Below are 72,089 nucleotides of genomic sequence, written 5' to 3'. Positions count from 1 at the left end.
CAAGCATTACAAGAAGTACCTGTAAGCCTATCTATATCTATGTATGTTGCCCACCAATACCAACCAAAAATGGTTGCATAGTATTTTAGATCAACATTGACTGGGAAGTTAGATTATTACAATATATAGAGTATAAGCATGCATGCATCGAAATAAATATAATAATAGAGCCCCTGGTGCCGGTGTTACAATAATATCATTGTAAATAATTAGTGGATAAGGAAACGTGTTGGGAAAAAATGTATTTACAAATTACTTGGGTTAATATAAACGTGTTACAATAATATCATTCTACTCTGATGCTTTTTTTTTATTTTTTTATCAAATCCTTTAATATAAAAGTCACTTTAATCTATCTACCAAAAAAAGTCACTTTAATGTTTAAGTGTTTCTAGTTATGTTGAAGGAATTTACTTAAGAAGTAAAACTATTGTAATATCTTTTTTTATTTTCATTCAAAAATTTGAAGACGAAATCTTATTAAAGAGCAACCAGTTATCTCTTATTACTTGGGTTAATAAATTAATATCGGTGTTTGGTGTTTAGTTTAACACGACTTTAATTTTTTTTTTGGGTAAAATTATCCTTGGAGAACTATATACTGATTAAAGTATGATAACCAAATCTAGGATTAGGGTTGATGGCCTCATCTCATGAAGTTAGACCTTAAAGCTCAAAGAATAGTAAGCACTTACAAATTAAATAACTCACCAATAATAAATTTTGACAAGATTTAAACCTCAATCCACTTAACTGATGCAATTTTAGTTTTACCTTGTATTCACCATAACTTGACATTGAATGAAAAGTAGTTAATCTCTTTCTATCATTGTTAGCTCTTAAAATCTAGTGAAATAATTACATTTTGCAGCAAATTAAGCCAAATTAGATATATGATTCTTAAAAGTTAAACATACTTATCAATAATTTCCAAACATATATAACCTATATTAAAACTGGCTATAAAGAGATGATCTTAATTAAAACTACTACTTTTTTTTTCCTGTTTATTAACTGGGATGATATTAGAACTTCAAACACATGTACAAAGCATTTCTGCAATTAAATATAATTGTAATATTATGTACTACTAAGTATTGAGTATTCACGCAATAAATAAGCGAAGAAATTTTGTTTGACAGAAGAAAGAAATCACACCATTCCATCCACCACCCAAAAACAAACGCAACCCAGTAACGCGCGTCCTGAAGTGACAGAAAAGGGACAATTATTGTGAAAAAATTTAAGGATTTTTTTTTCTAAAACTTTGTGTGTCCTCAGCACTTTTCCCAAGTAAACTGTCTATTAACAGCTGGTGCTTCCTTACCATATCCATGTGCTCTTTCTCGTCACGCTACTATTTGTATTATTTTCCCTCAACACAATACAAGTGGTCCAATATTTCACTGTAAACATATAGAAACCATTAACTAGCTGCAGATATATGCTCAACAAGGGGGATACATGTGCTGCCATCGTATTAAATGGGGGAAAAAAATTCATCACAATAATATAACTTGAGTCAACAAGCTTGGAGACCAAGCTAGACTTTGAATTAGAATTTTAAATGTGACAATGAAATATGCAAAAAAGAAATGTTAGTCATATGCTACATTCAGCCTAGAAATTGACGATAGTATCTGTAGTCACTGCCCACTGCCTCTTGTTTTCTGCGACTTATCTATGAAGGAATTATATAGTATTATGCAATATTTAGATTAGATGAGATCATGGGACCTCCCCCCAATATGAACGCAGATGGTCATAGAAGGACTATGTTGTGTTTTATGCATAATCAAATTAGATTGATTTTTAAAATGATGAATAGATTTAATTTCCATTCTTTTAATCAACGATATCAAAGACACTTACTTATACGCATTAAAAGGTTTTCATTCACCTAATTACTTTGACTAAGCTTCTCCAGCACACATACTTCATGCGTTTACATCCGAGAAACCATGAAATGTCCTACCTTAAAATGCGATTTTAAAGTTGTGCGTGTACAAAGGGATACGTTACAGTTACAAAAATACAACCAAACTTTTGTTACTGTTAAGCTTTAGTACACCTTGTGCTAAAAGCTTGTTTTATGCTTCCATCAATAAATTCATTTGGCTTTTCAAAAAAAAAAAAAATACAACCAAACTTATTTTTTCATCTTGGATAAGTATTTTGATTTGTGAAGTAGTAGAATAAGGAGACACTTATGATAGCATGCTGGAGTTGTCAGCATAGACTACCTAGAAGATTACTAAATAGATCAAATCGCATCCCAAATAGTTTCATTCAGTCACGATTGCTTAACTAACTAGTTACTAGACATCAAAGAATCTTCCTAAAGAAGATTTACCAATCAAGCTAGATTTCAGTTACTAGGGTGAGAGTTAACTTCAGATCTTTAAATACTTGTGTGAACTCACATAAATAAATATTGCTTTAGGTAAAAGCTCAGAACAAAAGTTTGATATACTAATACTAACTAACTAATACTAATACTATTGAAATGAGGCCCAACATGAAAAGGTTATCAGGACACAGAAAGGGAGGTTTTATTTTCTTTTTTTCCATTCTGCTAAGTTTGGACAGGGGCTAATATTTTCAAACGATGGTTAATTAATATTGTCCAAAAGTTGTGGGGAGAAGTTTCTTCTGGCAGACGCCACAAGGGCGCATAGGCCTCAACCTTTGACTAATGTGTGAAGCACTTTCTGAAACTTGGAAAGCAAAAGGGTAACCGTGTCTGCTTTTTTCTCACATTAGTTGATCTCTTTCCACTGCTCGTCAACAAGCCAAAATATGAATATGTGTCGGTTCTGGACCCTTTTTATATACAAGAAGATTACAACACTGCACACATATTTGACTTTGCTACAAATCACTGTATCGGGAATTTAGGACCCACCAGAATTTTTTCCCCTTACGTATAGACCACTAGACTTCATCTGGCTAAAGCTTATTTTCAAATAAGATGGGCGGGGGGCAAAGGGCAAAAGTGTTGATCGAATGGGTCAGCCCTTTGATTAAGGACTCATTGGTGGGCTGCATGTGGGGAGTGACACTTTTTCTGTATCATTGATCATGATTGAATCTACTAATTGAAAGCTCAATTTACCCCTTTTGAGTCATTAACCTTGAGTTATATATATTAAATCTTTTGTTAACCTTGTTCGTGTAATTTGTTTTCTAACTTTATGATTTTGTACCTTGCTCAATTAAACTCCAATCGATGTGCGTGAGTTAATAATGCTTTTTGATCTTTTTGGATTAATAACGTGTGAATGATTGATTGAATCTTAAGAACAATTATTATCATTATAGTTCTGATCTGAGTTTTCTATTCCAAGTTTTCATTTCTCCTGTGGGGTCAAATACTTTATATAAAACACAATCCATGAAATTGTGAAGGTGATTTTTAGGAAGTTTAAATGAGCGTTTGAATAAAATTGATCTTGTAAAATTAATTTTAGTTAAAATTGTGAAGTAATATGGTTTATATTTGAATATTTTATTAAAAAATTAAGTTATGAATAAAATTCAATATAAAATTTTGGATTAGCACTTACTTAAAATTATTTTAATTTAGAATCAATTCTGAAATATAAAATCAAACATATGTATCCAAAATTAATTCTAGAATCAGAATCAATTCTAGAAAGCTAAATCAAACACATTAATTAACATAAAACTATACCATAAAATATGTAAATATTTAAGTATGTAGTCTACCCATTCCTACTAATATAAAATAGTACATATTGGCATTTTTATAAAACGTGCAATCATTTTATTCACATCAATTCAAATTTCTTTCAATAAGATTATTTGTGTGTATTATTTTTACGTGATAATAATAGTCTATTTGCATCAAGGTAGTATACATGATTTTGAAAGTCTGTTTAATCGGTATTATTGAAGTTTGAGCATATTAGGAAGAAAAAAAAAGTTGTACAGAAAGGGACGAGAATTATTTAAAAAAAAGTACTCCTTTTGATTCCCTAATGGTTTCTTTTAAGGACACAACGAATTATTTGTACGCTCCTTGATTAATTATGATGAAATCCTTCAAAATAGTATAGCTATGCTTACATAATACCTCAAAAATTCAAACTATTCAATCATTTATTGTGCAATGGTCCGGCATAGGAACTTGTAAACCTCTATCACTCTTAATGGACCGTCATACATTCTATAAAGTCTCCAATTATTAAATTTGATCATACGCTGCTGTAACATAAAATATATGAGCAGTGTCTGAGGCATTGAACACTTTTCTAGCCTAACTCTCTGAGAAATTCACCAACTACGTAGTCTGAGCTAAGACTCCACCCTCCAACCTTAATTAAAGAAAACAGGTTTTGTTTTTGTCAACATTTTCATTGAATTTCAAGACCTTAATGTGTTGTCCCCCTCACCATCACCACCCACATTTATACACCACCTAGGTTTGCTCTCTTCTCCCTTCTCCATACTCCTTCATTTCTCATTGGTTTAATGGTCTTTGAATCTGCTTTTAATTCTCTCCTCAGCCATCATTGATTCAAAGCTAGTTTTTTCTCTCAATTTGATAATAACAACCATGTACTTGTTTCATTAACTTTGTTCACCCATCTTCAATTGGATAACAACCATAGCCTACCTCAAATAGATTTTCCAAGAAGGTGCTATTTATTTTGTCTCTAATCCCTTACATTGCCAAGTTCTTCTATTCATGTCTGGTGTTCATATTCAAGATCCAAGGGAACCAATTTGTCTGCATTTTTATCTGTAATATCTGGTATGGATCTTGTAAGCAGAAGATACTTGATTTATGCTTCACAACATGGGCCACAACCACAAGCACTTTCACCAATCACAAGTCCAGGGAGTTCAATCTTTCATCCTCACCAGCATTCTTCTAGCACCAGTTTTCCCATCATTGCAATTGCCATAATAGGAATAATGGCCACGGCTTTCTTGCTTGTGAGCTACTACATCTTTGTGATCAAGTGCTGCCTCAATTGGCACCGAATTGATGTTCTAAGACGTTTCTCTCCATCTAGAAGGCGTGAAGATCCACCACCAACATACTCACCAGGCACAGATACTCGTGGACTAGATGAGGCACTGATCCGGTTAATCCCAGTGATTCAATACAAAGCACAAGGGGATAATAGAGACTTAGAAGAGAGAAGATTCTGTGAATGTGCTGTTTGCTTGAATGAGTTTCAAGAAGATGAGAAGCTCAGGATTATACCAAATTGCTGCCATGTGTTTCACATTGATTGCATAGATGTTTGGCTTCAGAGCAATGCCAATTGCCCTCTTTGTAGAACAACCATTTCCTTGACAAGCAGATTCCACATTGATCAGCTTCTCAACCTAAGGCCTTCTTCTTCTTATCCTCATGATCAAACCCCACCTAGGGAAAACCTCATTGGTGGTGATGAAGATTTTGTTGTGATTGAATTGGGTAGTGATCATGATAGAAGCCAAAATTTGCAAGAAAGAGGCAATGCTTTGGAGTTACCAACATGTCCTATTAGTCCTTCTTCACCAAGGAAGCTATTGGAACATAGAAATGTGCAGAAGAAGAAAACAATGAAACTGCAGAAAGTGACAAGCATGGGGGATGAGTGTATTGATATTAGAGCCAAAGATGACCAGTTCTCAGTGCAACCAATAAGGAGGTCTTTCTCCATGGACTCATCAGGGGATAGACAGTTCTATTTAGCAGTTCAAGAAGCTCTGAGGCATCAGAACAGGCAAGTCAATGAGGTCAACTCCATTGAAGGTTGCAGTGGTAGTGGTAGTAGAGCCAAGAGGTCATTCTTTTCCTTTGGACATGGAAGTAGATCCAGGAGTTCTGTGCAACCTGTTTCTTTGGACCCCTAAAATTTCTCCTTTGTCCCTCTTCCCCTCTTTCCATTATGTTTGCAACGTGCAAGTTTCTTAAGTCTTTACTTTTTTTATTTTATTATTCTTTTGGTGAGATAGAGATGTTGCTATGTTAGATGTATGAACAGGTCATAGGATTGTATGACAAACAAACATTCAATTGGATTTAATTTTTAACTTAAAACCATTATTTCTGTATTATGTATGTTTCTGAGTGTGTATAAAAATTATGGCATGGTGTTTTGATATGGTCTAGTTTGCTTCAAACGGCAAGGAGCTATCATGATAAGCATCATTGCTGCAATCATCACATAATAGCTTTCTAAAGGAAAAAAGTTTTCCCGCTATGGATCAATTAGGTTGTGCCATTTCTTATTCTGGGCATATCAGAAAGAGAAATAAGCAAATCTGGCTTTAAAGTAAAAACAATCGTAGGAAATAAAGCAAAATAAATGGATAACTCGACCAATTACCAAAATGGGGAATCCAAGGGTGAATAAAGTAGATAGGTGAAGGTGTCCCAAAGTTTATTTTAAAAGAAGGGGAGGGGGTCCTTGTTTCATTGATAAATAGTATACAACCACCAACATTATATTTCTGTACAAACCGTGTGTGTTGTAATGCTGGTGGATGGATAGGAAAGTTTGGTCATATTTGGTTGGTTTGGTGATGCTTTTTTGTTCCACAGTTTCATCTGTTTCCAGCTTGTAGGAATCAATCATTAATTTGCGGTTGAAATATTTTATTAACTAATGAAAGAACAACAGCCAAATTCATTGGTAGTAGTTCATCAATCATCATTGTAGTTATGATTTTGCCCACCCAAATATTTGTCTGCACATAGTAATTTCTTAAGCTCGCTGACAGGGTTAACTTTAATGTTCATATGATCTTTTACTTCTCATTTTATATGACTTTTTTTTTCACTTTAAAATAAAGCATTGGAACTTTTGTCCAAAGCATCCCCTTCTATTCTTTCTCATAATAGAGTCCTCCTTCAAGGCCATGTGCACGTAAGCATGGGCAGGGGCTACAAGATCTGTTGCACACTTCAGGAACCCGTGAGATGCTACATCTTTGTCAAAAAGGTAAGGGGGAAAAACACAACCAAAAGTTCAAAGAAGCTAATCCCCCAAAAGAGGAAAAATAATCTTCAATGTCATGGGGCCTCATTGTCTCGTGTTTTTTGAAAGTAACTCAACAATTTTTCTGCGATAAATAAATTTATACAAAACATGTTCTTGGAATAGGACGAGAGAGTGAATGCAAGATTTCATATATGTTTTTCATGCTTCTCAATTCCATTTGCCTTTTCTTTTCTCTTGTCAGAAATTTCACTTACCTTGTACAGTAGTATCTAAGAATCAATATTCTACCAAAAAGAACATACGAATAATAAATCCTAGAATCACATCATTATATACACGCTTCCTAAAACTTCCTTTAATTAATTTGTGTGGTGTGAATTCTTTGAGTATGATAGAATTATTATAAATAGTAAAACTCTCTCAACTGTCCAAGTTAAAACATTATTACATTTGATTCTGTTGGTTGTACTTTATCACATCATCCTATCCTATTCATTATAATTTAATAATAAAGTAAAAAAGTAAAATTCTATTGGATGTTTGTGTAAAAATTTAACTTCAATTATATTTCGTGATACATGCTACCTTTCAAAATGAACAAAAGAAAATTGATGAAATATTGTAATTTGTAGATGTTACTGTGTGCAAAATTAGTAATAATTAATATGTAATAAAAAGGTGATTTTCTTCTCTATATAGTTTAAGAACTCTTCCATTTCCAAGATTTTTTTTCTACCTTCTCATTTTTCAAATTAAACTTTTAAATACATTACTTTATTTATTTTATGTAATTAACTTATTATCATTTATATCTTGATTTTTTATATCTCTATCCGTTTCAATAATTATTTTTTCCAAATTTTTGAAATAAAAAACAACTAAAATTTTATTAATTTTAATCATTGATGAAAAGTATTTCTTAACTTAACACAGACCAAGTTGTATTAAGTATTATTTTTTTACAATGGTGATAACTAAGAACTGTCTTTTTTTAAAGAGAGAGTAGTATATGGCTGGATTTTGGATCAAACTTCTTGTTTGGATAATGAGTTTTGTGGAAATTATCTTCACACGACCTGTTTATTTCATAGTTTTGTTATTTTTTTTAGGTCCACCTGCTATTACATAATTTCAAATTGGTGCTTAGTTATTCAGGTCAGTGGTTGGACTTCACAGGCCTTTTTGTTTTATTTTGTCTCACTAGAACTGGACTATATGATGACAAATTAGCTGACATCCACACCTATTTGTTGTCTTTTGTTTTGGGAACTATTACTAGTCCCTATCTTCTTTGTTGTTGGCCCATACAAGTATGAGAAAAGACTCCTTTTTGATAAAGTTGTTTTTTTAAATAAGGGTTTCTTTTGTTCTTTGTGTTCAAATGAGACTGAGTTAAATGTTCATTTGTTTTTTTTCTTGCAGAAAATCTCTCCAAGTTAATGCTTACATTCGTGATTTGGCTTCTTTCCGCAGACGTTTCACTTTTTTACAGCGCATTACTGAATCTTTAATTAGAGTTAGTTAGATCCACATTAGGTGTTCAAGGAAAATTAAGTTGTCTGGCTATAACAATTACAATTTACTGCATCTGGCTGTCTAAGAACAAGCTGATTTTTGAAGATTATCAATTTTTTGTAATAGAAGTTATTAGCAAGATTAAGTTTCTTATGTATAGACAAACACACCTGTTACATTTGGTTTAGCATCTTGATATATGTCTTATTGTATTAGGGAGATTTTTTATTTTCTCTAGCTGTGGGGTATGCCCCGTTTATTATTGTATCATTTTGGGTTTAATATAATTTACATTTTTCCCCCCCAAAAAAAAAAGACTCCCTTATCCCTCTATGTAAACCTTCCTCTTTTCCCTTCCCGTGAGCCACCAACCCTTGTCCATCTTCCCCTGAGTCGTGCCCAACCCTTCTTCTCCTTCCTCCTCCCCACACAAGACCTCTTTCCCCACGCGCCACCCTCATTCCCCTTCCCTAGAGGCGCCACCCTTTTTCCCCTTCCATTGCACACGCGACCCCCTCTACCACAGTGTATCCACCACTACACCGCCGCAAAGTCACTTCTATAACTTTGTCCACGCCACACATTATTGTTGTTAAAAATAACAACAGAAATACAATTTCATTGAAACAGTACAACAAAATCATAGTTCCAATGTTAATTTTTTTTACCCCTTTAATGGAAAACGAAAATATGATTTCGTTATATAATTGTACAACATAATCGTATTTTTTACATTCTCACTTTTGTTTCTGACTCCTTTAATACAATGGAAATACGATTTTATTATACAACTGTACAACGAAATCATATTTTCATTATGTATTTGTTATTCGCACCCCCATTGTGTAACAGACACACGATTCCGTTGTATAACTATACAACATAATCATATTTCCCTGAAAATGGCATTTTTGGAAAGAAAAAAAAAATAGATGCCAGCCCCTTGGTAGGGACCATTAACAATGACAATTGGGTCAATAGTAACTCCCTTTGTTTTTGGAGATGGGTACGAAATTGATAGTTGCTTCAGCACCCCTAAAATTGTTTCCTGCACCTTTTCGGAATATATTTTTTACCTTTCAGATTAGCCAATTTGGAATATAAAAAAGTGCATCCAATCTGAAATGTAATTTTACATTCTAGATTAGCCAATCCAGAAGTAAAAAAAGGTGCAAGAAGTAATCCAGAAGGTTCAAGAAGCAATAGCCTATGAAAATTTGCATCATACCATTACCAAAGTTGGTACCTTGGTTCCGTTCTCTTGAGGCTTTGGCATATACTACTGGTATTTTTTATTCTACAGAATTAATTTAGCAGAAAAAGGATCCTGCATCCTGCAGTATTCATGATATATCTGGGTGGGGATTAGCTTGGGGTTGTTAGCATGTGCAATGTTGTTAGGCTACCATATGTATTGATTGTGATTTTTTCAGAAATTTGGTGTCTGGTATGCCTAGGAGCCAAACCAACACCTACAATTAATTTATTTGCAACAAGGGTTGTTATTGGGTACATCGATTACTCTTCTGACCCATTAATAATCTTTTACTTATATAATTACATTACAGTTGAGAAATATCATTAATTATATTTTTAATTAATCTGACATTGTCCTACAAATTATTAAGCCTATCGAAATTTATTATAACTTTTTCTCAATTAATGATAATTATGTAATATCTATATGAAATTATAAATTTTAAAAAATAAAGTATAATAAATGTAAACTTATAACTATTTAAATCTAAGTATTCAATTTTGTAACTGTGAATAATATTTGTACGGGTACGTGAATTTTGTGTTTTAAAACTCATAACATATATGTCCCAAATACACGCCACACCAAAATTTGTAAGAGAATTAAACTATACTACAAATCTGCTTCAGATAGCAGTTCATCACGACACTTTCACCATAATCGTGCAAAAAGGTATATAAAAAGTACTCCTGTTTTTTGTTAAGATTGTGAGGGTAAAGACCAATTTCTGACCCAATCTGTCAGAGTTGCAACATTTCTACTAATGTCTTCAATATTATCACTCTTCATTGCGATCACTTTCTCCTCCGAGTAACTTTCTTTAGCCTCCTCAAGCAGAACTTGGAAGATTTCACATTCAATATTGTTTGAAAGCTTTGAATCTTTGTACCCTCTGTCACATTCACATATATACGTGGAAAGTAAGCTAATAATGAAACCACTAATAGAGTATTGCAAAACCAACGTTCAATAACAGAAACGAGTGCTTCCATACCTACTACTCACGATCATACAAAATGGTGTTATCAGTTTGAAGTACAACCACGCTATCAAACCATCGCTCAGGAAAGAAATCGCAGCCATGGTAGTCCACAATGTTTCCCCCTCTTCCATAACATCCTCAAGTTCATCATACAGATATAGTCGTAAACCCTATAAAATCAGGCAACGTACACATAATGATATGACAATAAATGCGTCAATGATGAGGATAATATTAAAATTATTTCATGTAATCCAACATAACATAAACCAAATCCAGGTAGCAATTCAGCATCAAACTAAAATATCCTGACACATAATTGGACAAGTAGGTTCGCAACATGAGATAAGAAAGGGACTTCCGTTTTCTTTTGGCAAAAGATCCCAAATAAATTACAACTCGATGTACACAACCAACAAACAACTAAGATCATGAGGAAAATTCAGAAGAATAATTAGTTTCAATGTCTTTATCCCCGTTGTATGGTTAGAAGTTCAAAATTTTTATGCACTATGGTGATAAGAAGAATGAAGATATGTTGCCCAGGGGACAGTATCTGTAAAGTGTAGGACCTGAAAACACTCCAACTTCAGGAAGAGCCTAAAGTTTTCCCATCCCCTTCAACCAAAATATTGTGATTGGTAATCTCCAAGAGATATTAGAAATTCATCCATGAACATTATAACATTCACTAAGTAGCATGCACCTTTGATACCAATGAAAAGGAAGCATGACATAATCTCCAATTCTAAGCTCAGAATATGTACCACCTAAATTTTTTACAAGGATCATCATTGTTTAGTTACAGTCCAGAATCTATTCACCTATTATCTATATCTACGCACAAAAATTAACATAACAACTTTCATCAAAATTCATAAAATTAACATAACAACTTTCATCAAAATTCATATGTTGTTGTACCACAAAAGGAATCGGTTATTCTAAATTGAGATGTGTAAAATAAGAAAGTAAAGATGTATCTTTTTTGATCCTAGGTTAGAGTTCATGTGAACTATCAATTCATTGAATCAGAGATTAATTCTACTTGCAGGGGGTGATTTTGCACAAGGTTAAAATTAAATATGAATTCTTTTATTACATAAATTATTCATGTGAAAGCAACGAAAGCTCTGTATCAACCTTTTAGATTAAAGTAAAGATACATCTAAGCAACAATATGAAGGATTGGGGTGAAATTATTTGGTGAGTGAGGTATTTATATTTGTCATTAAAAATTCATATAAAATATATTAAAATTTGTTTATTTTTAAATAATAATACATTTTATAAGTGATAAAAATTTTAAATGAATATCAATAATTTTTTTAATATTTTTTAAAAAAATAATAATCTTAACTGAATATCATAAAATTTATTTGTAAAAAAGAAAAATCAAACATCTCTTAGTGTTAATGACACGTGTTTGTGATTTTAACAAGCATTATTATTTGGCGTGTCGTATAAAGTAAGTGCTAAGCTCTAGGATAAGATCAATTGCAGCGCCACCATCCTTGGCACGTGGACTCTGAGTTTAGAAGCCAAAGAAAATACAAAAGATAGCAATAAAAATAGAAGTGGAAACAGACTGAACTCAGCACATGCACTGTTTTTCTTCATAGCTAAAGACACAGCACGATGACGATGAAGATAATGGTAGCGATAAAGCGAGTGGTGGACTACGCCGTGAAAATCAGGGTGAAGGCAGACAAGACAGGGGTGGTGAGCCAGAACGTGAAAATGTCGATGAACCCCTTCTGCGAGATCGCTCTCGAAGAAGCCCTTCGCATCAGAGAGTCTGGCTTGGCCTCCGAGGTTGTCGCCGTCACCATGGGACCCTCTCAATCTCTCGACACTCTCCGAACCGGCCTTGCCATGGGAGCCGACAGAGGCATCCACGTCGACTCCTCTGCTTCCCTCTACCCTCTCTCTGTTGCCAAAATTTTGAGAAAACTCGTCGAGATTGAGAAACCCGCTCTTCTCATCCTTGGCAAACAGGTATTATTATTACTCTTCTTCTCCTTTCTTTTTATTTGGATTATTATTATTAAGTGGGTTTTTTCTTCTTAATTATTTACAGGCCATTGATGATGATTGCAATCAAACTGGGCAGATGATAGCAGGACTCCTCAACTGGCCTCAAGGGACTTTTGCTTCTAAGGTTAGTCCATTCCATTCCATCATCACTATCTATCATGTTAGTGCAATTTATTCAAATAATTATTATTTCTCTTCATTCTTCTTTCCTGTTTTATCAAAGGTACATTTTTCTTTGAATACCAAATGGATTCCTTCTAATGCAGAGATGTTTATTCAATTTTCTCACCCCCCCCCCCCCCTCTAATTTTTGCACACTGTTGCCTCTGCCATCCTTTTGTTTATCAAAATAGGAATACTATTGAGGCCTTTGTGAAAAATCTTTAGAGATGAGTTACACATCTTCCTTTCTTCATTTTATTTTACAGCAGGTTTAAACACTACACCTTAAGTTTGGTATGTAAATATGACAAAACATTAAATAGCATGCTTGGTTCTGTCTCCAGATTGTGCCTTTGTGCAAAAAGTTCAAAGCTTTTGCACAAACCATGGTTTGGGGATTTTCAAAGCCCAAGGGCGCTTGTTTGTATACGGGTTAGAAGAGCTTTTGAGAACTTCTCTATTGGAAATATAAAGCTTTTTGCCAGTAGAGGAGCTCTCTAAAGCTCTCAAAGTTGTTAGATTAGAATAACGAAAACAGCCAGGGAACTCCTCTTATGGTTATGGATATACATATCAATGTATGCGTGTTAATGATTTCTACCAAAGGGTATTAATAGTAATGGCTCAGACACTTTGGTATCATGGATGGTTTTGTTGAATTTTGCTCTTTTGAAGGACTGGAGTCTTCTACTGAGTCTGAAATATGTTTCTTGTTACCTCTTCAAAACTGTTAAGGGAACTTATCCTTCATTCCTTGTTATATCAAATCTTGTGCCATTTCAATTTTCACATCAAATTTTCTTTCAAAGTTATCTTAGAGTTTGATCATTGTTGCATCTTGTGTCCAACTGTTTCTTAACAAAATCATTGACCAAGTTGATGAACTAGGCCACTTCTTTAGGAAAGAATTATCTTTATTTGTCTTGGAAGGATACAGGGTCATCTGCTAGGTTTGAATTAGAGTAATCAAGATTTCATGTGGTAGAATTTCTTAATGGTTCATTAAGTAGGCATATGCAGCATATATCCAAGAAAAATTGCAGTTCAGTGTTACAGTTTTCAATAATAATTTTGTTCTAAAATATCAAATTATTTATTTTGATTAAATCATTTTATAACTAACTGCTTCTTTCCAGTAGGTGGTCCTTGACAAAGAGAAACAGGTTGCCACAGTGGACAGAGAGGTTGACGATGGTATTGAAACCGTGTGTCTGAACTTACCAGCAGTAATAACGTAAGTGTCATTCTTTTAAGCCTGCTGTATCAACCCTATCTATATTTTTAAGAAGCTTTGCCCTTTTGTATATATGTATCACATGGTGGTGACCTAAGATGCATATAATTTCCTTTTCCCTGTTTTAATTTGCTGCTTTCTTTTCATATCATTCATAACCAAAGTTCAAGTTAACTCTTTGGATCGTGAAGCAACCTATAATACTGTCTAAACTATCTTTTCACAAAATCTGTAAGAAAAGCTTTCTCTTTGAATGATATTGCCGGTTTATTTCACTTGGTGTGATTATAAAAAGGAAAACATCATGTTACATGTATAGCGTAGTGCTGGATTGTAGTTTTCGTTTTATTTTTTACATCATTTTGTGTGAGGACGTTTAAAGTCATAAGTGTGGTAGAATCTGTTTTTTAATGCTGTTTTTGGTTTAATAGTTGCTTGAGATTGAAGCAGATAATATTTTCATGACTGCTTGTGAGTGTAAAGCTTGAGTGAAAATGCACTCAGCCATAAGAAATTTTATATACATGATGATTACGAAGCTATTAAATACAAAAACAAACTTACAACAGAAAAATAATTAATTCTAACTCTACTTCCTAACCATGTATCTAGATTCTAGGCTACTGCAGTAAGTGGAACCATTATTGTCATGTAATTTCCAACACAGTTATTCTTTTTTCTATTTTCTACAAAATTATCGTTAAAGCATGAAAAATTGTACCCTTTGCCAAATTTCTGAATGCAAACATGAATTGTTTCTTGTTTAACACTGCAAACTAACACTGTTATCTTCAAATTGACTCATTTATAAGTGTTCATAAAATTTCTCTGGGATGGGCATCATTATAATCCAACTATGTCAAGTTGCATATAAGATTATCCTTTATCAAGCAACCTTGCTGAAATTATAAGGATACTAAAAGTTTTCTGAATTTTAAGGCAGCTATCTGCTTCTTGCACAGTTGCACCGTTTGAAGAATGAGCAATATATTGATCTAAAAATGCATAGTAATATAATTCATTTTGTGCCTGAACAAATTTGTTTAAGTAACTTACTGTATATATATATCACTGTTATACAATAGAAACACAGACACTAATGTCTCATTTGAGATTCATATTACTGTTTTTTTTTTGAGAAATGACGTGGGGATGAATTTTCTTGATTAAAACAATGTTTTGGAACTGATGTGATCACAAAAAGTAACCACGTGATCTATACACTTCAGTCAAAGTGCTTCAAATGAGCAGTGACATATGAATACATTTGCATTTCCAAATATGGATTACAGATTACTTAAGTTTGATGATATGTCTTATGAATACTTGCGTCATTAGATATATAATGTTTGGTTATAGATAGTTGCATGTATGGTTGCTCTAACATATGGGTGACTTAGACACATTTCTATGTAATAGTAATTAGTGATTTAACAAGTGTGTTTTTCTCCCTCCTTTTAAAACCCTTTCTTGATATGTGAATTTTGAACCTTTTCTTCTTGCAGCACTGATCTGAGGCTGAACCAACCAAGGTATGCTACTCTTCCCAACATAATGAAAGCAAAGTCGAAACCCATAAAAAAATTCACTCCGGAGGAGTTGAATGTGGAAATCAAATCTGATTTGGAGATTGTTCAAGTCACAGAACCTCCCAAGAGAAAAGCAGGGGTTATTCTTTCTTCTGTGGATGAGCTGATTGACAAACTAAAACATGAGGCTAATGTCATCTGATTATTCTCTTCTTTTCTATAAATTACTTCTCACCAAAGGATGAATAATATGGTACCAACATTCTGATACTTGATCAAATGACTCAATAATTAAATACTGTTCCTTTTTATTTTTTTGTATTTATCGTATATCCTACATCTAAATCCAATCCTGACAGTCGTCTGGTGAATGAGAACCACTGTTTTGTGGAGATAGTGCCATTTTTATTGTAGAAAAGTCCTTTTCTTTTAAGTTTTGAATAATTGATATTCAAATATCACACTGGTCATTAGATGTATAAGTAATTTGGTTAAGTTGGGTAGGACTATTTCAGGCAACATGTGCATTTTGACGGACTCAAACCCGAGACATTTCATCAGTTAATTTACACGCATAATGATTGTAGAAAAGGACATTATTCAATTTTGTAAAGGACTTACACTTGGATTTCTTGGATTTCTGAAAGATGAAAAAATATAATTTTGTTCCTGAGTTTTCAAAAAGTGACAAATTTATTCCATCATCAATTTTTTTTGTCAACCTAAATGATTGATCCTATGTGGCACTCATTCTAAATTTTGTTGTGTGTTACTAATGTGTAGGGAATAATTTGTCACTAAAATTTTAGGATTAATTTGTCTATTTAAAGAATTGTAGATGTTTTTTTTTACAATGGTTAGTGATTATTGACAAATAAGTTCTTAAATAATATTATTGAATGTTATTTATATCTCTAAATGTAATAACTTACTTTCAAAATAGTCCACCGTTAAGGGCTAAAACCAATCCCTACACCAAACAACTCACATTTCTATTTCATGCAATCTAACTACCTAGAGACTGCCCTTAAACAACTCATAAACAAACCACCATAACACAAAAAAGAAAAATAAAGTATTTTATAATCCAACTCTTTTGCAAGTAATTTACTATCCCTACTTACAAGCCAGCATCCTCTGTCATGGGAGTGGATAAACAGACCCAGGTGCATGGGTTGGCCTGTGGTTCATGTGGATAACAGACCAATTTTTTTAAACGATTCATGATTATGTCATGGACCCGTCTCGCTTAACCCGTGAACTATGCGGGTTTGGCCCGCGAGTTGCACGTATTAGGATTTTATTGCTTCAAATATGAAATCATTTGTTGTTGGAGATGTTTAAGTTTCATATTTTAGATTTATTGTTTGGATTTTCTTTTGTTAAGACATTATTTATTTTATTGATGTAATTGACTAATTGTTAAGATTTTATTTACATTTGTATTGAACTTAATTTGATTGTGATGTATTTTTATTGAAATTGAAATTCTTTTAAAAGTAGACCCGCGGGCCGATCCGTTTGACCCGTGGGATCCTCAGGACGGGAACGAATCAATTTATTTGATCCGTATAAGAATGCGGAGCGAACTAGTCCGGTACGCTGCCAATGCAAACTTATACGAGCGGATTGACCCACTTACTCACCCCTATCATCACACTTCTACAACCTTCAACTCAATTTTCGGTTTCATTTCCCCCCAATTTTACTAAGTTTTTAATTACACCCCCCATGCAATAAGCAATAATTGTTGATTGATTCCTGCATATATCCACCAACTCGTTCAATACCCGTTGGCTTTTAATTTGATTGTGTTTTAATTGTATTTCACGTTTGGGTGCTTCGTGTAATCGTGTTGGAGCTGTTGATCCTACACTTCTTTGTAGTTCGAAGAATGGCTTTTAAATTCCATTGGATATACTTTTAAAAAATTATGGAAGTAATTTTCTGGCAATTTTTAACCATAAAAAATAGTTAATTATATTTTAAATAATCCTATCAAATAATTAAAAATTATCACACAATCACAAATTTACTGTCACATCATCACTTCACGGTAATAAGGATGTAAATGAAAATAGAATTGAACAGAAGTTAGATTATAAAATGCTTTTTTTTTTGTATTATGGTGGTTTGTTTATGATTGATTTAGGAGTCATCACTAAATTGTATGAAATAAAAATATAAGTTGTTTGATGTAGGTATTGGATTTAGCCGTTAATCATGGACTATAAGTTGTTACATCCGAGGATGTAAATGATATTTATCGTTGTACAAAAATATCTATAATTCTTTAAATTAACTAATAAATTATTCCCTCCACAATTCCTTTGATTAACAAAAATATCTACAATTCTTTAGATTAACTAATAAATTATTCTCTCCACTTTAACAACACACAACAAAAACAAAATATTTGAATATTTTTTTAAGAAAGTAAGATATATTTATCACACTTTTATAAAATTTAAAGATAAAATTTTATTTTTTCATTTTTTAAGGGATATAAAGTATCAGTATCCTGAACTATAAAGTAATATCACCCGTGGAGTCAATTTAAATTACTGAATTTAATAATCATTTTCACTTTTCTATAGTGATATATCTGGGCATTTATATGGCTGAAAACTACAGCTGACCCTCGAAAAATCTTTTGTTCCTCTCTATTTTATTTGTTTTTCTTGTTACTTTTAATGTTGTCAGGTAGATTCTTGTAATAGGATTATTTTTTGAAAGGTGAAAAAATTAATGAGAATGCATACTGTATAATATATAGCATTTGTCCTTTCTTGTCTGAAGGAAAATACTTCCTTGAAATGTTTAATTGAATTAATGAATGTTGATATAATAAGACAAGACTAATGATCATTCATTAATTTGGAAATTTTTTATTTTTGGTCTTTGATTAATTATGAAAAGGCATCTCCCTGAGGAAAGATTAGTTCAATTTGTTTTGTGCACAATGTTAGTATAATTTTTATATTATCCATCAATTGAGAATCATAGTTGGTATAATTTTAAAATAATTATCATAAAAGTAAATAATTTTATTATGCACAGTAATTTATGATTATATAATTGCGTGAAATTAATTAAACGATCAGTACATGTCGGCTATTTTTTCTTTATTTTTAAATACAAAGTCATATTTCTTATCACTCTTGTGCAGTTAGTGGGTTAATGTATTAGAGGCAAATTGAGACTTAGAAGAAAGGGATAAAAAATGAATCTTAAATATCTTGACGACGTACAGCTAGTTTCCATCTTATCATTTATCGGAAAATTGAAAATAAGGAAAATGACGACGAAAAGGTTTAAAACTTCCAACTTTCATAGTTTCATTCTTCAATACTTTGTAAAGCATTAAAGAAAAATCATAAACAATTCTTTAAAATAATATCTTTAATTTTGGATATATTATCTTCTGTTCTTATTATAAAGTCTACGTTAAAAGTAACTTGATACTTTTTAAAAGATCAAATCTAAAAAATTTTAAAGTGACGGGAAGAAACACAATCCATCAAATCTAAAATTTCATACATTAATTATTTTTTCAAAAAAACACCTATAATTAAAATTTGTTCTAGAATAAAGTGACGGGAAGAAACATAATCCATCAACGTGGGTATTATTTCAGAACATAATTTCTAATGCTCTCAGATTTTTACTTTTTGGTGCTCCAACATTTTCACTTCTGAAGACAAATGATTCATCATTCTAAAAATTATCATCTCTTTTCTAAGATATATTTCATGGATTTTAGACTAAACATATTCTTTTTTATATGTCTGGTTTGGGCATCCTTATTTATATGATTTAATAGATTTTTAGGTGACATTTTGGTTACCCAGTAAACCAGTATGCAGTAATTCAGACCTAGGTCGCATTGTGGAGAAGGAGCTGCATAATTAGTATCATAAAAAACCAAAGAAGATACAAAAACATGTGTAAAGAACTTTTTTTTTGCCAAACCAAGAATCATCTCCTAAAACAACCAAGTTTTTTGGATGTTTCCGCAACCAGGTTCATCACATTGCGGATGGTTTATACTCAAAGATTACTGTGTTCTGGTCCCATTTGAATCTCCTTCACATGATCTCATGTTAATTAGCGCTTAATTGACTTCTGCAACACACAATAAATTGTCATCAATTAGGTGATATTATTATTTTAAATTGAAGGTTGTTTAGGAAAAAAGTAAAGGATCCAGTGTCCAACTCATGATTTTGTGTAAACAGATTTGTAAGGCACATCTAAAACCTATTCAACACTTCAAGAGATATATTAGTTATTCATGTATTATATGTAGCTTCCGAATCTCCTTTTGGTATCAGTGGGCAAATTCTAAGTTATCATCGTAGTCGACTTCATTGAACTATTTAAGAGACATTGATGTGTACGAGAAGTTGGTTATTGAGTGCTGAAATTGATGATAATGTCTTGATTACTTGATTTAATTATTCTATTAAATGATTATTTATTTCTAATTTAATAATTAATTATTTACATTGTTATATTTAATACATGTTTTTTGAAATCTAAAATTCTTGAACAAAGTAGTACTTTGATAAATGAGATAACTTCATGTGATGAAGGTTTATGTTATATAACAATGTAAATTTTTAAATGATCAATTTCTTCTTTATCCTAAAATTTTGGTTTATAGTCTATGGAGATGATACATCAACTTATGCAAGTGGTATGATGGGAAGTGACCTTACTACCCACTTGGAGGAATGAAGATTGCATCCAATGTTTGAAGAATTATGAGTAGTTAACTTTATTTTGAATGAAGACTACATTTATTTTATGACGTTTGTGATTGGCTGATTTTATGTTATTGTTGTTGCTACTGTTAGATTTTAGGCTACTTTTGTTATTCATTTTATGACTTTGTGATAGGCTGATTTTATGTCATTATTGTTGTATATTTTATGCTACTATTGGATTGGATTTTATGTTGTCATGTATGGTCTAAAAAGATGTTGTGGTTGCTGATCAAAATTGTATTTTTCATTCTATGAAAAATTATTTTTTTACAGAATTTGATAAGCATGTCGGTGGCGGGAAGAGACGGGACAGGAAAAACTCAACCTCGATTGGGAACATGGATGGGATAAATCTACATTCCTGTCGAGTTTCGGGGTGTGATAAGTAAAAATCGACCCCAACTTGCCCGTTGCCATGCCTACTAAGCAACCTCTTCTCTTTATGACCAAAAGAAGAAAACTCTAGAAGTTGAGATTGTCTATAACTTTATTCTGCAAAATCTTAAAAAATATCACAAATAAAATGCCCTCCCAGTTTTAGATTTAGTACCATTGGTTGCTTTTCCTTCGTCCAGAGGGAGCTGCAACTCTGAGACCATTTGTTTATTGTTTAAATTTTAAATGAATTCCACATGGAAAACATTGGACGAAATAGTTTGGAGAATGAGCTATAAAATTGAAGCAGATGCTATTGAGCAACATACTTATCTGGATGGGGTCAATGGGCGATCTGATGTGCACATAATAACAACCTATCCATAAATTTCAGGGAACTATGACCAAGTATTTATAATTAGGAATGTACACAGCCATAGGACATTTACTAAAGATATGGAACAAATTTCTAGTACTAAAACATTATTTGGTTAAAAGTTGCTCTATTTTGAGGGAGGTTTTAGGTACATTCCTATAAAATGTGAAAATAAGTTTTTCAGCCTTTCAGACCCCAGGAACTCAACAAAATCTTGCAGAATTTTACTAAGCCTTAGCTTGTTGAAAGTCATTTTATCAAAGGAAATCTTAAATTGGTGTTGAAAGTTAAAGATGTGAAGTAGGCATTGGGGCTTAAAATAATGCCATTAAAAAATTAATCACGTGTGAAGTGTCTTTTACCAATGAAATATCTGTCACGCACAAAACAATCAGAAAAGTTTATCAAACTTCAACAATACAGTGGCATGATAAAAATAACAGTGGAGCTTGGTAGCTACTTTAGCATGGCTAGAAACTTATGGAAGCACTCACGAGATTGATTAAGTTATTTAGGTAACTAATCTAGGACCACTAACATGTTCCAAGTAAGTCCTATCTATTCCTTTGCAGGACAATGATGAAATTTCTCTTTGGACCAAATGCAAAATATGGATCGAATGGTAAGCAGGGGCGGAGCTTTGTGCTAACAGGGGAGCCATGCCCTCCAAATGTAAATAAGTGACTAAAGTTATATTTTAGTTAATTCCATTTTGGCTCCCCAATTTTTTTTGTTGAAGCTCCGCCATCCACTGATGGTAAGGAACTGCTCTCCTTCATGAATGAAAAAGGAAACTTCTTAGGCTTGATAATAACCTTTTCTATTATTTTGCGTAAGGAAGCTACACCCAAGAAGTTCATGTACAAATTAACGGAATACCACTATGAAGGCAGCACAAAGGCCCACCAACAGACAACAGTGGGGATATCCGGTGAGATTTATAAGTTCCAAAAACTTGCACAGTAAATTTGGGGTGGCAGCAAAAATATATAAACAGAAGGAAACCGAAGAAATGCTTTTAGTTTTGTAGAAAACAGATAAAATGTATATATATAAACAGATTCAAGAAGCAAATTGATTTTTTTTTAATTCTTAAGCATGCCCCCCTAAAATACTAGCTCCACATTTGCAAGTTTTAAGTTGTAACATAAGAAAATTTGAGTGTAGGAAAAATATGAATCCCTAAACTGCTTTTCCAATCAATAAATCTTCAATGCTCTCTTCATTTTCCCCAAAATCTTGTAACCGTAAGCAGTGGAATCAGAAAACTAAAAATCCTTGGCTTAGAATAATTAAAGTTCAAAGCAGTATCATTCAGGATATAATGTTAAATATTTCTCATACACCCGTGCACAACCCAAAATAAAACTATCCACACCTACAAATCACTTAAAAATAAAATCCTCTTACTATCCTTTCATAATAAATATTGAATGAAAAACAAAATTATTTATTGTACGTCTTGAAAGTATTTTACATTTAAAACTAACATAAAATGTAATAACAGAATTTTTATTTAAAACTTAACATATAAAATGTAATAGGAGAATTTGTATAAAGACATAATAAGTGAATTAAGAATTATTCATTCATAGCTGAGACATTAAAGTTACAAAGGAAGTACAGCAATTAATTAAGAGGCCCGGTTTTACTTATAACAGCCTCTCAGGAGCCCGATGTGGGACTCGGTAGCGCAATGCATTGCACCGTTCGATGTGGGACTCGGCAATCCTTTCTCCACCAATTTGTTCTGTTTGTTACTTAACCCTTTTTTTTAAAACATTTGTTACTTGCCTTTTATTTATTTTATTTTATTTTAAAACTAAAAAAATGTTTCATTCCAATTCTCTCAAGTTCGGGGAAAAATTAAGAATTTATTATGTTTTAAATATAGAGATAAAAAATCATACAATTATAAACTATAAAAAACTACTATGTAATAGTAAATTATATAATTAAAAACTTAAAACGGTAACCAATTATATAAACTTTTTGAACCTCTAAGAAATAAAAAAATACCAAAATAAAAATGAAAACAAATGTAATAGTTAGTCTTAATAAAAAAATTCTAAAAAATAATATACTTTATTATATATATTATTTCATCTTAAACGTTATGTCTTAATAAACATAATATAGTATTATATAATTAGTCTTAATAACTATTATGTTTTTTCTTTGATTCTAAAATATTAGTTCGACTTAATATAAACATAAGAAATTTTATAACATACTATTATTTTATATTTAAAAATATAAACATAATATTATGTTATGAAAATATGTTATTTTAATATTACTTAATATATTTTATTAAAATATCAAAAATAATATTAAACTATCATCAATTCAACCACAGTTAAATCATTAAATTTCGAATTAGTATTTTCGCCAATTCGATGTCCTTTCAAGATTTCAAAACATTGCTTCATAGTACCTATTTCAATTTATTGTGGTGATTCCTATTAATTTTCAAAGTTTTAAAAGGTTATACCGTTTTTTTAATCATTTTTTATGCACAGATACTGGGGTATTTGTGGTTAGTTATGATAGTATGTTATAGCTTTTGTTTATCGTTTTATTAGTATAAAATATTTATTTTAATTGATTATTTTTAATGAGATTTGTGTTTTTTTTATGTATAAAATTCGAATATGAGATTTTAATTAAAAGATTCGAGTACAATTTTACTCGAATCAATTGCTTAATAAACCATTGTTTAAAATATGGATTACGTAAATATTCTACTTATAGCGGATTTGGTTATGCATTGCTAGGCCATAAACATGCGTAAGAAATGAGAAAAAATGAAGCTAAAACTAGAAGCTCCCACGTCAAACAGTTTTGACTGAGTTTAGGTGAAAACCTGCATAATGTACCATACAGACCATGTAACACAACTTGAAACCGTAAGAATTGAACCCTTTAACCAGTCTTCATTTATAGCAGCACTTTTCCCTGGAATATGGATTAGAGGATGCCATAAATTTCTCATAACTGGTCCTTTGTACAGTGTCATGATCAAAACTCCAGCTAAGGAGATCATGGTCCCAATAACTTTTGCTATACCACGAGGATTTCGAAGATCAAGAACCTCAAACCTACATTTAACTCAACTCTTTTAAGAATCAGATAAAAAAAAATGTAAATATAATGACTTGTGTTTGAAAAGTCCAAATTCATGCAGATAAAGAATTAAGCAAACCCGAGTGCCACTGCAATGATGAAGGTAAGGGAAGCTATGGTGTTGACCATGGAAGCAACAAAGGTCGGATTTGTGTAGTTCAGGCTTGCAAAGTACATATTAAGAGTCACACTAACCCTGAAATATTTTGAGGTTAGACAAATCAAGTTTCGATTACTTCCCTATGGTATAGAATTGTAGCAGCATGCATTGTCCTTACCCTAACAGAGAAAGCACAAAAATTTCCATGAAAAGAGCAAATGTCAGCTTTGGTCTTGCATTTCTGCAAGAAAACAAAAGTTATAGTCAGATACATGATAAAGGTTATAGGATCATACCAAATTCAATTGTTCAGATAAAATAAATTTATTAAGAATGCAAATGCTAAATTTGATATTAAAATGCAACCAGAGATGGATAAACCAAGCACTGATGCATACTTTTAAGCATCCATGCATGAATCAAATCAAGCATATGCTTGGCACAAAAAAGAGAGTCATGCAAGTGCAAACCAACTCTTGAAGAGAAATGCATATGTACCTCTCCAAAAAGTATGCAAAAGGGAACATCATAGCCGCAGCCAGAATATGCCGATAGGTTACGTACACATGAGGGCTCATACCATGATTGAAGGAGGCTTCAGTGATGAAATATAAGAAGGTATAGCCCACCTGGACTATGACCATTAGCAGGTGTGGCTTTAACTCTCTGCATACAAGCACATGAGAAACTCTTTTCTGTGCCATAACTCGTGTAAGCTAGTTTAGTGATAGGCTAATTCATGTGACTCACAAGCTCTCAAGAAGCTCAATACATACAAAATATAGTTGATGTGCTAGTTGAATGTGATTCTTATTGCATTGACATGGTATCATGTTCTTATTAAATTCCCACGAAATGTACTCAAAATTCCTGACTAGACTATGACATCAGAAAGGGCATCAGGATATTGGAGGATAAAAAAATATGCTAGTTGAAGATTACATAACAAAAGAAATATGACCATATAAGTAGGGGCAGAGCCAGAAATTTTAGATAAGGGGATCTAGTGTAAAAAAATTGTGAACATGCATGACATTTATAAAAAAATTAATATATAATTAGTATTTCTTTTATGAGCAAAAAGAAATATATAAATTATGTTGAACATAAGAGATATTAATTAATAAGTGCAACTAACACATAAGCGTCCAAAGATTGATAGTAAAAGGAGAAGAAAATAGAAAATTTTCATTCAAGTTAAGTGAAAAAAAAATTTTATTATAGTCAAAGTATGTTATTCAAATATATCAAAAATAGATACTTGAGTAACACATGAAAAAATCTTAGAAAATACTTGTTAAATGAATAAGATATGATAATTGCTTAGAAAAATTAATTAAGTATAAATTTATCATTAACAAAATTAGAAACTATAAATCTAATAAAATATTACTAAAAGAAATCAATTTTTTTTATTTGTTCAAAGTTAGCTTTTCTATAAGTTAATTAATACAAAAGTTACCAAGTTATTTTAAGTATTTTATTAATATTTTTATTCTTATTTATAAGACTCAATTAAGAAAATAATATGTAAGATAAAAAAATATAGGATGAAAATTTTTAGGAACACAATAAAATAAAAAATATATGTTACAAAATAATACGTAAAGTTTATTTTGTAACATATATTCCATCTGAAATTTGAATATTATATATATATATATATATATAAGTATGATAATTTTTTTAACATCCCATAAATATGGTGTTATAATGCAATGAGTCAACTCGTATGATAGTCAGCCTTCTATTTTTGAAGGCACATACTTCTCATGTCCCTTATCACATGTTAAAACTAATTTTTCATTCTAATCCAAACTTTAGGAATTACGTATTATCAAATATACTTTTGTACGTGGAAATTTAAAATGACTAAAACATCACTTTGGTTATATTTTATTTATCCTTTTAGTACATGCCGCATAAAGCTAAATACTGTAATTTTTTTTTTTGGTTTCAAAGCTTAGGAGAGAAAACTACAAAGTAACAAATATTTTATCTTGCTATTTGTGGTAAAAAGATTTGCTAATTGTTAGACTACTAGTCTAAGAATTAAGAAATATAAGAGTCTCCAAATTCCACCTCAAAATCCTTAAATTCTCCATACTGAAAATCACATAGTAGTCCAGAAATATACCAACTGCAGCTAAGTGCTTTCACAGGGGACATGCAAATATAAAAACTAAAGAAAAATCAATTAAAAGATTTCCCATTATAAGAGCAATTATTATACACCTCTATTATTTTTCCTTCATGGCCGAGTATTTGGCCCCTATTAACCGTCAGCAAAATTGTTGCTTCTACTGTTCCCTTTCTTTTATGAGTTACGTTTTCTTGTCGTTGATGATGTGATTGTGAATTCCACTTCACATCATAGTGGCACATTGTTTCTACTCAAATAATTAAGCTCTTATTTAGTGGTGTTCCTATGAGCATAAAGATGCCACAAATTGCCTCTCGTGTTTCCTGAGCCACAAGTTCATGTAAACAATGAGCAAAGTGCCAAAGTATCAGTTTTCAAATCAAAAACAGTTGTTTTAGGAAGTTGGTAACTTGTGAAGACCAAAAATGTCCCATTCGATGTGAGATGTGTCATATGTGTGATGTGTCCTATACTGTAATTATTATGTTTAGTGGAATCTGAACCTTTATTTTGCAACACGTGATGTATGGTTATATTATATTCTTCAACTGTTGTAGGTGGCAATCCCAGTGGCCAGTGGCGACTAGCCAGAGAAAAGTATAATATTACAGACTACCCTGGAATTGGATACATATATATTTTATTGGAAACTTTTCATCTATGTAATTATGTTCATTCTTTTTTTTTAAATTTAATAGAATTTGAATATTATAATTGAATAATATTCAATTATATCAATTAAAAAAAACAGGAGAAGAAAACTAATTCAACTACAAAATATTTGAGGAGGTGATAAGATAATGATCAATAATATTAATAGGGAACACAGGGTTCTTTCGAGGCATGAAGTTTCTTGGGGATTAAAAAAAAAAGTGTACTACTTGTTTTCATACAAGACATTCTTTAGAGCGAATAATCAAAAGGTCATAAACATAAAATCAGCTACGTATTACATTCTTCAAGGTAAATTCCTTCGTATATGCAATTTGTAACTAAGCTCACATCACATCTATAAGACCGAAAAGTTCTTTTGTACGGTGGGTTCCAACAGCAAACAGATCACTGGTTTACTTTTCTGAAATTACGTCAATATTACAACTTCGGGTTAGTGTTCTTTATGACTTTATCTAACCGAAAAAGCTGTAAAATTTATCAAACTAAATGTTCCAACTTTTTTTGTATGTGATTTACAACTCTCATATTTTGAGTTCTTGAAGCAATAGCAGAATCGCGTAATGACATCACTATCTTCTTCGCGGTTTCTTCTTAATGTTTACATTAGTTATCAGTGGCATAATGATTAATGATTGGGCACAAAGGTACTCCATTCATAGCAGCTGTAAGAAAATGATTTATGGACATAAATAATCCGAAGACAAACACAAACCCTTTCTCTAGCATATGTTGGCAAAAACATATGTTAGCAACCCAATTCCCGGTAAACATAAAAGTTTAACCTTCAATCACAGGATCAGGAAATCAGCATAACACTTTGGTAGCCTAATTTCTTTGCATGGAAAAATCATGTATGTATTTTTAGTTTTTACAATCTGCCAGTACTGTCCCATTTCCGGTAGAAATGAAGGAATCAATTTAAATGAGTGTAAACATCTACTCTACTTTCTTTTCTATTGACACTTTCTAAGAATTTCCAATAAGATGAACATGTGTTGGAAGAGAGAACTTGGGCGGAATATAGAGTCTGCTACCCTGCAGCTAATAGCCAAAGCATGATTAGGGATGATATTGAAATTGGGAACCAGCTCAAGAAGGCTAATGCTACTGAAATCTGGTACTTTTGGCATTCCTCTCCAAAATGGCAGTGTCCCAGATCATTAAAGTATAAAACCGTGATGCCAGCTGAGGAAGACGCTGCAGCTAGAGATAGTGTTGCTGTTACCTGTGGACAGTGGTCAAGAAGACTTGTAATTGAAAGATCATAACATCAGAACTCGTGCTGTATGTAACAAACCAATGAATAACTAGTAAGAGTAAAGGTTAAGGCAGAGGCTAACCCAATCTCCAACTACAAAGAGGCTAACCAGTACAGCGTTGTGGAGGACCTTTTTTTTCACCAAGGCATATGCATCCAATAAAGCAAGCACAAAACTCCAAATGACTAGTAAACCCATTGAAGCTATCAAGTAACTGTAATACAAAAGGAGCACTCAGTAGCAAGTTATTCCACATTCAGCATCCAACCAAGCTAGTGATGAACAACACAAGTACATTTGCAGATCATCATATCAATAGTAAAACAGTTCATGACATAAATATTTTCATAAGGAAAAACAAAAGTGTTAGGATCTAATTGCAAGGTATGCGAATTGACTATTGAGTCCTACATTCATAGTATGAGATTCTAATGTGGAGTTTACAAGGTTTTGGACTCTCCAACTAAAATGACTACTTTTTGTGGTGTGGTTTTCCCAAGGTTTTTATCAATTGATATTAAGAGTTTCTAACAAGCCGCCTGCATTAGGATCCAATTGCAAGGTATGGGACTTGAGTTCCACATTGGAAGTATAGGGTTCTAGTGTGGACATTCTCTTCCAATTATAACAGCTAACTTCTATGGTGTTTTTCTCCCAAGGTTCTTGTCAAAGAGCATCAACATGAAGCAAAACAATACTAAAAATATGCAGTTATATCACACTCCACAGAGGTTTTACTGAAGACATCCCTTTTTGGCCATCACCCTTCCCAATCTCATTCTCATCTCCAAGCCTAGTTCCATACCCAGCTGAGCTGGGTTCATTTTTTATATTCAGAATTCCATTGTAAGTTCAATCATCATTTGCATGGAGAACCAAAGCTCATATAGCATTTCCTGTTTCATTTCTTCAATTTTTAGCATTCAAGCATACACTGATAAACAATCAGAGCTTAAAATTTAACGTCAACAAGATAAAGTCGAACTTTTTAAGCAGTAACCATGATCTAAAAGTAGTATTCATGGACTTTAAGGGGCGGGATAAAGAGACCAATAAAGAAGGAATATCATGTGAACATGTCCAATAATGAATCTGACTGAACTAAGATACATCACACCTAATGAGTAATCTATTGAAACAAAAAACAATCACCTCATAGTAATGTTCAGTGTAAATTGTTTCCCACAGTAAGTGTGTCAAAATCTTTAAGCACACCTTGTGTGTCGAAATAATTAAAAAGATGTATTTGAAATTGAATGGTTAGTTGGTCCATGATCTATTGTTCTAACAATTTGAAAATCAATAAACAACCACAATTGTGCATACTGCTGGTACGAATAGTTGGGAACTTGGGATGCTACCCAAAATGAGTAACACAAGTATGATGATTTCAGAAGTATTATGGTGGCCAAACATTGAGAACATCTTGTCTGACCACTGAATTTGACAGAAAAAGGTCCCAAGAAACATCATAAACTCTTCTAGGTGAGGTTGGGTAGTAGTGGTTCCATGGCAATAGTCAAACAATCAAAGGGCAACCCAGCACACGAGGCTCCCACCTAGTGCGATCTAGGGTGGATTAACAAGCATAGCCTTAACCATGCAAGCTACAAGGCAGCAACCTTACCATTATGCCAAAAACTCACCCTCCAATAGTCAAACAATCAGTCTTTATTTTGATATCCTTTTTTTATAAACATGTGAGCCAGTAATTAATTAAAACTGCACTTTATTGCCAATACTATGGAGAAATAACTAAAGATTAAGGAGGGACAGGCACAAAATTTCCACTTCTTATTTCCTACTGATTTAAGAATGAAAGATGTGGTACGGTAAATAATGTTTTGGTGGAATGTTTTTAAGAACTTTACATCTAAGTTTCATCAAAATGTAAATAGGACCTAACTCACGAGAAGATGCTATTCTCATTCCCATCATCCTCACAACCATGAATAACCTTTCAGTCCTTTCCTTTTGTAAGACATCCAGGTTCAGAAGCTCATTGTGCTAATCCAACAAATCACAGTTGTTATTTAATCCACCGCTATATTATAAATTTGAGTCAACATTCTTGAAAGTAGGATAATTTCTCTATACTCTCCTCCTCAAGTAGCCATGTATGTATCTTTGCAATTTTGTTATACATGTCAAACCAATATCTTTCCCTCCTTGGTTAGTAATTCAATCAGAAGGCATTTTAGTTTCCTCAATTTCTTTAAGCAATGCTCAATTTTCATCAATACTTATTAAATATAATGAGACATTTGCAAACCACTAGTAAAGGAATCTTCTATCAATTAAAACAAATTTTGAGATTTTCCAAAACTAAAAATTAAATGCGTGCATAATTTATAGTTTACAATAAAAATAATCTTCTACCAATTAAATAAAAAAAATTCTGAAATGCATTTTGAATATTTTACCTGTATTTAAAAGTACCCGTGATATATGGAAAACTTGCTAGTTATTCTTACGGAGACCTATGTCAATAAGGTTAAGTGCTAATTAGTGAATTTTTATACAAAATACATTTTGTTTTTAAGTCACAAAAAGTTATGATTCACATCTATTGTATTGTATCCAAAAGCAAGCTTCAAGGATATCAGAGTTCCCAATTCCCAACAACAACAATGAAAAATTCCCCGTACAAATTCCAGTCACGACGACTATAACAAAGTGCTAACTAAACTTGCATGAAAAAGCTAAATTGACTTGCATGCATAAATCAAAATATGAAAACGAATCGACAACAATCAGGTGCATAACATATATGACTAGTGAGTTTGAGAATATGATCAATACTGCAACAAAATCACACCGAAAGAGATAAATGCATGAAAAAGTTCCAGAAAAGAAACATCTTCAATTACCAAAAAGCCGTAAAGTTAAAGAAACTGGGAGTGGTAGCCATGGAAGCAATTGATCCAGCAGCAAAAACGAACTGTGATATCCTTAGAGCCAAACCAAGACCAGTGCCCGGTGTCCCAGGGAAATCCTTCATTTTTCTCTCCAAATCTTAGATTCTCAATGGCTAAGGATGAACACCCATCATCTTCATATTTGACCCAAAAAAAAAAAAAAGAAAATAGATGGAGACCCAGAAAGGAAAAGGGGAGAAATTTGAGGTGCAAAGGGAAATTGAAATCTGGGGAAAGCAAGCAGAGAGTGTGACGAGCAAAACAAGACAATGAAAATGAAGAAATTACGTTAGAGAAGCAAGTTAAGTTGGCAAATGACAATAGTCAAAAGTGTGAGCAAAGGAACAGAACAACCTCGGTTGCTTGTATTTGCATTGGTCTTTCTGGCACAATGAAAGTGAACTCTCACCCACGCGTCCCCAATAGCGTGCAGCTTATTCTACAAAAGTGTGTGGACGGTGGACCCACTACACGCCAATACGTATTTCACTTTCATGTCATACATTCTCTTGGAAATTGTCTTCGCTCCATCCACAATTTTAGTATTGTCGACTTCCTTGCCTCTATACGTCTTTTTACTATTCTTTAAGTTATATATATTTTATTGAATTTTATAAAGAAAAAATATTCAAGTACCATATATCTTAGACTTACAATCAATTTTTTTACACCAGCACAGTTACTAATGATGAGCAAAATTAAACTCCTTTGAAAAATAAATTTTATATAAGGAGTTATCATATCAAAGTCAAGTTTATAATATGGAATTATAATGAAACAGATTTTCAAATTAAAACAATCTAAGTCACCATATTCGATAGTGCTCCATCGTATCCAAACAAATTATAAGCGATCTACATATCTCAAATGGTTGTTACTTATTATTGTAAAAATAAAACTGAGTTTGTTCCTATTGATAAAACTAAGAAAGTTGGAAAGTTAACGGGTAACTAAAAGTTAAAAAAATAATTTATTAAAATATAAAATAATATAAAAATAATAAAATTCTGATCTATTTAAAAAGGTAATAAGAAAGTTAAATATATGTATTGAAAATAAAAATAAAAGGAAATATAAAAAATTAAAAATTACTAAAAAATTATTTTAAAAAATATTTACTAAACAACCAAACAAGATAAGTAAAAAAAAATGAAAAATTAATTAAAATATCTTGTTTTGCTCGTTAAGATGGAGATGAGCAAATTCAGGAGTGCTGATTTGCAGAACTATTTAGGTCCAAGAAGACACCTTCGTTTGTTGGAGCAGTACAGAATTGAAATTAGGCATCATTCTTCTTTGACTATACATAATTCATGGATACTTTAAAACACAAGAATAGCAGGCCCTTCTAGACTGTGACAAATCCTCCTCTCCCTCCTCAATTTGACTATCTTAAGCAGCCACCGAATCCTGAAGAGAAGTTCCACATCACATAATAATCTACTTCACTTTCTGCTTTAGGATGGTTCACTAAAATAATCTACTTCACTTTCTGCTTTAGGATGGTTCACTAAAACTCAACGGAAAACTTTCTACTTATTCCCCACACAATAATTTTCAAATACATAAAAGTCAAGGGTAACCTTCCCCTGCCTGTACTACTGGCAAAAATTGACAAATAGGATCCAATAACTAGTCTAAGATTACTCAAGAAAAATCTAAATATTAGCGAGCACCATTTTCATAATGGGAAGATTTTTAAAATTTCAAATGATACGATATTTATTTTTCTTTTGATTACAAGAATAGACAAATTCTATACCATAAAATGGAATAAGTGGGAAGGCGCAGAAAGAAAAGTTCCTAAAGAAAAGAGAACTAGATCTACTAATGAATGAGAGAAGAAGGGCTTAGAAGGAAAAACTTAGGAATCCAGCTCTATTGGTTCTCAGCTACTCCACCGAGGGCTCGTGAATTATCAAAATTACATTATAAGTACCTCTGTTAGATTGAGGGCAAAATGAATATATGATCTTGAAGCATAAACTTGTGAATTGTGATGTATATTCCAGAGGACAAAATAAAACAAGTGTGAGAGAGAAGAGGACTATTATCTATTAGGAGTTGGAGGTAATCCAAGATAGTCAAATATCCGTAGCTGAATAGTCAAATACCTATCATTGCAAGCAGAAGAACCCTTTAGAAAGTGAATAGTAAAGACAAAGAATAAATGTACCTTGTACCACCTATCTATATTTTTAAAGGCTAGAACGGAACAAGAGCATGAATAAATACATGGTCAAGCAGTATTCTGCGAGATATTGATGGACTTTTATGTTGATAGAATGCTCATCTATATACCACTATATCTGGATTCCTAAAGCACGCCTCTACTTCTTGATATAATTCAAAACTATTTAATATGCTAAATGAGTTCAGGATCAAAATATCTTGTGAAACAGTTTTTTCATTTATGTTGGACAGTTACAACAAAAATTCTTGGGAAGAAATAACTTGGTAGGCAGCGAATACATTGTTTGCCCCAATTTGCTCATTCTTTACCTGCATCAGTAGAAAGAAATCATCCTATTACAATCTCAATTCAGATATATATTCTGAATTTAGATAATATTGTTCCATGTCTTGTTTTCTATGAATTTGTTGGTATACTCCATAATAAATATTCTCAAACAGTTTTTACCTTCTCAATTTCATGACATGCATTTTCTACATATATATTTGAGGAAAAAAGAAATTCAACAAACCAAGCTACCTTTGCCATATTCCAGTCATCTTCACTTGGCAGAGATATATGGTGAGGTTGTTGTCATGTTTGTTGTGTTGTGTCAGGTGACAAAAAACTTCTTTCTGTGGTATGGCTGCATCAAGCATCAAAAGGTAGATGCCCACCTAGTTTGGCAATCAAGAACAAGCACTTTGTCATATATGGAATGTTTAGTCTTGTGCATGTTTCTTTAAACTTTTACTTTCTCTTGGGTGTCTCCTTCCATTTTCCAAAGTGAGCAACTTCTCTAACGATTTCAGTAGTACCACAGACTATACACAATCGATTTTCCACAAAGCATAGGGTATACTTGACCATACAATGACACAAAATAAATTATCCTGGTGAAATTTTATTTGAAATGTACTAAGATAGCATCATTTCTGCCTACAATTATCAGCGTCAAGGTGATACAACATATTAACGTGGGGTTTGTATCATGTATGCCAAGTTATTAGTCTCATATTAAGTAAAAAAAAAGTTGGGCATAAAGGCTGCAAATGTTGAAGTGTAAAAAAGCTGATTCTCGCATCCAACGGGCAATAACTAGCTACATTAAGATTCAAACCTTTCTAACGTGGTAGAAATTTTATAAAAAATAAAAATGGTCAGCAGCCCGAATGGCATGTCATATCGCAATTTAGAAATCAATAGGAGGGGAGTGTTGATCACTTTTTTAAATAAATAAATAATAAGTCAAAATAGTTAAGTTTTTTTTATCGATAAAAATCAAACAAAGGTATTTTTTATCAATAAATGTGAATTATTATTAACGAGAAGAATCCAACTTATAATTTTTTTTAATCACGGGTCAATTATATATCTTCAAAGAAAAATATGTAAGTGAGACTTTTAAGATTCTAACCTTTTAATTTAAGGCAAACTATTAATTCTTCTCATATTTCTGCAACTTTTTCAATCAACCCCTCTCTCAAGTTTTTTCATTAGTTAACTTTCTTTAACTTTAATTCTAATTAAAGAATGGTTTTTAACTATTTTTAACAAGAACAATTATTTATTTTAATCGTCATCCCATATTATTAATAATTTTTCAACCCATCCCTTAAGATTTATTTTATACCCCGAAATTCTACTCAGAAAAAAAAATCCCCAAATTCTTCATTAAAAATAGAAATCAACAAAATCCACTTCAAAAAACAACAACAACAACAAAATCGTACGGAGTCACGCGTACTTTAATCTTAAAGCAATTGCAAATTAAATTAGTTCAAATCAAAGGTTACTAAAAAAAATGAGTAAAGCGGTAAGTTTTTTTTTTCTTTTTTGAGGGAGTAAAATAAAGCGGTAAGATAAGCATATGTGATTATGACAAAAATAAAAGTGTTAAGCTTAAGCAGCATATGTGTTTTTCTTGCAAAACAATTTATTCCGAATGTCACAACCTTAAATTGTTTAACACTTTGACGAATCAAACCAAAAGACCAAAACCAAATTGACCTCAGTACTGTAGAACACTGCGACTCTTCACACTTTTCTTCTTCCCTTCGTCTTCAGCTTCTGCTTCTTCTCTTGTTGCTGCTTCAAAACAGTGAGAAAAATATGGGGTTCTCCTCCTTTCTGGGTCGCGTCCTCTTTGCTTCCCTCTTCATCCTCTCAGCATGGCAGATGTCAGTCCTCTCTCTCTCTCTCTCTCTCTCTCTTTAGATCCATTCGTTTATTTTTATTTTATTTTTTCTTCATGACGTTCAGATTACTTCCCCGTCGAACTTTTCGTTTTTTTGCATCTGGGTTTTTCATTCGTATTTGTGTTTTCACTTAGAGACACGTAGATATAGTACAAACCCATGATGTTGTTTAATGGTTATATTGATTGATAATTGGGAACTATGGTGAGCTGTTCAAGTTTAACGATGCATCTTTGTCTCTGGTGCTTCATGGTTTTCTTTTATGTAAATTATTAGTTAATTAATTCGTTCTCTTAAGTATGCCAGCATGTTGGGATATTGTTATTATATATTAGCAATTAGCAACAACAGCAGCCAAACCCTCCTGAAACCTTGAGTTGCACTTGAAATATGGGTTTAATGTTGCTTTTCCTTGAGTTGCTTCCTTCAAATCATTGAGAATTTTCAGGCTTGCGATTAGTACTGAGTTTGATATCAAGTTAGGTAGACTACAAATTTATAGTTTAAATGGCTCATTTAACATGGGTTGTGGACAAGTTTTTGCCTAGCAGAATATACAAGGAGCTATGAGAGTAATGAGACAGTAATAATACGATGAACCGTTCTAAATCTTGATAATTTGTTTGTTATTACTTTGTAGTTTTTGTTTGTTTTAGTCAATAGTAATATTGACTTTTCTTTACTAGTCCTTCTGAAAGTCCTGTTTTTTCTTTAATGAATTCTGCAGTCTTTAATTTAATGTTGCATTTTGTCTATATTGGGGTATCGGTGGTCCAGGGTGGATATTGAATATCAGAGCTTAATAGAAGCCTAGCTGTGTTAAGAAATCAACTGATAGAGTTAGAACTCAGCTGGCTGGTTTTCCAGTGGTATTTGTTACATAAATATATGTGGGCCCAAAAATGTACCATATGCAATTTGTGCTGAGATTGCAACTCTACTAAATTCTATTGCTCTGATATGATGTCTTGGAGACTTGTTGATTAGAAATTTAAAATGCATTTCTGTAGCCAGCCTCAGCCTTTTTCAGCAGTTTTAAGTCCTGTTACTTTATTTTGTAACTTGGTGGTGAATCACCGGGTTGATGTTTATGAATGAGCATATAGGCTGTATACCAGGTACCTTGTGACAAGATTTTAGCCTATCAAATGTTGTGTTGTTAAAGTAATTATTAGTTTGCTAATAATACTATTGAAGCAACATTTAGTATTTTTGTATTTATATAGAATGTATGTTGCTAGGTTTAATGAATTTGATGACACTGGTGGACCCATTGCAAAGGAGTTGATTCCCAAGTTCACTGTTCTGAAGAGAAATTTATCCTCCAAACTGGGGGTAAAGACACCAGATATTAATGTAAGGCCATCTTTTCTCATATTATACATTTCTTGGAATTGAATTAATTTTTACTTGTATATGCCTTTCTGATTAAAATGTTAAATACAGGTGCGGTCAGTCATTGCCTCTATCATATTTCTAAAGGGGGTTGGAGGAATTCTATTCGTGCTTGGCAGTACATTTGGATCTTATCTTCTGGTAAGGGCTTGCTCTCCTAGGTTTGAAATGAATAAAAGTTGTCATTCTTAAATTTACTTTTCCAGTTTTGATCTTTGTTTTGGTCCTAAAGAATTATAACCCTGATTACTTTTTTTTCCTCTAGCTCTTGTATCTGGGGCTTTCTACTCCAATTCTATATGATTTTTACAACTATAGATCTAATAACCCTGAATACTATTTACTGCTGAATGATTTCATTCAGGTATGTGAAAACTATTGTTATTTCATGTGTTTCTATCTAATGATTTTACCTGTGTAACTTAATATAATGTGTTCACTTTGGATGGCAGAGCACAGCACTTTGTGGTGCATTGCTATTTTTTATAGAGATGAAGTACTCGATTACCAGAAGACAAATCAGGAAGAAGACCCCAAAAGCAAAGACAATTTAGAGATTAGAAAGCATTGTGTATCTGTTTTCAGTGAAAAGGTTATTAAATTTCTTTGTTGTTGTGTTATGGAATTATTGCTTAAACCTTTTTGCATTGATGATTTTTGTATGTTGGCACATAATTTGATTATGAATATGCTTAATCATTCTCATACCATTTTGTTGTACTTGCACTAAGAATAGCTATTAACAGAAGCTTTGGTTAGATTTGAAATACAATAAAATATGATATATACAAGTGTGTACTTCCGATTTGAGAGTCCTGATTTGGCGAGTTTGGAGTCACTACTTTCTCTGGAGTCTCAAATATTATCATAAATTGTTGTTTATATGCCACGTTTTACCTCATGTCCCTTACATTCACGTTGGGATTAACAAAATCAGAAGCCAAGAATGTGTTAATTAACTTAATCACTCATAATAAATTTTTAACCAATTAGAGCAAAACAGTTTTCTGCATTATTTAACCATGACTAGCTTATACTATTTAATCTTGACTGACTTCACCATACAAAACACTGCCATAATTTGAATATGGTAAGATTGAACGCTTCAAATACTTTGCTTCACATTCCAAAGGAGCGTTATTTGCGCATTATATACACACGTATTATGTTGATCAACAGACTTGTTTCGCATCGATGCCCAATTATATGACCACCATTCAACTCTTTTAGGTGAAAGTGAAACTAATTTAATTGCATCCATGTTACACTCACTTTCTTTACACTCTCCAATCAACTCTCTTCCTTTGCTTTTTCCCCTTAAGTTTTTGGAAGATACCGACATGAAGCTAGTAATAATTTCCTGTAGCCAATTGACAAATAGAGACACCTTGCCCAAAGCCATAAAAACTGATAACATAATATTTTGTGAATGGTTTCCATGTAGGTTAACCAATAGGAGTGAAAGACAAATTTCATTAAAAACAAGAATGAAAAAAAGTGGGAAGGAAAAAGACTAGGGTACATTACAACAACAAAAATGTCGTTAAAATTTTTCTAGTTTAGGAACTATTAATTACTCAATCAGTTAATGACATGTTCAAAGAATGGTTACCTAGTAGCCACTATTGATTTGATTAACCACTTGAGCAGTTAATTACTCCTAAATTGGAAGTAGAGAAAAATTTGCCTCCACCAAGTTGAAATTCTTCCCAAGACAAAGTGTACATCATGAGTGAGGCGTATTTCTACATAGCCTTGGAGAAAGGTGAGAAGTTGTTCGAATAACCACCTAGATCAGCCCCTCTGACAATTTTCTTTCGGGGGAGGGGGTGTTATATGACAACAAGTTTTATTTTATAAATAAATGGATCAAACAATGAAGGGGTGTTACATGACAAGTTGTTTTATTTTATAAATAAATGGATCAAACAATGAAGGGGTGGACTCACACTTCGAATGGTTTGTTCACGTGGCATAAAGTCCAGTGTCAGTCATCCCCTGGAGCAACTAGACTACCACCATCAGTGCTTATGGACTCAGCACCTGAACATGATATTAAAGCTGGAATTTTTTCTTTGCTAAGGCCATCAATTTCCTGTTCAGTATCCTCAGTTTCAGTGATTCCAACATCACTGTTCAATTTTTTACCATCATTTATTTCAATATTGACTTGAGGACCTGAAAATCTATTGGTACCAGATTCATTGGCAATTTCTCTTTCATCTGACAAGCATCTACAGCAGTCAAACTCATCCAGCTCATACAATTGGCTCATTAACCCTTCCCTCCATGATATCCTCATTTGGGATTGTGAAGCATTCTCTGTTGTAGAACTAGATAACCAAGGATCTTGACCCTCCAAAAAATTTGGACGTTTACTGAGATCAATAGATTCACAAGGCATAGTTAAAAAATCAAATTGGAAACTTGAATTAACAGAATCCTCCAGGGGCATAGAAATATTGAGAAGTAAGCTTTCTGATAGAAGTATTTTGCTGGATGAGTTAAGGCCAGGGTTAGAAATATCTTCCTTTCGTTTGTCTGCATGCACCAATGACAATCCAACATGTAAATCTGAACTAGAATCTGACTGTGGAGTTTGAATAACATTTCCACTACCAAATGAATTCAGGGAAAATGGAGAATTCTCATCAATGAGATTATATCTATCAGTTTTTCCTTTTCCTGAGCTGCCTGCCCTACAAATAGGTGTGGGATTGGGAGAAAACAATAAGGATGAATAAGAAGGCGATAATATGTAATTAGAAGGTACTTGAAATTCAGCAAGTCCATTTGGAGAAATTGAAGAACTGATTTTTCTCATGATACCATTAGCACCACCAGACAAATCACCGTTATCACTTACATTCCAAAAAGTTTTAGAACTGGATGATGGTGAAGTACTGGAAGCAAGAGTTGTGGATTCTGCTAGTCCCTGACTTTGATTTAGTCCATTTCCAAACTCCTTACTCGGAATTTTCTTTCCCTTGTTAAATGGAGAAGAAAGCCAATGCACTACAGCTTCAGTTGGCAAAGGTAACAAGGAAGGACTAGCATGGTCATTAGTATCAATTACTTTCTTCTTCTCATCATTATCAAAACTATTAGCAGCTATTTTATCACTGCATGAATAGTTCTTCTCTACAGTGAGAATCCCTCTAGGCCTACATTTCCTCTTGTCAACGACACCAGAAACAACATAGCCAGCACCATAACAAGCAGGTGTTGCTGTTTTTGGAACCAAAGAAGACCCACATTGTATCTCCGGGGAAAGAGAGTCATGAATTGGAGGTGTTCTACTATCCATTGAGTTTGGATTCTCCTCCACATCCCTAAAAACTCTAACATCCTCCAAATACGACCCAGTAACCTTTTTACTCAAAGGAGTCGAGTTTACAGCACCATGACCCAAATTGACATGGGCATGCTCACCAGCATTATCATTTCTCCCTCCCAAGATATCCTCCTTTTCCTTTAACTCCTCTGATGCAGATGGTAGTCTATGTAAAAGCTTGCCATGTTCATTCAAAGCAGAACAAGGCTTAGACTTTTGGCCAGTCCTAGAACCAGATTTCTTCCCAGACTGCCATTGGTAGAGGCACAGCGGGTTCTTCTTATGCGTCCGCTTCTTATCCGATGCAAGTGTCTTAGTTCTCAACCCAGCATTACCCTTTGGAAGGTTCTCCATGGAAGAATTAGATTTAGACTGTTTCGGTGGAGCTGCACGAGGAACTGAGCTGGGAGTTTTGGTGAGACTCTTGGGTCTGTGGACAGGGGTTCTAAAAGAAGAGGAAGACAAGAACCTGAGACAACCCTTTGGGGCTTCAGTGGAAACACTAGAAGAAGCATAACTACTGTTGCTGCTGCTGGAAATGCGGTTGAGATCCTGCAAAGGGCTTCTAGGACATGGCTTCTTTTTCGCACGGGATGGTGCAGCTGTGAATGGTGTAGGTGATGGGGGCAAAGAGGAATATTTCTTTGATGAAAATGCTTTACTCATGGTGAAGCCTGCAGGATCTACATCACATTGAACTGATCTCAATACATTAATTAATTAATTGCCATCACATTGACATATTCTGCATAAGCACACTAGCTTTTTTAATCTTTAACAGAAATTAGAAACCCAGCACACAAATGTAATCATGCCACAAAAGGGAGAATTATTACATGTATGGAAAATTCATGGCGTAGAATTTGCAACAGTGAATCATTCTCATTTCATTTCCAGAAATAGAAATGCGGTGAGAGATCTCAAAAACTGTTCTGTAAAACAAATTTCGAAAGTTGCTACTGCCACCACACCAATTTGGGGTTCTCCGGCGGCGAAGCTAGAGTGGTGAAGGACCGGAAAAGAAATTTTGAAAAACTGAAAACTCAATTTAGAAACAGTAACAAACTAAACATGGCGTTACCTGAGGAATCAGAAGGTGGATCTGAAGTATGAAGCAGCAGCTAGTGATCTCAAACAGCAACTCATTTCGACCTTAACGATGTGTCATGTGTGTTTGTTTGTTACTTTGCTTGGTTTCGCTGCGTTTAAATTTTTCACTTTAAACTTTAAAAATTAAAATAATGCATTAAAGTTTCATCGTTCGACTCGACCACTGGATAAAAAGACGACTCTACCCATTTACTTTGCCTCACAAAAGTTACTTGATCTCTATGTTGGAAATCAGAATTTCAACAATTAGATCAAGAGTTTAATAAAGATACATTTTAGTATAAAAATTATATTTTTAATTAATTATAAGTTATATTTTATAAGATTTTTAACATATTATTAAAAAAGTTAAAATATTTATTATATGTTATAATGAGTTTAATGATTATGTATTTTTAATGTAAGATATATTAGCTAAGTAATTAGGTATAAGCAGTTAAAGTTTGTTAAATTGTTTAGATAATATTTTTAATGAAAATACTTCATAGTTTATGATATAATATGAGTTATTTTATGTTACACATTTTATTGATCATATAATTTATTTTGTGTATAACATAATTGACTATAGTACCACATTATCCATTATCTGTATAATTAATTAATTATTGATTAATTGTACACATAATTAATGTGCGAAAGTAATTGATTATGTGTTTAATCAAATAGAAAAGTAGAAAAAGGATACTTTGATGTTTTTTTTTTTACCGCATACTTGATGATATTAAAACTAAAACCTAAGATTACAATTTTTTTAAAAAAATTGACATCAAAATATTTTAAAATTAAATTAAACATAAATTTATCTCCATTTTAACTAAACTTATTTTTGCTAAAAAAAACTAAACATATTTTATTTTTATTTTATATTTAAAAAAACTAAAATCTCATTGTCCCTTTATTTACGTCTCTTCTTGAAATTGCTTGATTGAAAATTAAAATACTCATTTTCGTCTTTAAATTCGTCAAACGCAATTGAAAGATGAAAAATAATAAAAAATAACAAATTAATCCTATGTTGATTTTTTTTTATTAACCCAAACAGTTGTACACATGTGATACTTCCATTGATCACATACTTCCATTAATCACTTAGCCGCGCTGGTGATTGACATAAGTCATCCACCTTATTGTCTCATATCAAAAAATTAATTTTTCAATTTATTTTATGAACTTAACAACTTATTATCATTTAAACCATTGAACTTAACCACATTTAATGACATTTTGGTTCCAAAACTTGGCACATACTTGTCATTTTTGTTTCTGAAAATATTTTTAAATTTTCAAATAAGTCTTATATTGCATGAAATTATTAACATAAATATTATCATATTCTTTTATTTCTATTATTTCTACAATCCTATTATTTGAAATTGTTATAATCATTTTCTTACATACCTTTTGTAATTTTCACATCAAAATTCAATGATTTTTATAATTATTTTCTTACATATCTCTTGTAATTTTGATGACACATGATAATCATTAAATAAAAGCATCAAGTAGACAAAATCGTCTTAGTTAAGAGATAAAATTAATGATAAAATTAAGGTTGTTATTTGGATATAATCTTAAAATAAGTCACATTGAGATGTGTTTTTATTGCTTTAATCATATAATATCATTCAACTTATTTTATCACATTATATAATTAAGTTTAATTTAAATTTTTTATCTTTTACAATTAAAGACTAAAGATATTTTTTAAAGATCGGATATTTTTATTTTAAATTTTAATATAATATATTTCAAAAACATATTTTAATTCGTAATTCTAAATCTAATCTTTCGTGCGTTCTATCAATATTAACTACCATCTTCACATAATTTTTTTATAGCAAAAATTGAATACTTTAGAAAGAAAAGTTCAAAAACATCATATCTGATGCCCAGCTTAACCTCAAACAAGAAACAAGGATGGCAAAATTATAGCAGGTAGAACATTCCAAAAATGGAAAATGTCTACCAGCGCAGGTATTAAAAAAATGAGCTGGTCTAAATATCAATAGCCATTAATAATTTAATCATTATTTTCCTTGTCTCTATCTCCACCACCAACCTTCTTTCGCTTCACACGTCCTCGACGACCACCACTTAGCGGACTGGTTAGTGACAAGTCAGCATTCCCCACCTCTACGTAGGTGAGGTTTAGAATTAGGAAAATTACAAATTAATTAGGAATTAAAGTATCTTTTTAAAATATATTAAATTAAAAATAAAATATTAAATTTACAAAAACTTCCTTATATTTTAATCTTAAAAAATGAAAAATTAAACTTAATAATATGACGTAACAAAATAAATTACATAATATTATATAATTAAATAATACATAAGACATATCAATATAATTTATTTTAAAATCACATTAAAATAATAATTTAAGATTAATTTATCGTATTTTTTACAAATTAAAAATAAAATTTTAATTTTTACATTTTAAGAAGCTAACCGTGAATACCTAAAAAATTCAAGATCAAAATCATGATTTAATCTTATAAATTTTAATTTAGAAAATACTAGAAGAGTAGGAACCTTTATTAGACAAATTTGTTAGAAAAATTTAATTTAGGAGATACTATGAAAGTATGAACTAGGGTGGATAAGTACGTTGTCCTCTGTGTATAGTCCATCTTGCATAAATTTACATTGGTGTAGATCGGATTAGTCTGTCCTGCACTTATACACGGAAGCAATATATTGGTCTGTCTCATCTCTTAAACTTTGTCTTTTTTTTTTAATTATAATTTCAAAATAAATATATTTTTCTTCTTAAAAAAATAATCAATTATACTCAATTATATATATATTTTAAAAAATCTCTAATAAATGTTGAATTATAAAAGTTTTAACCCAACCAACTAAATTTTTAACATAAATATAAATTTTTTTTGGATTAATTGAATTTAAATTAAGCTTACCTGGTTTGTGAGTTTGAGGGTCACATACCACACTAATCAAACCCGCATAATCCATAAATTATGCAAGATGAACCTAAAATCTTATGTAATCAATTTTTTTTTAAAAAATTCATCCATAACCCACCCGCGGATTAGAGTCCCGTGCCCGATTCATGGACTTAAGCGGGAATAGCCACCCCTACTAGGAACCTTTATTAAACAAATTTGTAGGAGAAAGTGTTCCTCAGTTTTGATCTGAGCAAGAGCAGAGAAAATAACAAAGGCTAAAAGGAAAAAAAACACTCACACACACACCAAATTTCAAAACCTTTGTCACTCTACTCACTGCAACTACAACATCCTCTCTTTCCCATGGTACAATTTATCTGTTTATGTTACCGTTACCCTTTCAACAATTTTGTTCTCACATCATATTGGGGATGTTCTCATGTCACAGGATTACCTTAAGTCCGCGCTTCCTTCTCAAATAATGTCAGAACGAGGCTCCAATCTGGTTGTTATCAACCCAGGTATGCAAAAAATTCAATTTTGTTCACTACCCATTTACCACATTCTTCCCAAAATCAACATCAAGCACTTAAATATTCTAACTTTGTTGATACTGTACCCATTATTACTCAGGTTCTGCAAATGTTAGGATTGGCTTGGCTTCACAGGACACCCCTTTTAATATTCCTCATTGCATTGCTCGCCATACCAAACAAATTCCTAACTTTACTGTTATAGATCAGGTTTTCCCTATAATTTGACAATTTTATTTTATACTCCATTTTATTCTGTCCCCTACCCACCTTTTTTTTTCTTTCTGCATGCATTTAGATGCTTAATAGTATGGTTACAACAACACAGCTCATCGAAAGGGAAAAAGCTTATGATTTTGTAAGTTATGGCACACTTTGAGGCTGTAATTTCATGTTACAGATTGCTAATATTGATTTTTTTCCCTCTTTTGTTAAAAAAAAAAAAAAGATTGCACCATTGTTGAAGATACCGTTTTTGGATGAAGGTCCCGGTAACTCTTTCCCCCGTAAGGTATGTGGAATGTTTATTCAGTTACAATTCAAATGAATGAACTCATAACTGTTTGTTTGTATGATCTGATTTTGTTGTTTGTTGTGTTACTGTAATTTTGTTGTAATAATGTTTGGACCTGTCCAGACTTTCTTTGGATCTGTTTAAGCATGGGACTAATATTCCCCTTTCAAACCATCGCATTTCTAGTAGTGTGAAATCTGTGGCAATTATGTTGTACTTGATTTGATAAAGATTTTGAGCTGAAGATAAGTGATGAGCTGCAGAAGACAGACATGCAGACAGACAAATATATTATTCATTAAAGATATTGTAATTTGATTAACCCTTTTGGGAATAATCACATTTCTATGAAGGTCACTGCTATTTTTGTCCTTAATATAAATAAACAATGCTTAACTGAGCTTTTATTACTTATATGATTTGAAGACATATTCAATTCATGTCCTTATGATCTCATGAAGTTTGTCACTTCACTCATGTATCACCTAGACAATTCTTATTTCCATGGTTGTTTTCTTCTAATAAAAGTCATTTTAAATGAAAATAGAGTAAAATCTAGCATGTAAAGCTGGTTTAAATAAAAATAGAGCAAAATCTAGCATGTAAAGCTGGAGAGCTACTGAAGACAAAAGAAGCAAAATAACAGGTTATCCATTGAGAGAGTATGATAGATAAGTTTTGGGAATGATTCTAGTAGCTAGTTATTCATTGATTCTATGAACATGTTAACAAGGATGAATTCTATGATTTCTGAAAAGTGAAAAGTCGATTTCCTACTCTCAGGATCAGGCAAAACTAATCTATTTGGAAAATTCTATCAAATATTTATGAAGTTGTTATTGGTTTTTTCTAGGATTACTATTTGACAATACAACTTAAGCCCAAGTAACTTTTTTTCTTAATTAATAGTATTAATTAATTAATACTATGACTTTCAATGTACCTGATGTGCAGATGGGACGTGTTGATGGACACAATCCTCATATCAGGAAGGATTTGCCGTTGACCTGGACTAATGTCTATGAGGAGGCCACTAATTCATCTGTATCATTAGGTAAGAAGAAATTGGTCTCTTTGCATTTTCCTAGCACTTTCCTGGTTTCCTTTATGGCTTTGGTATGTTTATGTCAATTAGCTTAGCATTTGATTCATCTATGTCCATTTTACCAAGTATCTAATATGAGCTGGAAAGTATCTTTAATGAGTATTATTTGAACAACGTAATGTTAGAGCTGATGCATTACCCTATCTTGTTATAAAGTATTACAATTATTATATGAAAAGTCACTTTAAGATAATTTTTATTGTTTTTATTTTTTTAGTGACATTAAATTGAAACATGTTATTCTCTTTTATCTTCTTTTTGTCCCATCGTTGTTTGGTCCTTGTGTTTGCTTTGTTGCTTTTTTTTTTGGAACTGAGGTCTTCATTTAGAAGTGAGAAGTTGGAATGTTCAAATTAAAACGATTATGTCACATGAGCAATGAAGTGTTGATGGTAGCATGAATAATTTCATAAGCGAGTTGGTATAACAGTAACACTGATGAACACATTAATCCTGTATGTTCCATGCATTAGTGGTTATTGAGAGGTTGGCTTCCTCTCTTTTACATTTTTATTCAATGAAGGGGACTGCTTCTGATTCTGTTGAGTGTAAGCAAGGAATTTATTGTGATGGTGTAGTTGTTTATTTGGATTGGGACCATGGTGTAACAAAAGATATTGGCATCATTTTAACGATAAGTTGCTTTCTGAGTGTTCCTAAAAAGAGCCATTATGTGTTTTTTTCCTGGTCAAAACTCACTGAGTCAATGTTGGGTGCTTCAGTTGTACTGTAGATCTGTATTAACTGTGCCCCATTTAGATGTAAGAAATGCATTTATTAAATGATTTAGAGCTGCATAATTTTATGGATCTGGAACCTCATTTGTTCTCCATATTTTTTCTTACTAGTTTTATGTCTTGGTCAATGGACTTGTTCCTTTATTTGTTATTTTCAATCACAGTGTGAAGGGAGAGGTGCAAGCCTGCTATTAATTTCAATATTTGAGCATTTCTTTTTGCTTTGTTTCCATTAAATGTCATCAGGAATTTAAGAATTTAGGACAGGTATAAAATTTTCACCTGAAATTATGTATCTAAGCACCTCAGATTTCAACATTCTAAGATGCATCATAACTTTACTATAACTGTCTTGGAGTTGGAATGTGGTTAGACAAGTTGCTGAAAACCTGCATGAACTCAAATTTTAAATTGATGGTCAGATTTATTTTTTTAAGAATTTGATGTTCACTTGTTTTGTTTTGCTGTCTCCATAAGTTCAGGCTCTTGAGGGGCTATCTATGTGTACTTCAAATACATAGGCGGCTACACTCCCTGTATCTTTCTCAAGTTATTGTTGCCCAGAAACAAAGAAACTAAAGAAATGTCTGTATTGCAACTAGTTCTATTGATCATCTGGCTTTTTCTGATTGTGAAAAAGAATATATTCTACATAAATATGAATGGGGTGTGCTGTCTCTCTAATCTGAGTTCAATCTATTTGTTGTGTGAACTAACAGAGCATGTTTAGCTTTTTGGTTCTTTGTGATCCATTATAAGCATTGTAGATGTACATAAGAGGACATGGCATTTAATTTTGCTTTGGTCTTAAATGCTGTGTTATTTTCATATTAATTAGCATTATGTTATGATTTGTATACAAATTGGCACTTGTAGAGACTTCAAGTAAAGATGAGACTGGTCAGTTTTTGGATCCAAAAGAAGGTACACATTCAAAGGAACCTAATGCAAGTGAAAGAAAATTCAAAGAGTTCATTTGTGGTGAGGAAGCATTAAGAATATCCCCAACTGAACCATATTGTTTTTGCCATCCAATTCGCAGAGGACATTTGAACATTTCACAATATTATTCCATGCAGCAGGTACTTATCACTTCCAAACTAGAATACTATTGGTGTAAGTCAGTAATTTTATCTAGGTGCTGTAAAGCTTTTTCCTCCATCACAGCATCACCTATGGGCTTCTTTGTTGTTGCCTGTTGCATTTTTAGGTTAGTTCCGCATTTAAAAAAAAATATACAATAAGTTTTCTTCATAATGGAGAATAATGCAGAAGTGGGGGATGATATGTTTAATTATTAATTAATAAATTGTAGTAATTCCTAGTGGGATAAGGAGTTGTTGTTGTAATAAATTGTAGTAATTATGATGTAACTGAATTGGGAGTTAACACTTGTATTGGTGATTTAGAGATTTATCGTCAATAATTTGGGAAATTATGGTTTAGTTGTTTTGGTCATTGAATATCTAACCTCTTTTGGAATATATTTTTATTTTGTTTTCTAGATTGGGATAACTTGAGTCTGAAGTTCGGGTTGCTTGTCCAAATAATTTAGGGTCCTTTGAGTTGCTTATATAAACTATTAGAAATGGGTCTAATAACTCAACCCTAAAAGCTAGTTCAAAGGAAGAGGATTGCCCAAGCCTTACAAAGTATTATGGCCATATTCCTAGCTGATGTGAAACATCTTCCCCCTCATGCCCAAGATTGAATAGTTGGAATATGAAGTTTGCAAGACTAGACATCTATGGGTGGCCAAACATCAAAGACTGGACAGACTTTGATACTATATTAGAAACAGATTAGATTTAACTTTACTACAAAAGCTAGCTCAAGGGAAAGTGTTGCCCAACACTTGTAAGAAGTTTGGCCATATTTCTAGCTAATGTAGGATATCTAAATGTGAACCATGTCTTAGAGATTAAGATACTTACTGTGATTGAATGGTGAGAATGTTGAGTGTCTTCGACATTATTTCTAGCTCTCATTTTATATCACTACCACTTGCCTATTTTGCAGGTACTTGAAGATCTACATACTATTTGGGACTGGATTTTAATAGAGAAACTGCACATTCCTCACAATGAAAGAAATATGTATTCTGCTGTTCTTGTGATGCCAGAAACATTTGACAATCGTGGTATTTGGAAATTAGTTCATTTAAACTGTGATAAATACTTGTCATTAATTTATTTTGCATGTTGTGGTTCTTTTCAAATTCTTATTTTTCCACTCTTGACATAGTCATTTTATGTTTTTGTCCTTGCCACGAGCAGAAATAAAAGAAATTCTATCTTTAGTACTACAAGAACTCCGCTTTGGCTCAGCAGTGGTACACCAGGTATGACCTATCTTGCTGTTATAAGTTTATATGATATGATGAATGCTGGTATAAATGACTATTAATCTGAGATGATGAACATCATCATTGACTGATCGTGGTTATAGTTGTTTTGTTGCTGCTGTTGATAATATTTTAATTTACTTCTGGGGTTATTTCAAACTCCCTTGACTACTATAGATGGACACTGGTATCATCGGCAAGCCTCATTCTCAAGGAGTGGGTTCAGTCCCTCAAGATTGGTATCAAGCATGTTGGTAATGAAAATTGAGGGAACTGAACAAATGTGTGTTAAGCAAAGCTGTTCTTGCCCTTAATTTGGGTGATTTGACTGTCATACTTTTGGTTAATATTTTCCAAATGAAACCGAGTCTTACTGTTGGAAGTTGTTGCAGCAGACTTTATTCAAATTTTCCTAGTCTCAAACTTTTTGCTCTTGCTTTACAAATCCTTTGAGCTCTAACAGTTGCGATATCTTTAATCTACATCAGGGATCACGATCCTGATGGATGATGAAATATAATTATAGAATGGGGTGTTGGAGATCAAATACTAAAACATTTGATCAAATAGGCTTTTTATACATAGAAGGGAACTATTTGTCAGGATTTCTCAATTAGCTTCTAAAGATTTCATATGGTATTATTTGACCAGGAAGGTCTTGCAGCAGTTTTTGGAAATGGATTATCAACAGCATGTGTTGTGAATATTGGTGCCCAGGTGACATCACTTATATGCATTGAGGTAAATGAAACTTCGGTGTATTTTATTATTATTATTATTATTATTCAACATATCTTATTTGGCACTACATTTGGAGTTTTCTATTAGGATATCTTGGAAGATGGAATAACTCAATGATGTAACATTTTCCTGAACATGAATCTAGAATTTGTCTTTATGGATTAATAGTTCTATGATCTACTACTCTTAACAGCAGAAAATTTGGAAGTAGATTAATGACAGCGCTGTATGTAGATCAACACATCACTGTATGTTTATCCAGCACCCAGGGGTGGAGCCAGGAATTTGGTTTGAGGGGGGCCAAAGAAAAAATAAACTTTTACATGTATAAAAAATATATAAAAAGTTTAATATATGATATATATATATATCATATATATATATATATATCTAATATTTTTTATAAAGAAAAAATATAACTATATCAAGTACAAAAAACATTACTACCTAGCTAATTAGATCATTTATATAAATATAACAAACAAATAGATACATTTTTTCTTGTAATTATAAAAAACATACTTGGTTTTAAATATATTAATTATACACTTGTATATAAGAAACAAATAGATACATTTTTTATATCCTTAAATTATTGTGAATTTTATTAATGAGACAATCAATCATTTCATATACAAGTGGATGTATTCATTTGATTTATTAACAATTTAAGTCAATTTCATAGGCAAAAAAAAAATTATTTAGTAATGTTATTAAATATAACCACTACTTTAACTATTGGATTATATGGGTATTTTTAGAATAAAATTCAAATTTGATATTTTTAATTAAAATTAACTAACTTAACTATTTCTATTGGTTTTATTTCTTTTATATATTAATAGAGGTAGTATAAGAGAAAAAAGATAAATTAGATGTATAAAATAATTTTGAATAATTATATGTGGACTCTGTAACATTACAAATATTTCATTAATGCCTATAATTTCTCTTTATCTTACTCTTTCTCTCGCATTATATTACCTATTGTAGTTACACCTTTCTCATTTTTCTCTAATTTTCTCCCCAAGTGTCTACTAACATGGTAATTTTCATATATCATTTTTCAATATTTTAAAAAAAAAATTAGGAGGGCATAATTTTTTCTATAATATATTAAATACACTTTGAAAAAATTTGGGGGGGAGGGGTGGGCATGTGCCCCCCTCCCTCCGCCTCTGCCAGCACTGCCTGACAGTGTGGTAGTAGATTAATTACAGCAGAAAATGTATATATGCTCCCTGAACTTTACTTCATTCGTTTTGAAGTAACCACCCTCAACTTTCAGATTTGGCAGTGTGGAAAACTTTGTTGTACCATCAGCAGTAAGGAAAATAACATTTACTTTTCTGATATTTTCAATTTTTGAAAGTGGTCCTTAAATTTTCTAAAATCCTACAAATGACACTCTTGGGTGACAAGTTGATAGCATGTTTGATAATACGCCAATTCAAACCATACACGTTTAATTTTTACGTCCACAGAGAAGCTACTCTGTTTAGCTTTTATTTTTCATTTTTTCAGTAAAAAACGCTAATCAGAGTCTCTTAGACGCAGAACCAAACATATACTAAGTTAAAACCAATCGCTTGGTTGCTTTCATGTGTTGATTAATATGACAATAACCCTTCCTTTTCTCAGGGTAGTGTTTTGCCCCACTTGTCTGGGCTTTCCTTCTCCTGAAAAGTAGAAGCTCCTCCAAGTAGCTTTCATAGAAGCTTTATTTTTGGGATTTTGTTCATTAAAAAAAAGCTACTTTATTTTTAAGAGCTTTTGTAAAATCGTGCTTAGCCCAACTTCTTTTAAGGAAAGAGAAGCGCAGAAAATGTTAGGCCAAACACTACGTAGGTGGGGTTGGCTATGGATCAAATAACGCTGCATGCTGCTATCTTGGATTAATAACTATGGTTAGAGATATAACAACAAAAACAATTTTTTTCCCACTATGTGAGGTTGTCTATAAATCTTATGTTGGCCATGGTAATCGTAACAACTAAATATTGTTGATTGTGACGTTTGTTTTAATGATTTAAACTTCTGACCAGTCATTGTATTTTCTTTGTGACTTCAGTAAAACAAATATGGTAAAATAATTTCTATGACTTTGACACTAGTAATATTATTCTGAATATAGTTTTGCTATTGGCCACATATATCAACTTTAAGTATTAGCTTGTGCCTATTTATTAACTGTTGAAGTTGAGTTCTCTGCATAGATGATGGTAGTTCAGATTGATATGAAAAACACAAGGTCACTAATCTTGGCATTTAAATTTGTCTCTTGTTGCTCAGGATGGAGGTGCTCTACCTTCAACCGGAAAGACTTTGCCTTTTGGTGGTGAGGTACAAAATAGTTTCATATTTCTACCCATTTTTACTGATGTTTTAAATCCTTAAAAACTTGGAAAATATGCACTTACTGACATGCTTGATATACCTAATATTTGATTTTCTGACTCAAATTTTTCTTTAAGTGTAGCAACTATGTGATTTTCTTTCCACCTGTGACCGTGACTTTTGCCATGTATAAACTAAACTATATTGGTCCGAACAAATGGATTAATTGTGTAGTATATTGGTCCGAACAAAAGTATTTTCTTAGAATTTGAACTTAGGGCACAACTCAATCTCACAAAACCAGCTTGTAAAGTGAGGACTGTGCAAACTTTTTTAGCTCTATTTTAGTCATATAAGTCGCTGGGACTAAACACCACCCTTGAGGTGACAATTAAGGAAACCCCTAAAGAGGCCACAACTAAGATAGGCTAGGGGTGACCACAATTAAGGAGGCTTTCCAATAGTATTTATTCTATGAAGTATTGATCCAAACAAAAGTCTTCAGCTAGCCTAGGCATTCCAAAAAAGACCTAAATGGTGGGGGAATAAATTGAACTATGATTATGAGTTATACATTGGATGAAAGATGTACACGTATAAGAACTTGAGTTACAACAAATATGTATTACAACCACTTTTAAAGCTTTCTATAAACGAAAGAGAGAAAAACTTCTAAACAGAAAATGAGGAAGATGATAATATTCAACCCATCCAAAAAACGATTACAACTCTAGTATATATGCTAGAGCTAGGACAGCTGTACACAGCTGTTATTACAACTGTCAACTAACCCAAGGTTAGTTGAGTTAACTGTAAAGGCTAATTATACTAAACTGAAATAAAAGAAAGGAGTAATTCCACTCTACTACTCTTATACACTTACCTAACATTGACTTGTATAATCCAATTGTTAAAAATATTCAGCAACACACCCTCTAAATCCCGTGCCTCGTGTAATTAAAGAAAACTGTGCTTGTCAATGTATACGGATTCTCCATTATGTAATATGTTGCTATTTTGGCTTTTTCAATTTGCTTTAGTATCAAGATTTTCATATTATAATTCTTCTAATTATGTAGCTGACCATATTTTGTGTGTTCCAAATTTTGTAAGTTTGTGGTATTATATGATGTCATTATTTAAATAAGGACTTCATACTTTCAGGATATATCAAGGGCTTTTCTCTGGACCCAAAGACACTACCAGACTTGGTCACCAGTTCATTCAGATGTTTTTGCAAAACCTATAGATCTGCTAATGTTAAATCAACTGAAAGAGACATATTGTGAAGTCAAGGTGAGTTCTACTACTTTATCTCATTTTGTTGAAACAATACATTATTTTCCTTGCATCCTGTTACTGAGTTTGCAGACATCTCCCTGAGTAATTTAGAGCTCAAGCTTATTGAGTGCAAGCTGGATTATTTAATTTGTAAATTAGTTGCCGCACATTTGTGCCCCTGTAAATATGTTTATCTTGTTTCTAAATATCATGAATAATTTTTTTTATATAGTACTATTTACAAATTTCATTCCTTTCCACTTGTCATTGGGAACAAGTAATCTTACAGTTTCAAGGTATTTTTTGTGTACAAAGTAAATTCAGATTCCAAACAACTGTTTAAATCTATTTGAATTGATTTTGTCCTATGGCCTACAAAAAAGTAAGTAGCAGTGACTAAACCTATTTCAAACATTCTTAACACCTTTTATTTTTTTATTTGTTTCTGTTGTAGAGTCTAATAATTATTTAAAGAATTCATATAACACATAGCTTGAGTTTGAAGCAAAAGGGAGAAAGTAGCATTTTAAAAAAAGTTGGTTTCTCTTCTCTCTCTCTTTGGTCCATCTCTTTTAGGCTAAAAGAATGAAAACTGTCAAACAACTCTTATTTTATTTTTAAATCTCTTATTTTGAGTTCTGATGTAAAAGTAGCTTCTAAGTAACAAAAAAATGCTGGACAAAATACCTCCTAGCATGCAATACTCTTTGATGTAAGTACAAGTGCACAATTCTTCTCAATTATATTTTATGTGGAGGGTCTACTTAGTCTGTACACTTTGGGTTTGTGGTCATTTTAAAATATTACTTGGTAAATTTTCAAAATTTTTGAAAAATTACACAATAAAATTTGAAGAAAAGCTAACTTAATAATATTTAAATTGATATAAATATTAAAAATTGTAACATAAAATCTGCTTCAAATTATCTGTTTTTCTATATTCTTTTTGTCTCTTTTTAAGGTTTATTTTCTCCAAATGAGTTTGCCCACCCTTTAATGTTTTTATATTCTTTATAACTGCCCTTTAATGTACAAATAAGCCAAAACATTGGACGTGTCTCATGACTTTCGAATATGCATCTCATCATATACAACTAGTGCTGCTGCTCCTCTCAAGTTTTTGCTTGCTTCCAAACTTGGATTCATTTTTTAATCATCTAGTGTCCTGTCTATAGGAGGGGGAACTTGATGCTGTTGCAGTAGTTCATTCCTATGCGGAAAAAGTGCCAGCTGTGTCTCACAAGACAAGGCTTTCTGCTCTTAATGTATGTTCCTCCATTGAATGTTTTTCATTTTCCCTCACATTTTTCCTTTGAACAATGGTATGATTGCAAAGGGATGATGATTATTGCACAGGTTCCTCCTATGGGATTGTTCTATCCAACACTTTTAACTCCTGATGTGTATCCTCCTCCGCCCCGTACTTGGTTAGTGGATTCATGAATTTCTTTCTGTGCTGTTAGCATGTTTGTGAACAAATTATATGTTTACACAATTCTAGTGGTTTCCCTTGCTAGGTTTCACGACTATGAGGATATGCTTGAAGATACATGGCATATTGACTTTTCGCGGAGGTCTGACATGCCAGATACTTTCTATCCCAATGTTAATGGAGGATTACCAATGTGGGAAAGCTATCCAGTTTTTTCAACTAAGCCAAAAAAAGAAGAGAAAGTTGGCCTTGCAGAGGCTATTACTAACTGCATTCTCTCAACTGGTAATTTTGTCCTTTTTTTCATTTCATACACATAATTTTGAAGCCTTGTTTAACTGCTGGGTTTTGTATTCACAGGTCGCATAGACATCCAGAGAAAATTATTTTGTAGCATACAATTGGTGAGTTTTACATGTTGAGCTTGGTATATAATTATATCTTAATATTACATGTTGATTGGAAGGAATTGACACATTTTTCTGGAATAGACTGGTGGGGTGGCTTTGACAAGTGGCTTAGTTGCAGCAGTAGAAGAAAGGTTTGTTTCAATTTTGATTCACCTTATCATATTAACCTACCTGACAACAAGTTAATTTGGCTATGATACTGATATTTGCAATGATAGTTCATGTATTGTTTCGTATTAAAGAAAGAAAAAGTAGTTGATGGGATCAAACTACATTGATAAGGGTTTAATTCTTACTAGTGCTTATTCATTTGTAGATCATCTTCCTGACCTTGAAATTGGAAAACCTACCCCCGTCCCCCAAACTTCTTTGTACCCAAAAGACCAAAAAAAAAAAAAAAACCTGAAATCACCAGCATCCTTGTTACTTGTTAGTGTGATATTGTAGACATATTAAGCAAATCAATGAATTCTGTCTGTAATTATGTTACATATTGGAACGAAAACATAATCTCATTTAATGACCTGAAGTTTTGACTTCAACGTTAATGTAATTTTTTTTGTTTTCTTTCTTTATTATTTATAATTTTAATGTTAGATTTGACTTCTTCGTAAGCTATTTTTCTTTTCTTCATCCTGTTGGACATTATCCCATTTTTCCTTACTTTTTCTCTAAAAGAACTGTACGTTTAGCAGTGACCATCATTTTATGCTTTTTCATTTTTCCTCATCTTGTTTTAATTAGTTCTATTTTTCATGTCGAATTTCAACACCATAGTGTCATGAATGATTCTGTTAATTATGTCATGATATTAAGCTGATGGATGAATCCACTATTCTTTTGAGTCTCAGAGTTTTACATGCCATTCCTCCAAATGAAGCAATTGATACTGTGGAGGTTAGTTTCATATCCTATAATCTAATGATTACTTTTTAATCATCTGTACTTAAAATTATAGGTGTGCGTACAAATCTGATCCAAGTGGCATTGCTGGCCATTAGCGCTCCATATAATTGTTGTAATGTAGTGTGAATAATCGATCCATAAACATTGATAAAAGATAAAAAAAAAAATGGTCTGAAGTAGTGGCTTTGATTGGAAAAAGAGGTGAACTAGTCAGGTGTCCAGTTCACTCAACCCAGCAAAGAACCAGTAAATAATTGGCTGAACCAGTCTAGAACTAGTGAAACTGGTGGTAAACCTTTTTCAATTTTAATATAACCAGAATCAATTTTTTAGCAAAATAAAGGTCCGATGCCAAGCTACAACGAAAGTTCAGCCTTAAGAGGGGTATTTGTTGGATTATTATTATTATTTAGTCTCTTATTATTAGTTTATCTTTAAAACATAGAATTTGATCTAATTTATTACTTAATATATTATATAATGTTAAAAAATGGTATTTAAGGCTTATTATGTTTGTAGTCCCTATAATATACCTGTTTTATGTTTTTAGTCCTTATAAAAAATTTCTATGGTTTTGGTCCCTATAAAATTTTGTTTTTCAGTCCTTAAATGGTATTTTTTTAGTTCTTATAAAATCGTAAACTTTTGATATTTGCCCCTCTTCTATTAGAAGATATTCATTTTAGTCCCTATGTTAGAATCATTGGGTTTGTTATCCAATAGATAGTTGACATGTCATGCGTGGGATAGTAATAGGGACTAAAGCTGAAAAATAAAATTTTATAGGGATCAAAGCCATAAGAAAAATTTTAGAGACTCAAAGCATAAAACAAATATATTTTAGAAACCAGAAACATGTTTAAGCCAATGTTTGATTATTGTGGTTTGGCCACTTTCAACCAAGCTCAAACCATTGAATTGTAATAGTTTTTTTTTTTTACACATTTATGTGAAAGTGATAGCTTTAACCTACTTATTTTTTGTTTTCTTGTTAACTATTTGTCTCTGATTTTATGTACTACCTTTTGTACATGGTGGCTCTTAAGGTTCTACAATCAAGGACAAATCCGACGTTTGTGTCTTGGAAGGGCGGGGCGGTATGTTGAACACTTGTGACCTTCATGCTTGGCTTCTTACTTCATGAATTTCTTCTTGTTGGTTATTAAATGGTTCTTATTGTCACTATATGTTTTTTCAATTATGAATGAGAAATATATGTTCATCTCTTTTTGGATGTTAATGTTGATTCTTCTTTCATGGACTTGGAGGAATTTGATGTCTTAAATTATTGGAAAAATAATCTTGTTAATTATTCAGCTTTCAAAGTCATAAAATTCATGAATTTAAGGTTGAGAGGGAAACAGAGGGCGAGCCTAGCGAAGCCAAATAAATAATATGTTTTAGTAGTTGTTTATTTATTTATATATGTAAATCATTGTTATTTTTTAAATACAAATTATCAATCAATTTCAGATTCAGGTCTACGGTTCCAGTTGATTTTCAATTGTGGGATGTGGACCTTTATTACAATGTCCAAGTTCCACAATTGTGGGTCCATTATTAATTGTAAGATGTTAAATCTGGTGGGAAGTGGTCAGATATTTTGTTTTAAAATCTTATACCTGAACCTGATCATGTATAATGTATCCTTAATTTTTGCTTAACATACTGATATGCCTTTGCAGATTCTTGGTGTTCTTGATTTAGGCAGGGATGCATGGATAAGTCGGGAGGACTGGATTCACAATGGGGTCCATGTTGGAAGTAACAAAAAATACAAGGATTCATATTATCTTCAAGCTCAAGCTATGTGTTATATGAATTCTTGAAAGGATGATGAGACACTACAATGAAAACAGGAAGAAGAAAAAAAAAATGCAAACAATATTAGAAGGCTACGTGTGATAATTAGTTAATTATATGGATTACAATTCCATAATCCCCGGCTAACTAGGCCATAGCAAACTCAAGTCTCACGTCGGAAGCTTAGGCAAAAGAAATGGAAAGTAGTCCTTGTGAATATAACTTATAGTCTACCTTGAAATTTAAGAAGGGGTCAATTACCCGGATTCTCATTTTGCCATTGTTTTTACCTTTTGAAATTTTATATTAAATTAAATATTATTTTGTTTAGTAGCATATGGCTATTGAAGTGAGAAATTATTTCCTTTTACTTAAAATGGCAAGCTATTAAATAATTTAAAAACGAAACTTTGATTTCAATTTATTCAGTTTCAAACATGTGTTATTGACAACAACCAGAATGGTCTTGAAGAAATTGCACGATTAATCAGAAATATGATAAGATTTTTATCTGTTTATGGGGTTATTATTTTTAATTTGATTTGATTAAATTTTAGATTTTATTATTGACTATTTGTTTAAGAGCTGAGGTTTTTTTTCTCTTTTAAAAGTAAAATAAAAAATGTTGTTCAACTTTGAACAGATAGTTAAGTTTAACAAAAGAAAGGGCTAAATGCAGGGATGAAGTCATGTCATATTTGACATTATAAAAAAAACATTACTTAGAAAAAATAATTAAAATTTTACATGCATGACATTTATAAAAAAATAATATATAATTAGTATTTCTTATTGTTGACCATAAGAGGCATACTAATCAACTAGTGTAATTAATACATAAGTGATCAAAGACCAGTAGTAAAAGAAGAAAATAGAAAAAATAATTTAAATTAAGTGAAAATAAAATTTATGAAATGTACTAATAAATGAAAAGGAGCATAAAATGATATGCAAATCAATGAAAAGGTTGGAGAATAGAGTGGATAGAGACAGGAGAGAAACTATTTATAGTATATAAAGTGAATTGAAAATAATAAAATATTCACAATAAAATATTTCAAATAAATAATATACAATATTTTTTTACGTTTTTTTACTTTTTATAAACTGTAAAAAATATAACATTATTATTATTATTATATATGATTATGTTATTATAATATAATAATGAGTATTATAAGTATTAAGATGTCCTGTAAATATATATTTCAGAGAGAAAAATTGAAGTGGTCATTTAAATTGAAAAATACATGTTATTCAATTGGAAAATTGACCATAAATATATAAAGTACTTAATACATTTTTTATCTTTATACTTTAAAGGTTTAATAGCTAAAAGAAGACAAAATTTAGGAAAATTGAAAAAAAAAAGTCTTTTCGTGCCAACAGTTTTCAATAAGAAAATTGGTTCAGTTTAATACTAATTGAAATGCATTCAGTGTGAGAATTCACATAAAAAATAACAACCATGCAAATATCATGTATTTTAATTTGATCGATTATATATCCTTTAGTAATGAATTTCTAGAAGCCATATGGTGGAATTGTGTAGTTAGTCTGGAAGCAATGATTACAATTCACAATATATATGATGACCAGAGAAAGGAAAAGAATACAGTTCGAAGAATCATCATCAAGATTTGTTATTGCCAATGCTTAATGCATTGTCTAGAACTCTCTGGAACTATTCTTCTTCCCTTGCTCAAAACCCGGTTACGTACCAAAATCAAGTGCCATATAGTGCAGCCGACCACATAATTCATAATAGTTTAAATATTCTAAATTGACTTGGATTGTTCAAATTCAAAGATTGTCCACGTGGTCTTGGTCTTCTCATCTTTGCCAAACAGTGCTGATTCCTTTGTTGGCATAAACAGTATTTCCATTTTTTTTTATTGTTTTCCTATCAAACAACATGGGTGACCCCCTTTGATTATTCATGTTGCTTTGGTTAACATTGTTCAATCGACAACTACAGTGCTTTCTTTCTCTTGTATGTAGTCAAACATTGTGTATTAGTTTATCTCTTTACTTCATGGGTTTGATCTCTAACACACTACTTGTGGAAGGTCCCACATCTAGAAAAAGGTCCTCTTATTTTTCGATTAAGTTTTCAAAGGTTATCTTAATTTTTCTTGTTATAACTTCAGAGATTATGGGAGGTTACTCTATTTCAAAGTTTAGTGGTACTAGTTTCCACAAGGCTAAAATTTATGAAAATTTCTTCTTGACTTTTTCATACAATTTTAGTTTATGATTTTTCCAGAAGCCTAATTAGATTATGTTGCACACAAATTCAAATTCAACTACTAGTATTATGTAATTCTAGGTGGAGAAAATTCATTAGTACTTATAAATTAAAATACAAAAATATACAATTTGTTATACATTTTAATTATATAAAAATGAACATTTATCTTATGTAACACACATGATAAATACGAGTTTCAATAAAATTGCAAATTTTTTAACGTTTCAAATTAAACAAATTTTATGTAAAATGTAAGGGTTTCAATCCTGTATTAGCTTGATAATTATACTAATAAATATAGTTGATCAATTGCAAAATATTTTACAGAAAATTCTTGGGATTAGCTTTTATTATTGAAAACGAAAAGTAGTATATTTACACTGAAAAATGTAAAGATGGAAAACTAATGACAAACTTTTTTTAAACCACTGAGATAGAGAAATTTAAAATGAATATTATATCAAGGAATCATAAGGTAATTTAGTGATTGAGGAAAGCACAAGGATCGGAGTGATAAGAAGATTATAGGTTTAAATCTTTTTCATAACACATGTGTTGTTAGAAAACTAAAATAATTGAAGTCTTGTTTAAGCCAATTGGAGCTTAGGATTTTTGTCTGAAACTATTCAAGAAAGTTTAGGTGAAATGAGTGAAATACGTTTTATCAGAAAAAAACATAAATTTTTGTCCTTGGTGTAATAACTCAATGGTGAGAGTTAGCAAGATATATTCCTTATGTACTATCAAATCATATGTTCTAAATGTACGTTTCCATCACCCTCTTTTCTTTCCTAAGTTATCAACCTTGTAACAAAAAATAAATAAAGAACAAGAAATTTTTATCATATTTGTGGGGGTGGATGATGTTATCGTTCTCTTTACTCGAAGGATGCTAAATAACTTACCTACAAAATAAGGGTTCCATCGTTTTAAAATATAATAAAATTAATTTTGATTTGTTGAATGTAATTAAGATACATTTTAAAACTAATTTTAGTCATAATTTTTTTTAAACATGTGATTTTATTAAAAATGAAACAATTAATTTTATAACACTAATACCATAGATACTAAGTATATGACTGATTTAATTTCTTTCAAATAAAACAAAATTACCCGAAAAAAATTGCTGATAACTTTTTTTTTTACTGCAATTGCTGATACATTTTAAAACCAGTATTTTTTTAATCTGAAAACTGGTCATTTGTTTATTTACTTATTTAACTATGATAACCAAATTCAAACCTGTTCAGTGTTACGCTAATTTTCAGATATATAAAATAATGACAGATTAATTAGTATAAGATTGCTAGATTAGTTAAGTGATCGGTTAGAATAACTATGAAAGGGTGAGTGTTTTGGTTTGTGGTCGTGATGTGATGTGACGTAGACTGCAAGGGACCTAATAAGTGGGATTATTGTGTGATTGATGATAACAGAAAACGTCAAAACATAACAAACAAAAAAGACGCATTATCGTCAAATTTTCTCTATCTATCTTCCCCTCTAGGTCTGTCATGTCTTAGATTATAATAATATCATGATATCATTCAACCTTTGACTGTGATCTACTTTTGGTGCCCTTCCCTTGCAAACTGCACCAATCACTCGACCTGGCTTTGGCTTTCCACATGTGATTTATTGAAATAAAAAAAATAACCGTCATCTTTTTTATAAGGGGATTATTATAATATATTTTATTATCAATTTTTTCCTGATTCCTGCGTTATAATATTTATTTCATGTGGTGACATTTCACTCATAATTTTTCATTAATCAAAATTCTTAATAGTTGATTATTTTTAAGACCTTGACAATTTGTTTGGGTTGCTTTCACAATCAATAACTCATCTCATAAATTAACACAAATCTTTTTTGCATATTTTGTTCTTACTCACAGTTTTTTTTTGAAACTTTTTAAAAGGTCACTCATCTCATAGATATTCTAAGTCAAACATGTTTAATTTATCAAATTCTTGAGTGATAAACTACCCATAAGTAATTATATTTTATTAGTATAGATAGTACTAATTAATTCATTATAAGCGATATAATCTCATACCTCCAGCATAGTCTCTAGATCCCTCTTGTTTTTTGAGTGATTTGATTGTTGTTACAATTAGTATTATAGGTTTTGTTGATTTTTTTTTTCTTTATTAAGGATACAAAGTCATGTTGTGCTTAGAGCAAAGAGTAAAAATGTTCGAAAAATATAACAAATTTTAATTTATAATTCCAATTTGATGTTTTTATTATTTTATCATGCTATATGTTATAGGTATGAGTTATTTATTTATTTTACTGATTTTTTTATTAATTTTGTCAAATGACTTAGTCGATCATCATCTTTAATGAAATCTTTCTTATTTTATTTTTTAATTAACAAAACTCTTATTTAAAATCTTTATTTAAGATATTCAAATTCAATTTTACCCAAACTAATATAATACAAGCATTAGTTTGTGTTCATTTATTATAATTTTGTAGTTTAAAAATTAAATCAACATCATTTTTTAATTTCAATAAAAAATACATTTATTAAATCATTTAACATTCATTTATTTTTTCTAAATTTCTTTAATAAACACATGAACTTTAGTTACTTTATATTTTTTCAAAGCATTTCAATTTTCAAATTATATTTTAAAATCGAAAATCGTAAATTCACAATCACCCCAAACAAAATCTCATTAAAACATGCAAAGTAAGTTTCATTTATACCAATATAATATATATTGGTATTCAATCAACTAGTTGGCGCTCATTTATTATAATTTTGTCCAACACATCTCAAATAAATAATTTTATATAGTAAAAATTAAACACAACATTAACTTTTAAAATTTCAATAAGAAAAATAAGTAAATTGTCAAATCATTTAACATTTTTTCTTTTAATTTTACTTAATAAATCCATGAAATGATTAGGCTAAAATTAGAAAATTAATCAATAATATCATAATTTTAAAAAAATTAAAGAAAATCCAGAATTATTTGAAAACAAAAGTATTAAATATTTTTTCTTTTATATTTCCAATGCCTTAAAGTGGAAAAAAGAAAGAAAGATGCCATATTAAGTAAAGAGAATATGCCATCCATAATCCATTCATCCAATCCAATGAGTCAAAGCAGCCAGCGAAGCGAAGCCGAGTCACGTCAAGCCGAGCTGTATTGCAGGTAAGCCGAGCCCGCTTTGATGACCCTTTCTTTCACCTTCCCAACCCTACGTGTACGTGTGCGTGCACCCTCTCTCTCTCTTCTTTCTTTATATATAAAAAATTTCACCACCACTTCCTTTACATCTTTCTTCAACCCCAATCACTCTTCTCATATTCATTCCAATGTCAAATCCTCAAACAAACAATAACCGCCGCCAGCCCAGCCGCCTGCAGCGGCGAGCCCCCTCCTCCCTGCAAATAAACCGCGCCGTCGAGTGGAACGTCGCCATCCCCCTCCTCTCGCCGTTGGCATCATCTCCGACGCCGATCGAGCTAAAACCGCCGCAAGAGCCGCCGCAGAGGGAGCCGGAGAAGGTCACCTTGTCGTTCAAGAAGTGGCAGCATCCTGCGGCTCCCTTCTGTTACGAGCCCGCTCCAATGGTGCCGCCCTTTGTTCCTGTGTAGATGAACGAACGAGAGAGTTTTAGGATGCTATCTAATGGTTCATATTTAGAGAGAATGAAGAAGAAGATATAACGCTGTATTTTTAATTAATTAATTAATATTGTTCCTTTCTTCTTTTTGTTGGGGAGAGGCTTTGCCTTATTTTGCACACGGGGGTATTTATCAATACCTGTGATTGTGAATATACACCCCCTCTGTGTTTCTTTCTCTTTTTTTAGCTTTTCCCCCGTTTTTTTTTATGCCTTTTTATTATGGGGCTTAAATTAAACTACTTCATTGGAACGTCTCTCTTTTCTTCTTCTTCTTCTTAATTTACAGTTTTTGCACAAATTGTTTCTTTTGATTGGATTGTGTACAAAACTACAAATAAGTCCAACAAGGAAAAGTAATAAAAGTAATTTTTTAATAGATTAATCTTGTATGGGTTTCTGTGTGTGTGAGTGCGAGGGGCTCAAGGTTCCAAGTTCCAACACAGGGAATCACTCGTGTGCTGGTTGCGACTTGCGATACTCTGTCTTCTGACACCATTTTTTTTTGGCATGGTTCGTAATTAATTGTGTGTGTAAAGTTTATGTTTTAATTTAGTGGGACGAACTATATGTTTTTTGGCGCAATTTCGACCCTGGGGCGTGTGCTTTGGTTGGATGCCCCAAACCCGAAGTGTGCAACAATTTAAAACACAGCTTTGGACACTCAACAATTTTTGTTCAAGGATCTTTGCCAAGTTCCAAGTTTATCTAGTGTTTGTAAAAATTTAAATAATTTCTCTCTTTTCATTCTTGATTTGAAGTTAAGGCCAACATAATGTAGAGAAGAATAGAAGCAAAACAGTTTTGGCAGGATTTGAAATCAGAAATCTACATCAATCAAATCCCAAAAGAAAATAGCTTGAAGCTTATAGAGAGCACTTGAAAATGTTTTTGGTTAACTGCACTTCGAATTATGTGCAAATATATATATATATATATATATATATATATATATATATATATATATATATATATATATATATATATATATATATATATATATATATATATATACTGGTAGCCACTATCTCTAATGTGATATTTGAGTCTTTGTCAATAATTGTTTGTGCAGAGATAGAAAATGACCTTTCACAACAATAGACGTAACTAGATTTGCCAGATGCTCTAGCAATGCCAAGAGAGGGCCACTTTTGGTCCATAACAACTCAGCAGCCAGGCATAGGGACACTTAATGTCATATTCACTGTGCAAACAGCACATGTGGTGTGTGTTCGGAACAACTATCCAACCCACATGTGAAGAGGATCGGTGGACACAAAACATGATCATTCTTGCTTCTATCATCACAACTGACCATGATCTTACAGATTGACCTTTTTATTTATTTATCATATGAATTGCCCAATGTTTTTTCATAGACATTATAAATAAACAGGACCATACTAAAGTTAATGACTGTTTTAAAAAAATTGGAAAGATATTTTTTTTTATGACAATGAGAAGACACCACACACGTGAGATGATTCATTCTAATAGTGCAATAGACTACACAACAACAATCTGTGAGAAGAAATATAATGTTCCCAAAACAATATTTATTCATAAAATTCTGCACGACTATATATATGCATCTGATTTAGGATGGTTCAATTCATTTTTTCTTACTAGGTTTTGAGGGGGGAAACTTCGGCAAATGCACTAAGTTGCGCCAAGTAATAAAGAATGCGTGACTATCATGTCTCCAAGGATCACATTTCAATCATCCACTCAAGAAGAGGCTCATACACGATGATTTAGTCATGTCTTATTTTTTCATCAACTTTTCACGTGCCACATGAATTGCTTCTTGTACCTACTTGAATATGCTAGATTGCGTCTCTAATATTTATCCCATTTATTATGGCCACCCACATAATGATCTCGTGTGCCTAAACCATCATAAACCATTCAAATGGCATTTAGCCCTCAATGCGTCCACAATCATGGGTAAAGATGAAATTAAGAATCACTACAACTTTAATAAGAAATTTTACACAAATTCTCAAATACTAAGGCAACTAAGACAATATTACAAAACTCCACATAATTACTTAAAATGTACTTCTAACACAAATACTTGTTAATGTTAAACAAGTATATTCAACTTAGTCTTTTAAATAACACTAGATCTCTCTTCATGTATTAAAGTTGAATATGTTTAAATTATTGAAAAATCATTTTAAAAGTTGAAAGACTAATATGAACCTAATTAGCGTCATTTTGCATCACATCAGTTCCATTTGTTCAAATTACAACAATAAACGTCACACTTTCATGCCGTTAAAAATTATTTTAAACTTTTTAAATAGGATAAATGATTAAAGTTTATTTTTTAAAAGGTGAAACATCAAACTGAACAAAATAAACAAGATAAAGAGAAAAAAAATGACATTTAACCTTTATCTGATTCTATTTTTTATTGTGTTTTATTGTTTATGCTTTTATATATAATGTTTAATAAATCCATAATATAGGCATCAAATTCAACTTTGTATTTTTGTAAGAATTCATTTTACTCACATCTTGAGAATTGGGAAGTACTAATTTCTATTGTTCTGCACCGAATTAAGGTTGTGTTCGGTTTGACAGAGAGAATTAAAAGACGGATGATGGAATGCAGTGGTTGAGTTTGATATAAAAGACTAAAAGAGTAAAGTTACAAGGTGAGCTCATAGCTTAAAATTTTCATCTTTCCCTTTGTAATAAAATCAATTTGTTTAGGAAAAAAATCGATTTTTTATATAAAAATATTATTTTTCTTTTTTTAAAACCAAACAATAAAACATCATTTTATATATACTATATTTCTCATTTTTTAAGTTATTTCTCTTCTATTTTTATGGATCCTATTTCTGTTGTCTAAACCAAACACATCCCTAGCTAGGATCCCATGACAACAAAAGAAATAGGAGCATTGAGGAGGAAAATGTGGAAGCCATGGATTATAAGCAAATTGTTTCCGTTCAGTGAAAGACAAAGGACTTGGCGCCGACATAAGGCACGGGCATGCGGAAAATAATCCCATTTGATTTGAGTGACCAACGCCAAACTCAAAGATGCAAAAAGGAAACTGAAGAAGCAAGGCAATGGGAAAAAGTTATACGGCAAATATAGAAATGTTGGTTGCTGATACGCAAAGCGATATTCTATTCCATGTCTTTCTTTTTCCTTTTGTCCTTTTATACATGTTTGTGTTGCATCCAAAAAGAGTGGTTTCCAATTTTTTGTCCATCTATCGCTTCATGTATTATCCTAATTTCGTCATGTAATTAACTTCGGTTTGTAGTATTGAACATATAGAACTTCAACCTTTTCATCAAACTATTAGCAGTGTCTAGTTATGCTTTTAGTTGTACATTAAGCGTGTTTAGATAGAAGGTATAACTTGTAACTTCTACAAACTTTTTCAAGAGTTTCAAACATGTATCCAAAGACACGCTAATATAAAATATTCATTAAACTCCAAAGAAGGACAAGAGTACAATTTATCCAGACTGTAACTTAGACTAAATAACATTAACTCACTCCTCATACGAAAATAGTGTACGTGTGTAACATGATTCATTTCATGAAGATCTTCATCACCCAAAAAAGAAAATCTTGAAGATCTAAATTTTCTAATAGTGTAATTAGATTTAGAGAGAATTAGTAAGATGACAAATATGTTAAAGTTTATTTATTTTTAAGCCTCTTATATATACTTTTATATCGAGCAATGATATTTGAATACTCTTTTTTGTATCCTTCGTCCATCATTGAACCAATCCATGACTAATGAACACTAGTGTCACACTTTGACTAATATCAGCCTCACCTAATAGGCTTAATAATATCTTATTTAAACATACTTTATCTAATCATATCTTATCTAATTTGATCATATCTTAGTCTGAAGTTCAGAAAAATCAGATATAATTAAATCTTATCATATATAATATGCTAAACAACCACTACATAATAAACGTCAAATGTAGAGAAACGCACAAATAAAACACATTCATGTTATGGGTAGACAACATCAAAACTTATATGAGAATATTATTATTTTAAATATCTCTTCAATATTTATCACTTCTGTATGCATTTCTTCTTATCATATCATATTATTTATGATATTTATATTTTTTTTCTCTCTCACACCAGAAGTTAAATAGTATTTGGGATGTTCAGGTATATTATTTTTCCTTTTGCATCCATATCCATCCCAAATTCGATTACACAAACAATAGTCGATCAATTCCAATTAAAATCATGCATTTGGTTTACTTTGGTAAGCAAGTACATATTCTGGGAGGGTTAAATTTTCTTCTTCTGTGGATTCGATCCAAATATTATCCAATGTTGATTATGCTTTTCGGAAGAGGAAAAAAAACTTCTAAACATGAAAGAATATGGAGTGTAAGCTAGAAACACTAGCTAGAAAAAAGGCTTTATAAACAATAATTTCCTTTTGGATGTTACTTTATGTTGTTGATTCCATGGCATACGTTACTTTCATGGCAAACAAGGGATCCATATGTCTACGCTATTCAGAGGGAAAAAAAGGAGTTGGTTTGTGCGGGTGGATGGAACACCTTCAAGCTGGAGATACATAAGAGTTGGGGCCAGATAACAAATTACAATACCATATACTACCAAGGACATTAGAATCCAAATTTAGAAAAATCAACAATCTGTGGGTCAAATATTCGGTGTTGGAAAGTTAAAAGAATATCTATTCTATATACTATATCTTTAATAAAATTAATTGTTATCACATTTAGACTAATAATTAGCCAATCAATTTGGCATTCGAAAAGTTTGTTCAGGTAGGTTCCTTCTGTCACAGTGGATGTGACTGCGTCCTTGCAAACTTTTAACACATGATCTTATAGTGGTAATTAAGTAGGCAGATATGAGAGTTATCTAGCCAACTAAATGCCTACGTAACCATAGTTAGATGAAGCGTATTAAGTTATAGTAGGAAATAACAGGATAACTGTGGTTAATGATATGGCTAGATTTAACTGCGAAATTAACAGTGTTAATGAAAATGCATGTTTAGAAACATGTTTTTTAAGCTATAAATCGAGTCAAAGTATTTCCAAACACAGAAGCCACAACTGGTAGCTTATGCGAAGACATGGAAAACTATGTTCAAATGTGATTCTGAAATTGAAACCAAACATACTAGGAGAGTAGGAATGGGATGCACTGCCATTTTTTAGATAAAAATGGGGTTGGGCGTCTTTTCACAAACTTAAAGGGAGATTAATACCATTTAGTCATATATTAATAATTAAATGCTTTATTCATTTATTTTTATTAGGGTAAAATATGTTTAGACCCATGTAAAATTTAAAAAAATATTAATTTCATTCTCATAAATTTTTTTATATTTATTTAATTTATGTAAAATATATTTTTTTTATTCTTAGTGGTATTTCAATTACATGATAATCTAACTTGGCGAACTTAATTATTTTCTTTTTCTATCTTTCCAAACACACTCATAAAACATCAAAACCCATTATTGTATCATCTTTTTTCTTGATTTCATTAGAAAGTGTAAGGAAATCACTTAAGAAGTAACAAAAATATTATTTTTTTGAGGAGTTTAATCATAAAAAATTATTTAATTTATTTTAAGATTTAACTGCCACAAATTATTGAATACATATTTATAATCAAATTACATGTATAAATCTTCAATCATATCATATTACTTTTTAAAAGAGTTATCACTATAAATCGACAAAATTATGTTTTGTTTTTATAGAGACAAATTAGTAAAAAAAAAATATGAAAACAATAAAGATTACATAAGGTCGGTGAAAAAGATTTTGAAAGGAAACCGCAGGAAAAAAAAACTTTTATATATAATATAGATAAATATAGATAATGATAATGTCAAGCGATAAAAAAAAATAATAACGAGACGTCCAAAACTCATTAAGATAGGACATGCATCTAGGAAAACACTTTATACTTATTATTCATGTTGAAATTATGTAAAAAGATATTGAAGTTAATCATTTCATTTACTTTTTGAGTTATACTGGTTATTTTTCCTACTCCATTGCGATCCAGAAGATGTGGTTATTTGTATGGGCTTAGCCTAGAAAAGACAAACCAAAGCCCAAAGTATTTGCAGATTGAAACCAACCAGCAGCAACAGCAAAATATTGGGCCTAACAGGTTGTACCCAATAGCTAGGTAACAGTGCATGCGACTTGAAATGGAGCAATTCTTAACTCCTCTCGTCGTAGAATTATTAGGTCTTAAAGTAAGAAATTTTTCTTAATTTGATGCATTTCATCTTAATTATAATGTTAAAAATAGAGTAGATTTTTATTTTATTTTATTCTGGAAGGGCCGAAAAGAGAGTTAAATTTAAAATTCACGTCAAGCACATTACTAAATTAGTAGTACTTCATATCGTAAAGCCAAATATTTTTTGTTATCAAAGCATTTAATAATTTCTCCAATATCTAATCACCCATGTCCATCTCTCAAGCACGGTGAAGATGACGAATAGTGTTTAGTGGACTACTGAGGTCCACACGACTAGCAGCACTTTAGGCACTTAAGATTTACCAATGATTGAATTAAAAGAAAAGGTACAATAGGATTGGAATCCAAAAGACAAGAAATTGAAAGAATTGGGTTAGATATGACCTATGGTCCATACATTTTTTTTCTTCTTGAAAACTTAAAGAAATGGTCCAGACTAGTATGCACTTTTTTCTTTTATTTTTCTTCTTATTCACATGCTATATATCCCACATTCAGACAATTTTTTTTAGCAATTTTAAGATGTATTTAACTTCAGAAACTTTCCCAAATTTAAGTTGTATTTAGGGATAACAATGTGTACAGAATTTGAGTAGATTTTTATAGTATACATGTATTTAGTTATTATATTCAACACATAATATTATGATTGAATATTGAATAATTATTACAATAAACTTCAAGAACAACAAATTAATTAATAAACTACCAAATCTTGAGCGGATACTTTTCAAATTTTGTTAAAAACTACATATTACACTAATTAGTTGTATTTGTGAAATTAAAATTAATAACACAAATTTTTAAGTTATTTTACTTCATCATTAGAATAAGCATATTAAAAATGTTGCAAACACCTAACTTTTTAGTCCAATAACAACAAAAATAATGGGCCTAACGGTTTATTACTTAGTTTTAACTAAATATTATTTTAAATATAATATTAGAATTATATAAGTGTGCACACGATTAATAAAAAAAATATATACATAAGTGTGCACACGGCATGCATGGGAAAGGGGGTTTGCTAGGTGGAGTAGGTACTAAAATACTTATGTTGCTTCTTTTCTTATCCAAATCTGTGCCTAATTATTTGACTTCTCTAAAATAAATAAAGATAATGTAATTCGGTCTAAAATATAAAAAATACCTGTATCTTGATTTTAAATGTAAATAAATGAGCAACTGTAAAAAATAAAAAAATATTAATTAATTTTATCTTATTT

The 72,089-nt window shown here is 31.6% G+C and overlaps 7 protein-coding genes across 11 annotated transcripts; 4 read left to right on the top strand and 3 right to left on the bottom strand.

The window, feature by feature from the left end:
- Positions 1-4,199: 4,199 nt before the first annotated feature.
- LOC100775286 (RING-H2 finger protein ATL16) lies at positions 4,200-6,042 on the top strand. Its single transcript, XM_003555462.5, has one exon. It carries the CDS (start codon positions 4,780-4,782, stop codon positions 5,872-5,874), a length of 1,095 nt encoding a protein of 364 aa, XP_003555510.1. The 5' UTR covers positions 4,200-4,779; the 3' UTR covers positions 5,875-6,042.
- Positions 6,043-12,215: 6,173 nt separating this feature from the next.
- On the top strand, positions 12,216-15,993 carry LOC100790069 (electron transfer flavoprotein subunit beta, mitochondrial). Its single transcript, XM_003556304.5, has 4 exons — positions 12,216-12,718; positions 12,801-12,881; positions 14,059-14,153; positions 15,659-15,993. Exons 1-4 carry the CDS (start codon positions 12,359-12,361, stop codon positions 15,882-15,884), a joined length of 762 nt encoding a protein of 253 aa, XP_003556352.1. The 5' UTR covers positions 12,216-12,358; the 3' UTR covers positions 15,885-15,993.
- Positions 15,994-19,622: 3,629 nt separating this feature from the next.
- LOC100789540 (WAT1-related protein At5g07050) lies at positions 19,623-25,414 on the bottom strand. 2 transcript variants are annotated; one of them, XM_041013462.1, is made up of 5 exons: positions 24,927-25,412; positions 24,607-24,669; positions 24,408-24,524; positions 24,069-24,303; positions 19,623-19,807 (listed from the first exon to the last, which is right to left on the bottom strand). In XM_041013462.1, the coding sequence occupies exons 1-5, from the start codon at positions 25,130-25,132 to the stop codon at positions 19,790-19,792; spliced, it is 639 nt and encodes a 212-aa protein (XP_040869396.1). In that variant the 5' UTR covers positions 25,133-25,412; the 3' UTR covers positions 19,623-19,789. The 2 variants fall into 2 exon arrangements, with proteins under 2 accessions (XP_040869396.1, XP_014628070.2); XM_014772584.2 differs by lacking the exon at positions 19,623-19,807 and adding an exon at positions 21,855-21,975 and having other exon boundaries at positions 24,927-25,414.
- Positions 25,415-28,050: 2,636 nt separating this feature from the next.
- Positions 28,051-31,830, bottom strand: LOC100789012 (CASP-like protein 5B3). The gene is made up of 3 exons (XM_003556302.5): positions 31,376-31,830; positions 28,587-28,719; positions 28,051-28,471 (listed from the first exon to the last, which is right to left on the bottom strand). The coding sequence occupies exons 1-3, from the start codon at positions 31,504-31,506 to the stop codon at positions 28,277-28,279; spliced, it is 459 nt and encodes a 152-aa protein (XP_003556350.1). The 5' UTR covers positions 31,507-31,830; the 3' UTR covers positions 28,051-28,276.
- Positions 31,831-35,584: 3,754 nt separating this feature from the next.
- On the top strand, positions 35,585-37,980 carry LOC100526950 (uncharacterized). The gene is given in 5 exon segments (NM_001249472.2): positions 35,585-35,776; positions 37,036-37,150; positions 37,241-37,330; positions 37,455-37,553; positions 37,642-37,980. Coding segments are annotated over 5 exon segments (474 nt in total). The 5' UTR covers positions 35,585-35,708; the 3' UTR covers positions 37,744-37,980.
- Positions 37,981-39,076: 1,096 nt separating this feature from the next.
- LOC102662651 (uncharacterized) lies at positions 39,077-41,757 on the bottom strand. 3 transcript variants are annotated; one of them, XM_006606303.4, is made up of 3 exons: positions 41,605-41,757; positions 40,056-41,206; positions 39,715-39,888 (listed from the first exon to the last, which is right to left on the bottom strand). In XM_006606303.4, exons 2-3 carry the CDS (start codon positions 41,187-41,189, stop codon positions 39,859-39,861), a joined length of 1,164 nt encoding a protein of 387 aa, XP_006606366.1. In that variant the 5' UTR covers positions 41,190-41,206; positions 41,605-41,757; the 3' UTR covers positions 39,715-39,858. The 3 variants fall into 3 exon arrangements, with proteins under 3 accessions (XP_006606364.1, XP_006606365.1, XP_006606366.1); XM_006606301.4 differs by having other exon boundaries at positions 39,077-41,206; XM_006606302.4 differs by having other exon boundaries at positions 39,077-41,221; positions 41,605-41,739.
- Positions 41,758-44,670: 2,913 nt separating this feature from the next.
- LOC100788484 (actin-related protein 9) lies at positions 44,671-59,018 on the top strand. 2 transcript variants are annotated; one of them, XM_003556301.5, is made up of 20 exons: positions 44,671-44,911; positions 44,994-45,066; positions 45,179-45,288; positions 45,377-45,436; positions 45,527-45,589; positions 46,547-46,646; positions 48,311-48,516; positions 49,454-49,574; positions 49,711-49,775; positions 50,430-50,519; positions 52,812-52,862; positions 54,021-54,152; positions 55,313-55,402; positions 55,494-55,564; positions 55,655-55,854; positions 55,930-55,973; positions 56,061-56,110; positions 56,831-56,876; positions 57,932-57,982; positions 58,571-59,018. In XM_003556301.5, the coding sequence occupies exons 1-20, from the start codon at positions 44,909-44,911 to the stop codon at positions 58,712-58,714; spliced, it is 1,770 nt and encodes a 589-aa protein (XP_003556349.1). In that variant the 5' UTR covers positions 44,671-44,908; the 3' UTR covers positions 58,715-59,018. The 2 variants fall into 2 exon arrangements, with proteins under 2 accessions (XP_003556349.1, XP_006606363.1); XM_006606300.4 differs by lacking the exon at positions 45,377-45,436.
- The last annotated feature ends 13,071 nt before the right edge of the window (positions 59,019-72,089 follow it).

Source organism: Glycine max, chromosome 20 (assembly GCF_000004515.6).
Source record: "Glycine max cultivar Williams 82 chromosome 20, Glycine_max_v4.0, whole genome shotgun sequence".
NCBI classification, from domain to species: domain Eukaryota; kingdom Viridiplantae; phylum Streptophyta; class Magnoliopsida; order Fabales; family Fabaceae; genus Glycine; species Glycine max.
Note: the sequence above shows the minus strand (reverse complement) of the source record. Positions and strands in the feature narration are given on the sequence as shown.

Bases quoted from the DNA above. Each gene is read 5' to 3' on its own strand.
- LOC100775286 (XM_003555462.5), top strand. From the start codon at position 4,780: ATGGATCTTGTAAGCAGAAGATACTTGATTTATGCTTCACAACATGGG.
- LOC100788484 (XM_003556301.5), top strand. The intron at 45,437-45,526 runs GTAAGTTATGGC...AAAAAAAAAAAG, and splicing joins GGGAAAAAGCTTATGATTTT to ATTGCACCATTGTTGAAGAT. The intron at 54,153-55,312 runs GTGAGTTCTACT...TCCTGTCTATAG, and splicing joins AGACATATTGTGAAGTCAAG to GAGGGGGAACTTGATGCTGT.
- LOC100789012 (XM_003556302.5), bottom strand. From the start codon at position 31,506: ATGAAGGATTTCCCTGGGACACCGGGCACTGGTCTTGGTTTGGCTCTA. The intron at 28,720-31,375 runs GTAATTGAAGAT...TTTGTATTACAG, and splicing joins TTTAACTTTACGGCTTTTTG to TTACTTGATAGCTTCAATGG. The intron at 28,472-28,586 runs GTTAGCCTCTGC...CACTGTCCACAG, and splicing joins TCTTTGTAGTTGGAGATTGG to GTAACAGCAACACTATCTCT.
- LOC100789540 (XM_014772584.2), bottom strand. From the start codon at position 25,132: ATGGCACAGAAAAGAGTTTCTCATGTGCTTGTATGCAGAGAGTTAAAG. The intron at 24,525-24,606 runs GTAAGGACAATG...AAAATATTTCAG, and splicing joins TTTGTGCTTTCTCTGTTAGG to GGTTAGTGTGACTCTTAATA. The intron at 21,976-24,068 runs GTTTTCACCTAA...TCATTCATGAAG, and splicing joins CTGTATGGTACATTATGCAG to GAGAGCAGTTCCTTACCATC.
- LOC102662651 (XM_006606301.4), bottom strand. From the start codon at position 41,189: ATGAGTAAAGCATTTTCATCAAAGAAATATTCCTCTTTGCCCCCATCA.
- LOC100790069 (XM_003556304.5), top strand. From the start codon at position 12,359: ATGACGATGAAGATAATGGTAGCGATAAAGCGAGTGGTGGACTACGCC. The intron at 12,719-12,800 runs GTATTATTATTA...AATTATTTACAG, and splicing joins TTCTCATCCTTGGCAAACAG to GCCATTGATGATGATTGCAA. The intron at 14,154-15,658 runs GTAAGTGTCATT...TTCTTCTTGCAG, and splicing joins AACTTACCAGCAGTAATAAC to CACTGATCTGAGGCTGAACC.